Source organism: Sarcophilus harrisii, chromosome 4 (genome assembly GCF_902635505.1).
Source record: "Sarcophilus harrisii chromosome 4, mSarHar1.11, whole genome shotgun sequence".
NCBI classification, from domain to species: Eukaryota; Metazoa; Chordata; class Mammalia; order Dasyuromorphia; family Dasyuridae; genus Sarcophilus; species Sarcophilus harrisii.
The window spans coordinates 23041469-23110764 of NC_045429.1; the positions used below are offsets into that span (position 1 = coordinate 23041469).

Below are 69296 nucleotides of genomic sequence, written 5' to 3' on the forward strand. Positions count from 1 at the left end.
CCCGAGCCAAAGAAAGTCCATTTCCAGGAAGTCCCGGTTCTCACCCGGACTTAGTATAAAGGCGTGGTCCAGACCAAGGGGACCCTGCCCCAACCAGACTCAGGCCCACAGCTCTTGGATCTGTGAGTTTTTCTAGCTTTGCTGGGGAGTCGGGGAGGAGAGAGGGAGGACCCCCACTTGTCTTCCCAAGCCCCATGGCACTTCAGGAACATGGAAAGCCAAGGAAAGCAAAGGGTGAAAACCATTCATTTCAGACAGAGCCCTACAAAGTGCTTCCTCTGGCAGGAGCTCCTCCTTCCCACCACCCCATACAGTCCCCACCTATCAGCCCCCTCCCTCCATAGTAACCAATCTGGGGATTTCTCTATGTCCAGAGCAAGTGGGCACCTGCAGGGGAGGGCTAACTGTAATCTCTCCCAATCCAACTCCCTTACACTAGGAAAAGACTAGAAGTCAGGAGTTCTGGATTCGAATCCCACCTTGTCACCCCCCAGTTTCACAGCTGAACTCAGACTATAGGTCAAGGTTGGCTCGGGCTGTTACTCAGACTCAGTTTCCTCATTTGTAAAAAGGTGCCAATAATGCCGTATTACATACCTCATGGGGCTATGGTAGGAAAGGTGCTTTGTAAGTCTGGAAATTTTATTGAAATGTAGACTGGCACAGCATCCAAAGCACAGGAGCTACTTTTCCCCTTCATTTCTGTAGCCCCAGCAACTAAAGCACTGTCTGGCATAAATAGGTGCTTAATAAATGCTTATTGAGTGAAGGCTTTTTTATTGTGGATGAATCATTGTCTTTGAGGCTCAACTTTCTCATCTTTAAAATGGACACAAGCCTTGTTTTGTCCCATGCCCAGTGTTGTGTGCAAGAATGAGCTGGTATGGACTTTTGTGGCAGTAATGGATTACGTGAGCACCCTCTCTCACTATGAAATAATTAACACAAGTGTACAATGGCCTGGTTCAGGTTAGGGAGAGAGGGGGGGCTTCGTAGAAGGGGGACATTTCAGAATATGTTTTTTTCTTGTAAAAGTCAATTTTCTTTATTATTCTAGGAGCAGTTAGGTAAGTGGTGCATGAATAGAGCACTATCCTTAGAGTTAAGAGAATCTGAGTTCAAATCCAGTTTCAGACACCTTTTACTTAGTAACTGGGGAAGTCATTGAACTTTGATCGCCTCAAAATAAAAAATAACAAATAATTCTATTAAGTTGTCCAGAACAATCATCTCATGTTGAATAGCTCAGCCCTCCTTTTCATTAACTGGTCTTTCAGTATTTTTCGGATAATTTCAGTAGATAGTTTTATGCCTTTGATACTGGCAAAAACCAGGAAATCAAGGATTATAAATTAATAAAACTCTGCTAGAGTTCTCTTGGAAAGAGAGTTGGGCTTTTGGGGAACCTGGGCAAATTATTTAACTTCTGTTTGCCTCAGTTTCCTTATCTGTAAAATAGTACCTACTTTCTAGGGATATTGTAAGGATCGAATGAGAATGATCACATGAGTAAAGTTTTTAGCACAGTGTCTGGCATACAGTAGGTATTTAATAAATGTTCCCTTCCTGTTAAAAAAACAATTGGATTCTGAAAGTCAGATAACAAAGAAATTTATTGAGAGAGAAAGTCCAGAGGAACTGGATGTTTCTGACCCGAACTGGGCTCCCACCTTGGATGGGAAGAGGAAGCCCTGGGTACAGAAGCAGACAGGCTTTATGCCATTAGTTCTTCGAAGTTCTCTCCCCCAAAGAATAGATTCATCAGCTCCCTTCAGGATTACATCATTTCTCCCCTTCTTCCTCATGCATCCCAAGTTCTATTAATGAGGTTCTAATTCTATCTGGGGGTGTCAGTTTATATGCACGAGGCTTATCTAGCAAGCACAATAAAAAAAAAGTGTTTTCCCATCCTTGAACCTGATCAACTTAAAGCAGTTTCTAGCCCAGACATCCCATCTCAAAAGTTTGAGGCCATGTGAGGCTCTTTTCCTGAAAGTTCATTGGTCACAGATACCTATTATCCTACATTATCTTGATGCTTACTACAGTCTGTGGCAACTCAGCTTTTCAGTCTTTCTCATTGTCTGCTCCTGGTTTCTAAGGAACTGAATTTTAACTGTCCTATGGAAACTTAACCCTGTTTGTCTCTCACAATTCTTCCCCTTTGTTTCTAAAAAGAATTAAGTTTCCCCACATTTTCCCCAATACCTTCTTCAGATTTTGGGAACATTAATTCACACTCCTCATCTATATTGTGAGCTCCCTCAAAAGGTAACTATTCTCATTTAAAATTTCCTTTTAAATTAAAAACTTGCAACCCGAAAGGGATAAGACTAACAAAGAAATTCAATAAATTGGGCCCAAACAAGAGGGTAATAAAAACAAGAATACGTTCCATATTCTTTAGCTAGGTACATGGTTCTGAGTGGATCGTCAACTCTGACCCATCATCTCCCCCCATTTCTGTCCCTTTTAAGGAGATGGAACTTTGGAGTCAAGGATCAGAGATCTCAGTCTTCCACAGGAATTGTGGCTATATCAAGCTGGAAGGGGACGTGAGCTGGACTTGAGAGGGGCAGCATCCATTGGATTCTGAGTGAAGATCCCGGAAGCTGATTGATACAGCTGTGACTGCCCAGAAGAAAACAACCTTGGGGGTTAGGATAGCTTGAAATAGAAAGACCAGTACCCAAAGGACTGCAGTCAGATGGATTGGAGACACCAATATAGATCGGCCAGCAGCTTTCGCCATCAAGTTATTTGTAAGAAAACATGTTTGTGCTATAGAACACACAGTACAGCAAACGTTATTCCCACATTAGTAGCAAACTTTTCATGGATGTAACATCAAATATTCCATTAGGTTACACCCCTTTTAAGAAAACTGATTGCACTAAAATTCTCTAAACTATACTGAGGATACTTCAGATTTAATTTCAATAATCAATAGAATACCCCATAACAAAATGTCCAACAGTTTTATGAATTATTTTTGCATTATTTTTGAAAACTTTCAGAACCTTATTTCATACAGACATGTTCATCTAGCAATAAATAGATGACTGAGCTAAATATTTACTTACTTATTTAAGATATAAAGACCACATATTTTCAGATTGAAAACAGCAAGATCTGACGTATTCTTGCCTTCTATCGACCATTTGCTCCGATTATAGAAACTTATCATAAAAAAATTAAGGGTCTAATTATAATAGCATCAAAACTGGTTCTTCAGGTTTCAGCCCAAGAGCGCATACAACCAATCATGCAATAAAATTCCTCCTCATAGCCAGACTCGGGAATAATCAGATGGATTCCTATTCAAGGCAACACAATGGGGAAACTGAGTCATAAGGATCCCATCCCAAATAGAGCTCAAGGTTGATCTCCCAACTCTTGTCCAGATACAGACCTTCACCTGTAACAATTCAGAATCACATTCCTCTGAATAACTTGTGGCACATTTCTCCCGGGTGGTGGATTACTGACTTGATGATCCATCAGACAATCACACCTGAATTCAAAACTCCAAAAAATATCAGTTACAGTCCCAAGAGATTTCATCTTAAATAGCAAGTTTTGTTAATCAAAGGTTCAAGTGTTTAGTTCTCAAGGATCACATATCCTAAATAAGCACTGACTATAATCTTACATCGATAATTTACTGAGATTCATCCCAGAATGTTCACAAGGCTCAGGTTTTAGAAATATATTTTTAAAAATCCAAATTGTATATTGTCTATAGCAAAAACATGTTTAGCTATTAACCATGTTCAAAGGGACAAAGGCATAGACTACTGTTCTAAGGATTCCTTTAAATAATAGGAACATCTTTAAGATGACTCAATAACATCTTTGACTTTCCCCTTTTTTTCCTTTTCTTCTCGAGCTTAAATTCATTATGGTATAAGAGGTAAACATTAGATATAATTTCTCTATTAGAATTGTCTTTTACCAATAAATCTACTACTTGTTTGGAGACACTATCACCCAAACAAATTCTTTTCCCAGGGCCAACAAGATGGTTTCCAGAAATATAATCTTTCAAATTAGGGGAATCAACAGGGATCTCAGAGGAGGGGCTAAATTTAATGTTCCTGCTTGTTCACCCAACTATCCTTCAAGCACAATCAACTCCCCCTCCCACCCAAACAATCCTAATTGCCCCTCAGTTTTAGAGGTTATATATTGTCCTTAACAATCCATTCTTAAAGTTCTTTCAGAGGTCCTTTGACCCTGGTGTAATGAGTCCAGTTCTTCTCGGCCTCCGGACCTCAATCTCAGTTACCAGTAACATCTGATAAGGTCCTTTGCACTCTGAGTCTTCCAGGACTTAAAGGGACACTGCCAGTATATAATTCCTTAAAAACTTATTCTTTGTTTCAAATGAGGGTTTTCTCTTTTTCCCTCCCTTATAAAACTAAACATCTCATATGGGGAAAGCCCCTGATCTCTTCTGGAGACAGTTCTAATTCTTTAACAAAGCAACGGGTGAACATTTGGTCCAAAGCAATTTAATCTCTGACATCAATTTTGCAATCTCCTACTTAAGAACCTGATTCATTCTTTCCACTTTCCCTGATGAGGGCAGATGGACTCAGTTTGCAATCCCCCCTGCTTATTTCTTATAAGCCTTAGAAGAAATTTGTTCCAATGTTATTCTAACAACCCTTCTCCCATGGTGCACTATAAGCAAGAAATATCTCGTTTTTCTATTGACTCGAATATTCTGGAGCCAGGCTCCCTCCTCCTCAATACCTTCTTATTTGTCTTTAGACCTTTTTCAGATACTTGTTTTGCAGTTGTGCACATCCCCACACAGCCACATTTCTCTTAAAAGACATCACACATTGCTTGAGCCCCCCAGTGGCTTCCTTAATCCAGTGGTTACAATCTTCCTCGTCATGGCCTTCTTCAGCATTCTCCTCCCACCAGGTAATTGCCAATATCTTTCAGAGGTTTTATTGCTCCGATATCTTCCGACCTTCCTCTTCCTCTTTAGAACATATTGGAGCTGTCTCTATTTTAGACAGTGGGGATAAGGACAAACATTCGGTTCCCATTCCTCCCTCTACAAAGCACTTCCTTTAAACATCTTCCTCATCAGTTAAACAGTTTCCCGCTACCCCAGAGGTTATTCCCTTCTGATGTTCTTAACATGTCACTATCTCGTTTACTGTTCCAAGGTCTTGTATTAATCCACAAGTCTCATCTGATTTCTTAAGGGACAAAATAGGGAGCTTGTAAGGGGTCATACAAAGTTCTAACAGTCCATCCTTCACGAGTCCATTGATTACTGATTGCCATCTGATTTTTTCCTTTACTGCTACAAGGTATTGTTTAACACACACACCACATCCTCTGGATTTTTCAGATAGATTTTAAGTGGGGAATTTTTCAACCTCCCTTATTTCTGCCATTCACATTCTACCAAAAGAGGGTGCATTTTAAATAGCACCTAATGTTTGAACACCTTTAATTCCAATACCAATTGTATAATTCAATCTCTGCCTAACAAATTCTTCTCCACCTCTGGGATTTACACCTATCCTTTAATTTTTCCCATATACAGTGACTTCTATAATAGGTCCACAGAAATCTTTTCCTTTGCTCCATTAACAATTCCTTAAATTTCTGATGAATTTACAGATGGAGAATCTCTCCACTAAATCTTCTTCTTTTTACTCCCAGCTAGTCCCATGCTTCAGATTTGCTAGGGGACCCAGTGAGGTCTAGGAAGGAGGAGCCTCAGGTTGCCCCAATCTTCATTTTTCCTCCTTCTTTAATTCCGGAAATTCCCTCTTGAAGTGTCCATTCCTCCCACAATAATAACAGGTGATCTGATCACTCCACCTTGAGACACTTCTTCCTATCCCCATCTTTGCAATAAGGGGGAAATTTTTTGCACTGAGTTTCTTTCTTCCTCAGATCAACTATAGGCTTCTCCCAACGTTGCTTCACCTCTTTCTCTAGTTCCATATGCACAGTAATTGCCAATTATAGGTTTTAACATGAGCAACAATCTTGGAATTTTCATAAGTAATAGCCAAATGGTCTTTGTTGTAATTTCCTCTTAACTTACAAGCAAAGGGGGAAATACCTAATCTCCTAAATGACATTTACTGAGTTGGCAAGGCTGATAAATAACAACAGAATTTTTTTTGTGTGATTTTTATTATTATTATTATTATAGTAACTTTTTATTGACAGAATCCATGCCAGGGTAATTTTTTTACAACTTTTCCCTTACTCCTTCTTTCATTTTTCCTCCACCCTCCACCCCTCCCTAGATGGCAACAGTCCTATATATTTGAATATGTCTATATATCCTAATACAATTTTGCAGATCCATACAGTTTTTCTTGTTGCACAGGGAGTTGGATTCAGAAGGTAGAAATAACCCGGGAAGAAAACAAAAAATGCAAACAGTTTACATTCATTTCCCAGTGTTTTTTCTTTGGGTGTATCTTCTTCCATCATTGATCAATTAAACAATTAGGTCTCTTTGCAAAAAATCCACTTCCATCGATTACATTTCATACAGTATCGTTGGTATATAATGATCCTTGGTTCCTCTTTTTCATTGGCATCAGTTCGTAATTCTCTCAAGCTTCTCCATTCATCTTGCTGATCATTTCTTACAGAACAATAATATTCCTAACATTCTATACCAAATTTACCCAACCATTCTCAATTGATGGGCAGCCACTCAGTTTCCATCTTCTAGCCACTACAAACAGGGCTGCCACAAACATTTTTGCACTCTGGTCCCTTTCCTTCTTTAGTATCTCCTTGGGGTTAAGAGTAAACACTGCTGGATAAAGTTTGATAACTTTTGGGCATAATTCAGTTGCTCTCAGAAGGGTTGGATTGTTCCAAACTCACCAACAATGTTCATTCGTTTTCCTGCATCCCCTCAACAATCATCATTTTTTTCCTGTCATCTTGAATCGACAGGTGTTATTATCCAGGTTGTCTTAATTTGCATTTCTCTGATTAATAATGTTTGGAAAATCTTTCATATAGTGGTTATTTCAATTTCATCAACTAAAATTGTCTGTTCATATCCTTTGACCATTTATCAATTGGAGAATGGCGGTTTCTTATAAATTGGTCAGTTCTCTTATTTTTGGAAATGGGGCCTTTATCAGAACCTTTAATTGAAGATGTTTTCCCAGTTTGTTCTTCCCTTCTAATCTTGTTTAATTATTTTGTTTTACAAAACTTTTTTTGATGTAATCAAATTTTTCTATTTGTGATCAATTGGTCTCTAGTTCGTCTTTGTCTTTCTTCCTCTTACAAGTCTGAGAAAACTATCCTATGTTCCTCAATTTGTTTATAATCTCTTTTTATGTCTAAATCTGGACCCATTTGATCTTATCTTGGATACAGTGTTAAGTGTGGGTCCATGCTAATTTCTCCATACTAATTTCCGTTATAACGTTTTGTCAAATAATGAATTCTTATAAAAAGTTAGGATCTTTGGGTTTGTCAAACACTATATTGCTATAGTTGACTATTCTGTCTTGTAAACCTAACCTGTTCCATGATCAACTAATCTATTTCTTAGAATACCAAATGGTTTTGGTGACTCTCTTTATAATATAGTTTTTAGATCCAGGTCACTGGCCACCTTCATTTGATTTTTTCATTAATTCTTTTGAATTTTGACCTTTATTATTCCATTAATTTTGTTGTTACTTTTTCTAGATCATTAAAATATTTTCTTGGAAGTCTGATTGGTATAGCACTAAATAAATGGTTGTTTAGGGGTATTGTCATCTTTATTATATTCCTCGACCTATCCAGGGGACTGATATTTTTCAATTTTTAATTATTTTTTGTGTCAAAGTTTTTTGTAATTTAGCTCATATAATTCCTGTTTCCTTTGGTAATGATTCCCAAATATTTTATGCTTAAACATTATTCTGAATGGAATTTCTCTTTGTATTCCTTTGTTGGATTTTGTTGGTGATGTATAAAAATCTAGGATTTTAGGGTTTATTTTAACCCAACTTTTAAAGTTATGGATTATTTCTAATAGCTTTTCTAAATCTCTAGGGTTCTCTAAGTATACCATCATGTCATCGGCAAAGTGATAATTTGGTTTCCTCACCCTATTCTATTCCTAATTCTTTCTCGACTCTTAATGCGGGCTAGTGTTTCTAATACAATGTTGAATTTTGGTGACATGGGAACCCTTCCTCCAGATCTTAGGGAAAGATTCAGTTTTCCCATTGCATGTGATGCTTACTGATGGTTTTAAATATATGCTTCTGACTATTTAAAAAAATCCATTTTTTCCTATACTCTCAAGTGTTTTTATTAGGAATGGATGTTGGATTTTATCAAATCTTTTTCTGCATCTATTAGATGTCATATGGTTTTGTTGTTTGTTATTGATATATTAATTATGCTAATAGTTTTCTAATATTGAACCATCATTCCTGGTATAAATTACTTGATCATATGATTATCCTGGGGATGATTTTTTAATCTTTTTGCTAATATTTTTTTAAGATTTTAGCATCATATTCATTAGAGATTGGTCTATAATTTTTCTTTCTCTGTTTCAACCTACCTGGTTTGGTATCATACCATGTCTTGTCTAAAAGGAGTTTGGTAGGATTTGTCCTATTTTCAAATATTTATATAGCATTGGGTTAATTGTTCTTTAAATTTTTAAATTCACATGTAAATCCATCTGGTCCTGGGGATTTTTTCTTAGGGAGTTGGTTAATAGCTTGTTCTGTTTCTTTTTCTAAGATGGGACTGTTTAGGATATTTACTTCTTCCTCTGAATAACAACAGATTTTTAAACACATTTTCTACCCCTTGTTAGTTTTTCAGGTTATATTGTAATAACATTCAAGGTACTAGAGAAGTCAAATCTGGGTTCTACAATCTCAGAAAGAATTCATTACTGATCAGTTTGTATTCAGAGAATCATTCAGTAATGGACTTAAATGCTGGGATTTTCTTACCCAATCACAGCTCTGGAATTTTTCAGGAGGCTTCCCTACCTGTTACTTTAAACAAGTCTCTCTTTTAGTTCTGGGAGAAAATAAGATACTCCTTAAAATTCAAGTAGAACAGAATCTATCACAATCAATTAGGTTTCCAATTTTAACACACATACTGAATGAAAAGTTAATTTAAAATTAACCAGTATTTTAGTTTGTGAGATTCCCCAAAATCTACCTAGATGTTCCATTCAAGCAAAATTACTTTTAGTTGTTTTGCCAATTCATACAAACCTCTTCTCTTTTGTAATCCAGGAAATAGTTCAGTGCCAGGGTTTTTTCTTTTGTTTTGTTTTGTTTGCTTCAAATGGGTTTTTACCTTGAGATTTTTCCTGACGTGGTTCCACAAACTTGAGTTCTGATAAAAATCACAGGCTCCTTGCTTGCAGAAGTTTTTAAAGTGGTAGCACTCTGCTTTTCCATTTCCCCCAAAGTTCCCAATCTCTAATTCCTTTCAGTCTATGCTCTTCTCATTCCTAGTGCTTAAACTTTCTCACTCGCCCTTCTATGTACATAAATCTCCTTTCCTTCTCACTCTGTCCACTCTCTTCTACTTGCTTTTTACCATCTTCTCTGTGCTAAATATATTTTCCTCTTCTCTTCCCCTCTTCTGCAAAGCTGATGCAGTCAGCCAGAGGCAGAGGGAGCAAAAGAGAAAAAGATTCTCTTTCCCTGAACTATCCTACTCCCTAAGGAGCCCTGAATTATCTCCCAAATTACCTTACCAAGATCAAAACCTAATTCACTCACTCATCCAGAATGACTTGTTTCATACATTCTGCAGAGTTTAATTTCAAATGAATCATAACTGTTCCCGTGGGATAGATTCTCTCTCCCTCCATGAACCAGGAGAGACACTGAACCTGTGAGTTCTTATTTCTAAAAGTGCAGGTTCCTGGTCCCAAAGTTATCTGACATTCCCATCTATTCTACATTTCCCAAACCTAGGGCGATCTCCTATTTAAAGGGAACTAAAAAAACACCAGTTTTGATGGGGCATCAAAGATTGGAGCCCTAATGGAGCAACGGCATGGCCCAACACTTGTGAGGATCTCACCTTGAGCTGCTCTGAAATCCTGCACTTCTGCCCGATATTTCTCCGAGCCGGCCACACAGAAGCTGAATTCCTCTCTCACAGGCCCGCTCACTTTGGACACAGAAGGCCGAGTGCAAAGCAGATCCACACACAGACACCCAGGGCTTTTACCTAAGATTTAAGCCCAACATACCCAATTAGTCCTGGGAGCATCCTCCCCATTTTCTTCCAGGGGATTCCTCCTCTAGGCCTAAAAGCCACCCAGTCCATTAGTGAATTCAGCAAGAACCCACAGGGTCTTCCGCTTAAACCTTCACAATGGCTCCCACAGGTCTGGGCAGCCAAGTCCCCCGAAAGAGTCTTCTGCAAGGAGGGATCCACCTGATCAACAAAGGGTGTGTTTTCCAGGTCTACCCAGTCATGAAATGGGTCTGCACAACCTCAGCTGCCCACAAAAGCTTCCCCACACAGGTCCCGGGCAGCCAAGCTGCCCACAGGGGCCTCGGCAGGAAGCCGAGGGGAGATTTGCAAGGACCCCCCCATAGGTCAGGACCTCCAGGAAGGGGACTCCAGAGGGTGTATCTTACCTTTGTCTGAAATCTCAGGGTATCTAATCTGTAGGCAGGCTTTTCTCCCTTAACCCTCTGAATTGCCTCTGCTGAACCTCTCCCTTTGCAGCAATTGCTGCTGTTTTGGGGGACTTTGGGAGCTCCAAGAGAAGCAAAACCCAAATACCAAGACCACTGAAATCAATGGGAGGGTTTCTCCAGCACACCCAGAATCTCACCCGCCTTGGTGGCTCCCTTTATCCTGGACGAGCCCCCACATTGTTAGCACAAACTGACTTTGACAGCTAACAGAAATTTTATTGAGAAAGTCCAGAGCAACTGGACATTTCTGGCCAGAAGCCAGGTCCCCCTCTGATGGGAAGAGGGAGCCCTGGGTACAGAAGCAGACAGGCTTTATGCTGTTAGTTCCTCAAACTTCCCTCCCCCAAAGAATGGATTGGTCAGCTCCCCCCAGGATTCCATAATTTCTTACATGCTGCTCCTAGACATGGTCCCCTTCCCTCCTCATGCATCCCATGTTCTGTTAATGAGGTTCTAATTCTATTTGGGAGTGTCAGCTCATATGCACGAGGCTTATCAAGCAAGCACAATTAAAAAAAAAAAAAGCTTTTTCCTCATCCTTGAACCTGGCCAACTTAAACCAGTTTTTAGCCTAGACATCTTAACAAAAGTTTGGAGCCAAGTGAGTCTCTTTTCCTGAAAGTCATTGGTCAGAGATACCCATTATTTAACATTACTTTGATACTTACAACAGTCTGTGGAAGCAGCTTCTCAATCTTTCTCATTGTCTGCTCAGGGTTTCCTAGGAATTAAATTTTAACTGTTCTATGGAAACTTAACCCTAGTTTGTCTCTCTTACTTCCCCTCCCCTCCATTTGCTCTGTTTTGTAGTACATTTGCATGAAACATAACATGTTTCCTCCTTAGACTATGAGCACTTTGCCTTCTTTATCAATACCACGTGACAGGAATGGGCTCTAGAGAGGTGGCAAGTGATCATTAGCCACTAAAGGGCTGGGAGAACCTTCCAGGACAAGCTGGATGACCACAGGACATGTTGAAGAGGAGCTTCCTACTCAGCTACAGGTTGGATTAGCCTTCCTGCCCCCTTCAAACAATGAGATTCTGGGAATCTGGATTGTAAAGGAGCAGGTCCTGAAGGGCAGCAGGGCCAGAGACCCTAGTAGCTTCCTTCATCTAATCTATCCATTTCTTCATTTAACTATCTATTTATCTAGCTAGTTATCTGTTCATTCATCCGTCCATTCCTCTATCTTTCCATTCATTTATCTAGCTGTCTGTTCATTCATCCATTCATCTTTTTATCCACTTATTCATTCATGTGTCTCATTAATTTATTCATCTATCCATCCATTCATCTATTTAGCTAGTTATTTGTTCATTCATCCATTCACTTATCTACCTATTCATTTATTCATTCATTAAACTATCCATCTATTAATTCATCTGTCTGTTTATCCATCCCATTTATCTATCTAGTTATCTGTCCATCGTTCATCTCTCTATCTACACTCACCTATCTATTCATTTCTTCATCTCTCCATCATTTAGTCATTCATCGGTCCATCCATCCATCCATTTATCTGTTCATCTTCCTGTTGCTCCATTTGCTGTTTAGGGTATAAGAACCTTAGATGCTCTGTTTAACCCTTTCCCTGGAAGACAGGCAAGGAGGGAGCCAGAAAGAGGAAGGGGATCCTAAGGCTGTCCAAGTGTTGGTCAGGATTGGAATCCGAGTCTCCTTGTTCAAGGATCTTTCACTGAAGAGAGACTGGGGTTTGGACTCGGGGGCTCGGAGGCTGGCCAGCCCCCCCTGCAGCCTTCCCGCCTCCAACTGCTGCCCCAGTGTTGGGGAGTGAAGGAATGAGTGAAATGAAAGAGCAGTGATGAAGCGCTCACCATCTTCAGTGATGGGATCACTGTGGGGGATACAAAGCCTTTGATGCCTTGCCAAAGGTCAGGACTGACCCCCGGCTTCTGGCTGGAAGGACCCATGGTCCAATAAGGAGCTGCTGGTCACAATGTCCTTTGGTCACATGACCAGTCAGGATAAGGGGATCAGAGAAGGTAAGTGACTTGTTCCCTTTTACAGATGAGGAAACTGAGGCTCAGAGCAAGGAAGGGAGCCCCGCAGCCAGGGGGCGTCTGAGGCAGGATGGGCTTTCTGCCCCCAGCGCTGGATGGGCTTCAGGCCTGTATCCCGGTCGGTACAGAGCCGTTTGGGAGGGGGATGGGAGGTGGAGCAGTCCTGCCGCCCGTTAGAGGCAGCTAGGCGCTTTACAAACAGCATCTCTAAGGCTCTGGCATCACCAGGTGTGTGTGGGGGGCAGAGCCGGGTCCTGACGCCCACCACACAGATGACTCCCCCTCACTCGCCCTGTGAGTATCCTGCGTGCACAAGGTGGCCCGTGTGTGTGCCCTTCCCCCTGGGCTGCAAGCTCCTTGAGGGCAGGGGCCCCGCTTTCACTTTCTTCTGCCCCTACATCTGTAACACCATGCCCTGTACACACTAAGTGCCTAATAAATGCTTATGCATTGACTGACTTTCCTGGCCTCTTCATGGACCAAAAAGAAAAGGAAGCTGGTGGTAACAAAGTCCCAGGGCACTTCCTGTTCACCCATTTGTGAAAGAGGGGGCCTCCAGTGGCCCCCAGGGCCGGGTGAGTCCCGCCTCTGGGTCGGGACACGCGGGAGGGGAGTTAAGGGCCCGCCGGGCACCTACAGGGGCGTGTCCCGACGCTGCCGGCCGCGGTTGCCATGGTAACAGGTGGGCGTGCGCAGCGGTTGAAGTTTCTGGGCGGGGCCCCGGGCTCCGAGCGCGGTGCATGGACGTCCCGGTGTGCGTGGTGCGCTTATGCACCTACTTTCTCGCTTACGCGTGCGTGTACGCCTTCCTACACATGTTGATTTATCTGTTCCACGGCCTCTTCCTGGAGGAATAGGCCCATCTGCGCCCTGTTCCCTCCGCCACCTCTCGGGGAGCCGGCAGAGTCCGGAGCATCGCTTCCGTGGGCGCCCAGGTAAAGGGATTAGGATGGGGATGGGGCGGGGCCGGGCCTGCCTGGGAGGCGGGGAAACGCCAGGCGAGTGTAGGGATTGGCCGCCTTGGGGCGGGAACTATGACCATTGGTCACTCCTTGTAAAATAGGATGAAAGGGGACAGGGAGGGCCTTGCAAACTTGCATGAGCGTGGTGATTGGCCAAGAAGGTGTTAAGTAGGGGCGGGGCCTCAGGAAGCGAGAAATTAAGGCAGAAATGAAGGCTATTGGTCATCCCGCTTAAGAGGGAAAACATTCCTTTAAAATGTTTATTGACTATAGTGGTTGGCGGAGGAGGTACAAGCGGAGGTGGCGGCCCAGGGATGGGCGCTTCAGCTCGGAGTTTTCCTTGGTCGTCCAGGGCAGAGGGGGGAAAACGCTTAAAAATGCCGGTTGAAAGTGGTGATTGGCTGAAGACGCACTAATGGGGGCGGAGCTCCAGGGAGCCGGCTCTTCAGCACAGGTTGTTCACACCAAAGGTGAGGCAATGCCCTCAAATTTGCATAGAAGTGGGTTGGAAAGCATGGTTTGGGCACAGTGATCGGCTGAGGAGGCACTAAGGGGCGGAACCACTTCTTCGAGCACGAAGCCCATTGGTTCTCTTAAGTAAAGTGACAGAGAAAGAGGCCAAAAGGAGAGGGCTTTATTGAATACTGATGGACTGAAGGAGCAGGGACGGGAGCGGGAGTCCTGGGCTCTGTGCTCAATAACTTTCCAAAGTAAAGTGACGCGGAGGAAGTCCGCGCGGGGCTGGGAGCTCTGAGCTGACTGGAAGAAGAGAAGCGGCTGGGCTTGTGGAGGAGGGGACAGGGCGGTGCTGCTGATTGGCCACATGCGTGCAGAAAGAACAACGCATCAGAGGTCCGGTGTGACGCCGGGTAAATGACGTCACCATCTGTCCTTACTGTAAAAGGAAGGCCTTCCAGCGCTAGAGTAAATCTGCTTTCCTTTCCCAGCCTCACTGCACCCATTTCTACAATTGGAATTTGAGGCTTGAACGGAACGATTGTCTCTGAGTTTTCTAGGCGCTAAAGCTTCTTCCCACTCTCCCATTTTGATTATTGGTTTAAAATTATTGAGGGGATGAGTTGGACGGGGGAGGGGCATAAGGATTGGCTGAAGGGATGGGGGAGGGAGAGAAACCCAGGAGTACCGGCCTTTGGTTCCCCTTAAGGGGCGGAGGGGGGAGGAAACAGTCTTTGGCTCAGGAATGTGACACTCTAGGAAGGAGGGAAACTGAGCCTGATGACTTTGGGTTCAAAAACTTAGGGAAGGTGGGGGAAAGAGGCGAGTGTGATTGGCTGAGGAAGTGCCAGTCAAGGCTTTGCCACAGAGAGGGAGAAGACTGATTGGAGGGGAGGGGAGTGTTGGCGGGAGGTAGGTTACAAGGTAAAGGATGTTGATTGGCTAATGGTGTGCAGATGGTGATTGGTTTAGGAAGGGGACCGGTGTCCAGATGGCGATTGGTTAAGGAAGAGAAGGACCAGTGTCAGGGATGATGGTTGGCCACTGGGAAGCCCTGCGTGAAGATAACGATTGGCTAAGAGAAGATGATTTCTGGGAGTGGGAAATTGAGCGCGACGACCATTGGTTTTGGGGGAAGCGGGTGGACGCGATTGGCTGAGGGGAGGTGAGGCCCCGCAGTACCTTGGGAACTCTGTTGCCTCGGGCTCATTTCGCACCCATCTGAGGGCGAAAGGGGCCCCTCCGGCAGCCCAACGGTCTTTGCCAGCCTCCGAGTCCGCGGCCATGGCCTCGGCCACCGGCAGCCCATGGGCCGCGGCGTCGCTCAAGGACCGCTCGTTCATCTCGTGGGCCAGGGACCGCGGGCAGTCGGAGTACAGCTGCGAGTTCGGTTCCTTGGTCCGGGCTGTGAGCCTGGGCGGCGGGTTGAGTGCGCATCACGCAAAGGCCATCGGGCCCTGGACCTGGCCGGGCCGTGGGACCGGACGCAGCCGCTCAGCGGCCGCGTGACGCTGGGCGGGGGGGGCCCGGGCGCCTGGCACGGGTGGGGCCCCCGCTGGGCTACTCCGGTGGGGCTTCTTCAAGTTCGGCCTGTACGAGGTGTTCAAGCTGCGCTACTCGGAGCTGCTGGGAGAGGAGGCGGCCTACCAGTGGCGCACCAGCCTCTACCTGGCGGCGTCGGCCAGCGCCGAGCTGTTCGCCGACGTGGCGCTCGCGCCCATGGAGGCGGTGAAGGTGCGCGTGCAGACGCAGCCGGGCTACGCCAGCACGCTGCGCCGGGCGGTGCCGCTGATGCTGGCCGAGGAGGGCGTGTGGGCCTTCTACAAGGGCCTGGGCCCGCTCTGGATGCGCCAGATCCCCTACACCATGATGAAGTTCACGTGCTTCGAGCGCACGGTGGAGGCTTCCCTTTGAGGGTGCTCCAAGCGCCAAGGGTGCCAAGCCGGCGGGTTGGTCGGATTTCGCCCCGCTACCTGGCCGCATCTTTTGGCGCCGTGGTCTGGGACCCGGGGACTTCGTGGTGTGGGCTCCGGAGAAGGGGCAGCTCGGCCCTGGCGGTGCTGCAGCAGCTGGGGCCCGTGGGGCGGTGGCCCGGCCCGATCTCTGATCGGGACCCACGGGCGCGCAGTGGTTCATTACGATGCCCAAGGGTACTTCCGCTCTTGCGGCGCCGCCCCCCAGATGCCGAGTCCCGCGAAGAAGTGGGGCGCCGCGGAGGGCTGAGTTCCCAGGGCGGGAGGGGAGTTGGGCGGGGAGGGCCAGAGGAGCGGGCCGCCCCTTCCGAAGGGTTTGGCCGGGAGCGGTTGTCTCTTTTTCGGGCGGACTGTGTGGGCGGCCCCTGGGAAAAAATCAACAGCCGGCCCTCCCCGGGTTTTGTCCCTTTTCCCGACGCTGCGTGCGCTTGCTGCCTCCCAAAGAACTGCTGTGATTGGATCCAAAGGCAAGGGGACTTGGGGCTTTCAGAGGGGAAAAAGTAAAGAAGAATCTCTGATCTCAGCTTTCAACCACCGTTCCGAACGCCAGAGAAGAACATAAACAAAAACCTTTGCAGACTCTTGAGGTTTTCTTATTTTGTTGAGTAAAAAGTTGGTTTTGTAACCATCTCGGGAGGGGGGAATCAAGTTCACCGGTCAATTCTTTTTAATATTTTTATTTCAGTAATAATAGTTAGGCTGTATGTGAAGTTTGTTCAACATAATTCGAAAGCCGCGAGTCAATGTTCAGTTTGTTGTAGTTAACATGTTTGCTGTTTCTCTGAAATGAGTGGGATTCTGAAAACTCGGTCTGTAGATGTGGGGAGGAAGTTTTAGTTCACAAAGCATCCCGTGATAGTCTTAGAGGTGTAGGATATTCAACTTACCGTTACATTTGTAATACGTTGGATTATTAATTTTTTGGTTAGCTGAAAATGTTAATTTGAACAAAATACTTGAAAAAAAAAGCCTTTTCGACTTTCCATGAGCATGTTTGAAATGTTTTGAATGGTAATAAAGACCATGGTAGATAATAAGGACAAAGGTAGTCGAGACTTGTGAATTAAAAAAAGTGACATTTATTATTTCTCAGTTTTCTTGTCTCCAATTTTCTGAAATCTTTCAGTGTTGAGTGTTTAAAAAAAAAGACAAGATGATCTTGTGTTGGAATGTTTAGGCTTTTCCTTGCGACATTTTGGATGGAAAATCCAAACTGTTCTTTTAAATAGTAGTTGTGATACAATCGCACTTGACCCAAATTCCATTAACAGAGGTGTATTTCTCCCCACAGTTGCCACATAACTGAAGTGTTAGTAGATAGTTGCTCTGGCCAATAATTTACCAAGTAACATACTTTTTTTTTTTTTTTTTTTGCTGAGGTAATTAGGGTTAAGTGACTTGCCCATAGTCACACGGCTAGGAAGTGTTAAGTATCAAATTTGTTTGAACTCAGATCCTCCTGACTTTAGGGCTGGTGATAAACAACTTTCTTATAAATAACTTAGGGAATTGCTTCAAATTGTGTGAAATCTCAGCATGGAAGCTCGGTGAACCGGGCTGTACAATTCTGTGGTAATTCTGGGATGAGGCGTAAGGCCCCTGCAACTCCATGAAATCTTTTTTTGGGGTGGGGTGGGGAAGGAGTGCTCTAGGAAACTTCTCTTGGTGTCCCAGAACTTAGACAGTGTTAAAAATCAAGCCACGAACCATCTGTGTATGATCCAGCAATTTCTCATATACCTGGATTTCTAATTCTGCTTTTCATTGACATTTAATACAAATAATGTAGTTGGGTGCCTGGTAAGATCACAGATACAGAATATAATCATAAGATCAGAGCTGCAGGGCTTGAAAGGCCCATTAGGGAGGCAGTCTGGCCTTGTGCGAAGAGCATTCATGACAGCAAACAGATCAAATCCTACTCTTGACATTAGCTGAGACCTTGGTCGATTACCCTTCTTGGGGGCCTCCGTTTTCTCATCTGTAAAATGAGATTAGACTCGGCCTCAGGTCCCTTCCGATGCTAATCTTAGGATCATTGTCCCCCCAGATTCAGTGATCCCACATCCCATGCAATCCTGCTGCCTTTGTAGTTTAAGAATTCGGGATTCAGAAGATCGGGCTTCCATTGTTGGTTTTTAGAGTGGACCCTATGTTTGTTCGATTACTGGCTCCTGGGGAAGCTTCCTTGGGGTTCTGGGTCCAGCCCTGCTATTGGTGACCCCCGACCTCATTTCCTCAGCTATAAAATCGAGGGAGTGATTGTCAAGCTCTGTAAGCTCCCTCCTTGTCCCAGATCCACGTGTGTCCCAGACAATAGCTCTTAGAGCCGAGTCACCCTATGATCTGGAAATCCCTTCAGAGGTCTCATTTATTTCTTAGGCCGCCGGGGGCCACTGGCTTTCTGGCCCGCTTGGTGGTTTGATGGCCGGACCGGGACCAGAATGCTGGCTGGGTGATCCCTTGCCTTCCCTCCTTACTTTGAGCTGCCTTTTTGAAAACCTGCATAGGCCGGGATCAGGCCGGCCAACGTGTGCGCTGAGAACTTTGGCGAGGCTGCTGGACTGGAGCACGAGCTCATGTGCAGTGGTCCTTCCCAGATACCTGGGGGTGCTGGCTGTTAGAATTCTCACAGGGTGCTAAATCAGTTATCTAATTTAGCCTGGTACTTAACAGTTCTCTAGCTCCCTAATGTATTTGGTACTCATTGGAGTTCTACAAGATTCACAAGTCAGAGGAGTCCCGGAGATTGACAAGTCAGGGAGGACAAGCCCACTAACCCCAAGCCCGCTCTCAGAGGCGGAGTCAGATTCATTCCATATAGCACCTTTGTGCTGGCTGGAGGCTGGGGAGTCGGAGTTAGAGGCAGAAGCTGGAAGAGCTAAAGGACTAGCAACAAGAGCTCTCGGAACCAAGGAGAGAGAGAGGCCTCTCAGAAAACTAACCGGGCTATTTTGGAAGAGACAATGAAGGACTGGACTTTTAACTCCTGGCTGCATTTGAGGCAATTATTACTCAGAACTGAAACGCAGGCTGCCTCCAGAAGCCCGGCAAGAAACCTGCTCCCAGAGAACATTATAATTTAGAGAAGAGAACATTACAGCCAGGGAATTGGGGATGTCACTGGAAAGGGGGCTCAGGGAGGGTCAGGGAAGTTCAGACGAAGCAGATTCCACTTTGTTCCTTTCACTCTGGTCTCTGTAGCTCCTGAGAAGCCTTTTCCAGTGTTTCTTTTCCCCCAGGTGACGGTTAAAGCAGCTTTCTGGAGGATATAATTAATTTCATGACAACCAGTGGTGATGTCAAGCACTGAGCAGTCCTTTGAGAGGTGAATAAGGGGGGAAAGTGGTTGAATACTTGAAAAACAAAGGCCATATTTACATGTTAATGTCACCAGTGATAAAGATGGGGAAGAATCGGGGATAATGATTATAATAATGTTATGAATATTTTCCCCGAGGCATGAGGGTGTCTTTAGAAGATGTTTCTTCCAGCCCTTCCTCTAATTTCTCAGTTTTCAAAGGCAAGAATAATTACTTGAAGCAAAGGCTATCTCATCTGAAGGCAGAGCTTTGTTTTCTGTGGTCTGAAAGATGAATGATTTCTTGATTATATGCAAAGAACTGTTCTTAAAGGGGATTTTTAAGCATCATTTAAGAAGGATTTTAAATTGTTTTTTGTCTTCTTCAATCACCTCGGAGGAGGGAGCGAACATAACCTCAGTAGATTTCTTTTATCAATGTATTCAAGCACAGAATTCTGTGAACTCATTATGAAGTGGGCTTCTATTTTTCCTGTTCCTTTGAAGCCTACAGCTTCCCAAAATTTGAGGAAAGGAGCTGCTTTTAACTTCATGAGAGAAAAGGATGAATACCTTTAAGCAAATCTCAAAACCAAAGTCAAAATGGAGGTAAATGATGTGCAGGTGGAGAAGTGTTCTAAATGGCTTCCTCTGCTCTCCCATTTCCAGTTTTCTTCCTGGAAGATTGGGAGATCTAATTGGGGAGGAGGGGCCCCTAAGGTGAAAAGGCAGGTGTCAGGGACTGCTAGGACGGTCACTGGTGGGATGTCTATGAAGGGCAATGCTTTCCGAATAGGGTGGGAGTGTGGTCTGGTCTCCTTCTGTGGGACCTTAGGACCCAGACTTGGCAGAATGAGCCCATCCTGTGAAGATGGCTAAACAACTCCTCTTAAGGAAGCCTGAGGGTGTGGAGAAGTCTTCCAGCTAAAGGGTCTGAGGGCATAGCGCATGCTACGGTCTCATGCCATCGGTTAGACAATCCAGAGGGGTCAGGGGTCATTCCCAGGGCCACTTACAGTGGGCGTAAGTCACAGGTCTCAGAACTGACTTTTTGGAGGCATCAGAGACTAGCTAGCCTAGGATTTAAAACAAACAAAATCTCTAATACTGATTTTAACTTTCAGTGGTTTTAAAAACATACTGTAACTTAAGATAAGGACACTAGAATGGAGCCTAAAATTATTCCAAGTCTAAAAAAAATGTAGTGATAGGAACTGATTCTATAGTTTTATATGGGGAGCGTGTATAAGGAACTCTGGGTAAAGAAACTCCCCCTGCCAGTCATTATCCCTGATTTATCCAGGGTCTATCTGATGATCAAGGGTCTGCATGTTGGCTCTCCCATCAAACTGTGGGCTCCTTGAGAGCAGGCCCTGGCTTTGGATTCTCCTTTATATCTTGGCATAGTTAGTGCCTGGCACATAGTAGGTGCTTAATAAATGCTTATTAACTTGGCTTTTTTGCAACTCATGGGTGTCGGACCCAAAGAGAAAGTGGACCGCTTACTAGTCTGTGCATAAGGAACACTATTCTTGGGAGCCCCATATTGACTTGATTTTAGAATGTGTTATATATATTTTTTATCCTGTTTTATTTTGTAAAATATCTCCCGGCTACCCTTTAGTGTCTAGTTCCTGTGGAGGTAAGGAGTGTGGTGAGCCTCTTACAGCAGGTGAGCTGAGTCCCATCTCTGGCCTCAAGCACTGAGGGCCTAAGTGACTTGTCTAGAGTCACACAGCCAGTAGGGGTCAGGTGGGACTTGAACCCAGATCTTTTCATATTTGAAGTTGGCCCTATCCACTAATGGGTCAGTGAAATGGTGCATTCTGGGTCTAGAGTCAGGAGGACTGAGTTCAAAACTGGCCTCATACACTTACTGGCTGTGTGACTTGGGGCACTTAACCCTGTTTACCTCAGTTTTCTCATCTGTAAAATGAGCTGGAGAAGGAAATGACAAACTACTCTGGTATTTTTGCCAAGGAAACCCCAGATGGGGTCTCAAAGAATCAGACAAGACTGAAATGACTGAGCAGTGACGCCCCACTTAGAAATCATGTTCTTGTGGCCTGATGGACTTAAAACACAGAATAAGTAGGAAATAAAAGGACCACTTTTGGGGTACCTCCAGAATAGGAATTTGTTTTGCTTGACTGAGTATTATCACAAGGGCTTTGTGTTTCTTTTCTTTTTTTTCTCAGTAAAGATTAAGTAGGAAGGAGGAGAAAGCTAGGAGCAGGTGGTGGTGGAAGTAGTAGCAGCAGTAGCAGTAGCAGTAGTAGTAATAGTAGTAGAAGTTATAGGAGGAGGAGGAGGAGGAGGAGGAAGAAGAGGAAGAGGAGGAGGAGAAGTAATAGTAGCAGTAGCAATAGTGGTAATAATAGTAATAGTAGTAGTAAGAGGAGGAGGAGGGGGAAGAGGAGGAGGAGGAGTAATAGTAAAAGTTATAGTAATAGTAGTAGTAGTAATAGGAGGAGGAGGAGGAGGAGGAGTATTGGTAGCAATAGCATCAGTAGTAGTAATAATAATAATAACAGTAGTAATAGTAGTAGTAGTAGTACGAGCAGCAGTAATAGTAATAACAGTAGTAATAGCAATAGTAGTAGTAGTAATAGTAGCAACAGCAGTAGTAGTAGTACTATGACTAGTAGCAATAGTAGTAGTAGCTGTAGTAATTGCAGTAGTAATATTAGTAGTAGTTATAATGAAAATATGCTAATTGAAGCATCTTTTTAAAAAAAATGCATTTTTTTAAAAGAGGGAACAGAAGAAAGACAAGAATCACAGAAAAGCAAAGCTACATTTTCAAAGCAAAGCAAGCTCTCCAGAGTTTCATGCACAGTCCTACGATGTACAGTGATTTGGTGCTTGAGTTCAGAACTACAGGAAATAAAATTTAGGAATAAGTGATGCTCCTGAAAATTAAACCTCCCGATAAACATCAGCGTGACAGCATGAGCTGAAGTAGGCGTGTAGTTGTACCTAATGAAGGGGCCCCAAAGGCCTCTGGGGCCCAGTAGGCCACTGGTCTCGTGGAAGTGTTTTGCCTTTTCTCCTGGGCGTGTTTTGAAAGACTTACAACCAGGATTTAGAACTGGCAGGACTTCAGGAGTCCACCGAGTCCAATACCCTCATTGCACAGATGAGAGCCCAGAAAGGCTGTGCTTGGCCCACAGTCACACAGAAATTTTAAAATTCACCTGGCTTGGCCACTGTGGGAGTGGCCAGCAGCAGGGCTATGTCAGGACCATGTCAGAACAGGTTTATCATTGAGATTTCCTAATCTCGATGTAACACTGTTATGACAGTGACCGTCACTGTATAGTTCCTTAAGGTCCGCAAAGCACTCGCCTATATATCATTTCATTTGATCCCTCTGCTTCCTCTGTGAAATAGGTACTTCTATTTCACAGATGAGGAAACCAGTCACAGAGTATCTGAAGCAGGATTTCAACACTGATCTTCCCAATTCCAGTTCTACTTCCTTATGCATTGTGCCATCTACCTACCTCATGGTCCAAGAACATTGTATTCTAAATTAGATTAGCTAGCATCTTAAGGCAAAATTATTTTTTCTCTGTCTTAGTTTTAAGAAAAAGCATGTTTCACCATTTTTAGCGTATGTCTTTACTTTTTGTTTTTCATCCTGTGCTTTTTCTTTTTTCCCCTTTTAGTTTGGCCAGAGACAAGCTGTCTTGCGAATTCTCTACTCCTGGAGAAATCTAGATGATTCATCCAGTGAATCCATCCGAAAAAGCCAGATTAAAAAAGGTATCAAGCATTGACTGATTCCTGATACATTCTCTGTAAGTACTATTACAATTAAGCAAACATAAAACCTGTGGGTCTGTTCCAGAAACCTTTTGGGGTAGAGCTGAAATACTGACAGTCCCTAGGTGGAGAGCCTTCCAGTGACCCTCAAACTCAATAGCCTTATTTTCCCCATCCCTGGGATTTCTTGTTTCCCTCCTCCTCCTTTTGCTTTCAAAGTCTATCTGACTTGCTGCCTCCTATTGACGTGTGTGGCCATGTAGCCAGCGGGCCCCCTCGAGATCTGGAATGAGAGTCAGAAGCTGCCCCTCTCCTGGGGTGCAACTGGGCTCGTTGGCTGGACTAAGAACAGGTGAACTTCTGTGCTGCTGCTAGAACAGGGCAAGACTGAGGAACTCAGCTACATTTCACCCAAAAAAAATCAACAAACATTCTTTTAAAAATCAGATTTTGAGAATTAGATCAATCAAACCATAAAATGAATAAAAAGAAGTTAAGGAGGTAACTAGAATTTTAGAAAAGTTAGGGATGAGAGATCGTTGGAGAAAATTGAATGGAGACAGAAAGGAGTATACTTTTTTCTCGATGGTTCATGGACCCCATACAAAAATTGACCATATATTGGGGCATAAAGACCTTAAAAATTAGATACTGCCCATCCCCAAATGGTTAGCCCATGATGAGGATATACTGTATCAGGAAATGGAAGGAAACCTGTCTGGAAGTTTTGTGTTGTGGAAGCCTTCCGTGGCAAACCCTATTTCCTCCTGACCTTTGTACAAAGGACCCTGTGACTTTTGGTGGGCAAAAATTAGCGTGGATGTGCTGGCCTCCACATAAGAAAAAGCCTCGGTCTGATGATTGCCACAAAATGAAATCCCAACAAAATGGATACTTTTCTATTCTTTCTAACAATTGAGGGCAGAAGCATATCCTGAATCTGCCAAAATGAACCCTGTTCTGGTGTCATATTGTGAATTCATCAGAGCAAAGGGTTTATTGAAGCCCATAAGGAATGTGATCCCCGGCGTTCAAGCAGAGAGCCATTGGGAATGCTGATGATCCTGGCGGGGGGCTCCCCCACCCTTAGGAGCCGAGGTCTGAGCTTCAGTGGCCGGGCTTGGCCGGGCACAGGAGGAGGCCCCTGCTTCTTGGGGCGCCAGCCTATGGGCCTAGAATCCTGAGATTCTGGGAAATGTTTCGTCATGGTCTTAGGGCACTGAACAAAAAGTCATGCACTTAGAAATGGGTTCTTTCTTCACCATTTGGTGGAAAAGGCTTTTCTTGGTCTTGGGAAGCTAAGGCAGTGCTTTGGTCCCCCGGGAGCGGTGACAGGAGCAGAGGCACCAGACTCCCTTATGGGTAACGCTGTGCCCTAGAAGGAGGTCTTGGTCCCCTTGCGTCCTCAGTTTGTGGGGAGGCAGGTTAGAGACCCCATTGTCATTGGGGAGTGATACAGATGGAGGAGCTGCCCCTCCCCTCTCTGGGCCTCCCTTGGTGTGTGAGGATCAAATGAGATAAAGCAGGTAAGGGGCTTGGAAACTCTGAAGTGCTGGAGAAGTGACTGTGTCCCCAATTACCCTGTGCCCTGTAATCGGAAGAGCCAAAAACAGCCATAGCCTGTGGGGGGCCGGGGCCGGCGTGGGCTTCTTGAGCCTACTGCTCAGGCCCTTTCCAGCTCCCCTTTCCCTGTTTGTTCCACCAACATCTTTTCCTCTGAGGGCATCTCCCAGACTTCCAAACCCTGGTAAGTCCCAGCTCATTCATTTCACAAAAATCAGCTTCCAACTGAGGCAGGTTTCCAGGGGAAGCACCTGGAGTGTGGGGAGTGCACTGGGGTGTCTCTTTTGCCATGAAGAGCTCCTCCAAGTCTGGGGGCTCTGATTGATTCTGGGGATCCCTAGATGTGCGGTTCTGTTCAGTTCAACAAGTATTTGATGAGGGGCTGATTCTGTGTAAGGCCCCAGGCTCAGATGGAGACTGACTGAGTGCTTGCTCTCTGGCCCTGATGTTCTGGTGAAGGGGAAGGAGACTTCTATACCAAGAGCCATGACAGGGAGATGGAGTCAAGGGAGTGACACGAAGCTGGGAAGGAGGGCGGCTGTCGTGTGACAATGGCGGACCTCCCCCGGGCTTTGGGAAGGAGGCGAAGTTGCAGTCTATGGGGTCTGCTGGGAGAATCGGCGTGGGCTGGGGAGATAGATAGCACCTGCCTCTGTGTGTGTATGTGTGTGTGTGTGTGTGTGTGTGTGTGTGTGTGTGTGTGCGCGCACTCAGGCCCTCATCAGACGCATCCTGCCCAGCCTTGCATGCGTGCCCAGGCCCTCGCCTCCCTGCTAGGTTTGGCTGCATCAAGGCGGGAGTTTGCTTGTAGGGAGAGCCCAGGGCTGATGAAGTACCAGGCCTGGCTCACAAAGTGGAAGGGACACCTCCTTGTGGTAAGGGTGATGCTGGGTTGTCTCAGGGGGAGGGAGCAGAGTCATCTCTTGCTCTTCTCCCCCCATTCCTGTAGGATGGGAAGCAGGTTGATGGGAATGGAGATCTCTGCTCTCCTCGGAGACTTTGGGGCTTTGGGGTCAGTGCTCTCTTCCGCTCCTCAGCTTAAAGAGTGTTTCTCGAGAGCATGTCATCAGATTCCAGTGACCTTCTGATGGTTTTGTCATTTGGGGGCATGAGGGGAACCCGAGCCTGTGTCCAAAGCTCGGTGTCTGGTGGAAGGGGAGGCGAGCACCAAATCCATTCCTCCTGCTGGTCCCACGGCGCTGGCTGAAAAGTCAGCCAGACCTCACTTTCTTTCTTTCAGGATCTAGTTTGATTTTCCCCAAACAGGCCTTTATTGAGGGGTATCTCTCTTGGGACTAAGAACCCATCTTCACTGGTAAATAGCGTAAGCCAAAAAATGTAGAGTAAACTTTGACTCGCCTTCATCGGGTCCTGAAATGAAATGGTAACTTTTAAAAATGCACTGATTGTAGAACTTTTGAATTCTTTATTTGGCATCAAATTCACAAGTTCTTTTTTTTTTTTAAATTTAATAGCCTTTTATTTACAGGTTATATGCATGGGTAACGTTACAGCATTAACAATTGCCAAACCTCTTGTTCCAATTTTTCACCTCTTACCCCCCACCCTCTCCCCAAGATGGCAGGATGACCAGTAGATGTTAAGTACATTAAAATATAAATTAGATACACAATAAGTATACATGACCAAAACGTTATTTTGCTGTACAAAAAGAATCAGACTCTGAAATATTGTACAATTAGCTTGTGAAGGAAATCAAAAATGCAGGTGGGCAAAAATATAGGGATTGGGAATTCAATGTAATGGTTCTTAGTCATCTCCTAGAGTTCTTTCTCTTGGCGTAGTTGGTTCAGTTCATTACTGCTCCATTGGAAATGATTTGGTTGATCTCGTTGCTGAGGATGGCCAGGTCCATCAGAACTGGTCATCATTTAGTATTGTTGTTGAAGTATATAATGATCTCCTGGTCCTGCTCATTTCACTCAGCATCAGTTCGATTCACAAGTTCTTACTATTTTTCTGAGTGCAAGTGTAAAACTTTGCTATAAATGGGAAGTTAGAAATCACTTAGTCCAACCCTCTCATTTTATAGGCAGGAAACTGAGTTCCGTGTTAAGTAATTTGGAGTTAGTCTCCAAATCAGGACTGGAACTCAGTTCTCTTGACTTTGACCATTGTTCAGAGCCTTAGTTAGAGTCACGTTTAGCTTGGTATCCCAAATCTTCCTGGCAGTGGGTGCTGTCCCAGAGAGGAATGGGCCTCCCCAGGAGCTGGGAAGCTCCCCCTTAGGCAGACGCAGACACTTGCAGAGGTGAAGGTCTGTGCTGGACTTCAGAGGTTAGAGGTTAGAGCTCTGTGCCCCCTTCTAACCCAGAGGTTCTAAATTTGTAGAATTGGACCCTCTGTGTTCCCCCTGATGAGGAAAGTTCAGAGTGCCCCAAGGAGGCCTGCCCTGGTGTCATTGTAACGGGAAATGTTCCTCAGAAAATGGACTTAAAAGGTGGTGTTTCCGCCACTGTCAGAAGCCCGACACAGCCTCTGCGCCATTTTCCCTTGGACTAAAAGGCAGCATTTCCAGCACTGTTAGAAGCCTGACGCAATCCCTGCATCATTTTCCCTCAGACTAAAAGGCAGTGTTTCTGACGCTGTCAGAAACCTGATGCAGCCACTGCACCATTTCCCCCTCATATTCAAAGGTAAAGACTTATGCCATTTTCTGTGGGCCCAGAATCCAAGGAGAAGCAAATAGGGTGTTCCTGCCACCCTGGGAACTGGCATTTACCAAATAAACACTTGAAAGGATGCCCAGATTCCTGTAATCTCATTAATGCAACAAAGCCCCAAGATTCCCATTTACCGTGTAATTTTCAGCAGGCTGATAAACATTCCCTTCCCCCACGCAGAGATGCAGGAGGACCAAGCCCCGCTCCCAGATGTCGGCGCAGCGCTCTGCAGCATCTGGACACAGTGAGGGACCAGGAAGCACTTACTTAGCTGGATGAGTGGGAGTTAAGGCCTTCTTGGGTGTTCTGGGGGGCCAAATGGACCTGATCCGGCCTCTGCTTTTTAGGAAGTTTCCATTTTAATTGAGGAGGTGATCCCTAAACACATGGATGATAATCTCTGATTTAGATCCCCGTTCACCGTGATGGGGACAGACGTCACATGGCCATCCCCCTTTGACTGGTCTGTTATCCTTCAACAGGAGGTTATAATAATTGTCATTTCTTCACCTTTTGCCCTTTATCCTCACCCTTACCCAGGAGTCAGGCAGCTCAAGCATTATCTTCCCCATTGTGCAAATGTGAAGACTGAGAACAGGCCCAGGGTGACTCTTGGGTGCAGAGAGTCCTGCCCCCGGGGCCAGGAGGCAGCTGTGTTCGAACCTCCATTCAGTAGGGGCCAGCTCTTCTCCTTGCCTCGGTCAAGAAAGCCCTGCTCTCTCTTGCCTCTGGGACCACGTCCCAGCTCCTCTGCCTGGTATCTCTCCACAGCCAGGCCCGGGCCCAGCGAGCCAGCGTCCAGACGTGGTGCGCCTGGCTCCCTCTGACGTCACTGAGGCAGCTTTCCATCTCCGCCCTCTGAGCCTTTATCTCGGCTGTTCCCCCACACTCACCTGTAGGGTTCCCCTCGCTCTTCTGCCTCTTAGAAAGCCTGGTTCTCTCTCAGAGCTTAGCGTATGGCCCCCTTGGCCCTTTCCCGACCCGCATTCCTGCTCTTGGAGGCTGCTGCCTCCGCTAAAGCACTTCTCCAGAGAAGGAAAGCTCTTGGACGGTAGGGAATTTACTTTTGGTCTTTGCCTGGCCGGTGTTGGATGTTTCCCAAATACTTATGGGTCAGTTGACACTGTGTGACCTGGGCAGGTCACTTACCTTGTTTGCGCCTCCGGTCCCTTATCTGTGAGATAGGAGCATCCCAGAGCCTGGTGGTTGGAGGGCACAGCGTCATTCCACTTTGAGCAGCTCCTCGTTGTGGAGTTTCCCTACCTTGAGGCTCTGACTCTCACCACCCTCGGCCCCCAGCTCTCCCCTCTGGGGCCCAGCTGCCTCCCCCTTCCACAGGCTGGCCCTTCAGCGGCTCTTCCACCCTGGCCCTTCCTCTGTGCCTGCTCTTCTCATGCATCGGCCTCCCTGGGCGTCTGGACGTCCTCCACCCCTCGATGTTCCCGAGGCGCCCAGAACTGAGACAGATGAAATGACAGCTGGTGCATGCCAGGGTGAGAGCCCCCCGCCAGCCGGGACGACAGGCGGGTCCCTCCTGGGGGCACCCAGCAAGCGTCTGACAATGGTGCCGTCGTCAGCCTTCAACAATTGGCCGCTTCTCTCCAAACCTCGACGTCCGGCAGCCCGGGGAGGAAAACACGCACAGGCCTGTTAAAGCACCTACTGCGTGTGGAGTCCGGGGTGCCCCGGCTTGTAGCCAGTGTGTGGAACAAGAGATTGCCCACAAAGGGTTTTCCTATTTGGGGAGAAGGGAAAGCTCCCGCAGCGCGTTAAGCCAGAAATCGCTTCTTGTGGCTGCCATCTCATGTTCCCACATATCAGTCACTCACTCCGGCAGCGTTGGAGAAGGAAAGGGGAGCCCCCTCCCCCCATGAGCACTCGCTAACTAAGAAGCAGCTGTAGGTGAAAAAATATTCTAATTTATGGGAGCTTTTCAGTGAGTTGTCACTCGCCAAGAGGCCGTTTGGAATACTGATTCCTCCTAGGCCCTTAGATGAGGGAAGAGGCTGAAGACTTCTTGCTCCTCCTCATGGTGACCTGTGACCTGTGACCTGTGGGGACCTCCAAATAGAACTGGGGTCAGTCCCTGCCCACACTGTGGTATTGGGGGGATCACCAACCCCTCCCATGGCCCTCCCCCACACCAAACCCCCTCATCCTTCCCCATAGATGCCTCCCTTGTCCTGGGCCCCAGAGCAGTTTCTGGAGCTGCACTGAGGCCTGGATTTAGATTCCAAGTGGACTGCACAGGGCCGTGTTTGCCTGCTGGTCTGCCCCCCCAAAGGGTCCTGAGTGACCATCATGGGAAAGGCTTGGGCAGCTCCTGGCGAGGTGCCCAGGGCAGGCATTCGGAGGAGAGCCTCCTGAGAAAGTTAGTTCCTCCCTAAGGAAAGTTGGGGGGGGGGGAGTCTTGTACACTAGCTCTGTGGTACATGCAGTGAGCCGAAGTCCTGGATTCAAATCCTGCCTTGGGTACTCCTAGCTGTGAGACCCTGATTGAGCCCTGGCCTGTCTCTGACTCCACGTCCCCATCTGCAAAATGGGATTAATAAACACCTGTAGCATTGCCTAAGAAGGGAGATAATGGGATGACCCTAAACCACAGGCCATCATCCTAAATGCCCCCCTTCATCCTGCTTCCCTCAGAGCGGGGAGCATTTGGCCCTGGGCATTAGAAGGCGATCCAGGACAGAGATGTGTAAGCTCTAGAGGAGATGACCCTCCGGTCAGCCCCTCCTTCCCAGGGGGTCTTGGGCAGCCAGGGCGGCTATCATCTCTTAGTCTGTGGTGGCTGAGGGTGTCTAGAACCTGAAGCACAGAACCTGAAGCTCCCCTAGAAGGGAGCACAGCAAGGGGGGCTTGTGGGGGAGGCACAGGACCTGTGGGGGCCCTCACCAAGACCCCCACAAGCTCCTTCCAGGAGGGACCATGGTGCAGGAGGATGGGATCTGGGACCCAATGTGGCAGCCTCCTACCACATGCACTGCCTACAGGCTGTTGTGAGGGGCTCCAGAGGTCCGACAGCCCCCGACCCCATCCCCAACTACACATGTTACAGGTGGGGAAACTGAGTCTCATAAATGAAATGTCTCTAAATGGTGGAGCCCATTTTGAATCCAGGTTTTCCTCACTCCAAGGCCAAAATTCTCTCTACTGTGCCTCAGTTCTGGGTGACCAGTAACTAATTCCTTAGAAACACACATTTCCATAAGGTATAGTCATTTCCCACGCTCCTCTGCCAGATGGAACCTTTCTTGAGACAAAGGTAAATTATTAAGCAAAAATGGCCACCGCAGAGACCCCGTCCAGCAGCCTCTCCGGGTCCATGGCCCCCCCCAGGTGCTCATTTGCAAGACTGGGAGGTGTAAGCATGTGAAATGTGGCCTTTGGTTCCAATTCTAACCCAGTAGAAATGTACCGTGGGAACTGGAATGACACCAGCTCTTCGGGGGGCTCTGTTCACGCCAGCCAGGACGGACTCTTCTGTCCTGGGAGACTCTGCTTAATTATCTCTTTCTTGGGGCCTTCACTGGTTTTCCACGACTGAGCCTCCAGCTCCCTTTGGTGTGCTTTTCACTCGGATAATCGTCGTCACTGAGCCTGTTGTCCTTTTGGTGGCTTTCTTGGCTCTCTGTTAGCCGCAGATCTTTCCAAGTCTCTGAATTCCTTGTATCCTTCATTTTATGCACAAAGACATCCTATTATGGCCTCGTCTCATGGCGTGTCCGACTGCTCTCCAAATGCTGGTTTCTCACGTGGTTTTCGGTTCTTCACTACCACAGAGATGCCGCTCTGAATATTTAGTGACATGTAGGACCTTTGTCTCTGCCTTTGGCTTCCTGGTGACTTGTGCTCAACACTGGGATTTCTGGGTCAGAGGATAAGGGCAGCTGAGTCACTTGCATAATTCCATATGGAAATGCTGGGCACCGGGGCCGGTTCTGAGCCTTTCCCATGCATAGGCCTTTCTAGTCCCTCCACCACAGACTGTTTCCAGTTCTAACGGCTCTAGAGATGTCAATGTTCAAAGTTGTTTTAATTATCACTTCCCTCACAATAAGTGGTTTCATGTTTTCATGTGGCCATTTATGTCTTCATGTTCTTTAGAAAAGTCAGTTTTTGGACCACCTAGCTATTGAGGGCACAATTCAGGCCTTTCAGCCAGCAGCCGTCCAGCACAGAGCAATAGAATGGAGTCGTGGGCAACAGAACCTTCGGTGTCCAACAACTACAGGGGTTTTGTTAAACACGGCAGGCTCAGCTGACAGAGGGAGAAAGGGGTCTTGGGTTTCTACCTCGGGTGGATGACAGGAAAGAAAACGGCGGCAGAAAAGAGGGTTTTATGAGCCAGCAGAGCTTGCGGCTCTCTAGGTTCTGGGATGCTGGGAGAGAACATGAGCTCCAGAGCGTTGAAACCCCAGCTTTGCTTCTCACCCCTTGTCATTTGACACCTCTGAGCCTCGGCTGCACCATCTGTAAAGGGAGTGCTTGACCTAGCCCACGGCTTCCCAGCTTTTTTGTGTTTTGGACCCTTTGGACCGAGTGCAGGGGACCTGTTTCAGAACCATAACTTTATGTTCATAGCATTAAAAAGGAAATCAGTTATGTTCAGAGAGAAAGAGAGAAAGAGAGAGGAGAGAGAGAGAAATTTCTAAGAGCCCTGAGAATTATCCCTAAGCCCCTAGTGGGTCTTGTAACTGGTCCTAGAGACCCCTGAACTAGTGGGTCTCTCGAGTCCTTTCCAGGTCCAGATCCCAGGGACCGTGGCCTTCCTGCTTCCAGACTGACTCTGCACCATAGCAGGCTGCCCCTTAGATCTAACTGCAATCCATCTGCTCAGAAGTAACTTAAGTGTGCCCAGTGCGACTGAGCCCATGAGCATCTCTGTTCCTTGTGAGCAGCAGCTGGGCCCGGCGTGTCTGATGAGCCAGTGAATGAGGGTGTCCCATCGCAAACCATCCCACTGCCGCCTCATGGATAGAACTGATGGTTGTGCACAAAGAGGATGGTGAACGTGGGCTAAATGGGGTCTGGGAATCATCGGGAGCTAAAGAGAGGGAATGATTCAGGTGGGTCTGTGCCAGACAGATGAGTGGGCAGGGGGCCTCCACTCGGGAGGCAGGAGGCCCAGGGGGAGGCCGCAGCTTCCTTCCTCAGGCTTCTCTTTGCGGCAGTTTTGTTTTTAATTGCAAAGCGTCGGGTGAGCATTTCTTGCTCCGATTTATGTTCCCAATAAAGTTTGCCTTTGTTAAATCCCCATCACGTGAACAATGGCGTGTTTTAGACTCAGAGGGAATAATAAATCAGGATCTGGGGAGCTTTGCGACTAAAAAGTAAAACACCAGCAGACAGAAAGCTGTAAGACAAAAAAAAATTGAAGGTAAAATTCTAGGATTTTAGGTGGGGGAGGAAGAAACTGAGGGCCAGGGAGATCTAGTGACCTCTCCAGTGTCACACTGCCAAGCCTGGGTTCAGTGCCCTGGGGCCAGATAGAACTGGAGGCCCAAGCTGGGAGGAACAGGAACGGCCCTGTGACTACAGGGGCACAAGAGGGAGCATTCCTCCTGATCCCGGAGGGCAGAGGAAGGGTCAGAGGGTGGAAGCTGCCACCTCTAAGGTGATGGGCCTCCAGGGAAGTGATGAAGTCACCACTACTGGTGGTCTTCAAAGGCTAAGATGTGAAACGACTTTCCATTCAATTTTTCTTGCTTGGTGTGGGGAAATCTGAGGAGACGCCTTTCCCCAGGGTAAGAGGAGCCCCAGGGCCCGTTTTTAGGGTGCCCCGGGGTTGTTCCCCATGGAAGCGGCTCCTCCTGCCCCCGCCCCGGGCCGTCCTTCCCTGTCTAGTGCCCTCCAGGCATCCTGCCACCCCAGCGCTCTTGAGCAGGGTGGGGGTCCTGCGACACATGACTTTCTCCCTGCAAGTCTCAGGTTCCTCACTGGGGGTGGGCGACCTGTGTCACAGTCACCTTAGCCAGCATCTCCTATGCCAGGCTGTGCCAGGCCCTGGACTGAGCACCATGGGTGCAGGGCCCCCCCCTGCAGCTAACAGTTTCCCTGGGGTGACAACAGGCAAACAGCTCAGGGCCTGTAGGATAAGGTGGAAAGTGGGAAGACACTAACATTAAGGGAGACCTGAAGGTGATGGGGGACGCTTGAGGCAGAGGGGGGTTTGAAGGAGGGACGAGAGCTCTGTGACAGGGACTGTGCCTGGGGACAGACAGTCCTGCCCTCAAGGGGCTCGCCCTCTAGTTGTGGAAGGAAGGAGGGAGCTGGCCAGGAAGCCCTTGGGTGCGGGAAGGGGGCCAGATGTGCGGTAAGGCCAGATGCAGGGCTGGGCGGGGGGAAGGCCTGGCTGTGTGTACTTGGCTTGAGAGTCTGTGACTTGTGTCTCCCACAGACCAGGTGAGCATCCGGCAGATTGGGGGAAGGCGGGGAGGGGGGCACCTCCGTGTGGGGAGGGGGCACCTCCGGGCAGGGGGCAAATGCTGACCATTCTGCCCAGTGGGTCCCACTCCAAGACTGGCTCCCCTCTCGCTCTCTCCTAGGCCTCGGCCCACAAGACCCGGTTTCGGTGAGCTGCGGGGCCGATCTGCTGGACCCCCTTTGGAGACTTCCCAAGATGGACCTTTCTCTGGCCACAGACCCCTCGGAGGCGGCTCTGGGCGCCCAGAACTTAAAAATGTCTTTGTGGGATTGTTTGTTAAGGTTTTAGAGCTTGTGTTTTCAAACAGCTGCCAGTTGGTATTTGCTTTTCTCTGAAATCTCTAAATTTAATGAAGTTGGAAAAAAATGTGCATTTCTGCCTTGTGACCAGGGCCCCAATGAGTACAGTTAACTCTTCCGGGCCGGCGAACCCGTGCTCGGTGCCCCCGAGTCAGGGCCCAACACCTCTGCTAACAGCGGCTGCCACAGCCCGCGCTGCTTCCTCACGGGGACCCGGGAGCGTGTGATTATTCCTCTTTCTCACAACAACAGCCCGGATGACCGAGAGTGCGCTTGGGCCTCTAACAGGGCCCGAATGAGGTTGGTCTGGGGGCCTGGAGGAGCCCTCGGAGTGAGGGTCGCTGTGGGGCGTGTATGAGGCGGGGATGAGAAGGTCCCCGGATCCTGTGGAAGCCCTTGCGGTAGTGGGGCACGATCCGGGTTAGGAAGGCCCCGGCCTTTTCCACAGAAAATGCAAAAACTGATAGCAGGACTGAGGGGGCCTCAGGCAAGGCAGCGGGGTCCAGAGAGGTCCCACAGGGGCCCAGCCATCAGCAGCACTTCCCGGCCTCTCTGTGGAGGCCGTTCAGGAGAGCCTCCCCGGCCCAGAAAGGGAGGCTGGGGGGCTTGGCCCCTCCTCCAACAGGGCCCCGCCATCCCTCCCCATGTACCTGTACATTAAAGGAATACTGATAAAGGGAAGGTGGGGGGAGGGTGCTGCACAGTGGTGAGGGCGGGGAGGGTCTTGAGTATCCGGATACAGCCAGGAAAAATCATTCTCAGACCCCAATGGGAAAAGAGAAAGACCCACCCCAGTGGAGGCAATTTCCTGAGGGACTTGGCCCGGCCCTTAGGCCAGACCAGGCCCGCTGGCTGCCTTGGCTCCTACAACCATGTTATCTGAAGTCAGGCAGGCCCTTCCTTCTAATAGAAGTGAGGTCTCAGCTGGGGGCGGGCATTGAAGGCCACTGGTGGGACCGTGGCAGGGTTGGCACCAGCTGAGCTGGGGAGGAAGCCCTGGGCTTTCTCCACCATGAGACCAGGGTGGGTGCCGGAGGTGCCAGAGGTGCTGGCCCCACTGCCCCCTGCCCCCTGCCCCGGGCCAGCGAAGCTAGAGCAACTATGCTGATAAGGACAGAGTCCAAAGGGCTACTCTAATGGTAAAGGGCCCATGGCCCATGTCATGGAGAGACTGATCCCTCAAAACACAGGGATTCTGACCCCTCAAGGGATAGCTTCCATGCCCTGCAGGGCACCCTAGGCCCCCAGGTTTACAGTGTTGGGATCCCCACTCCCCCACTCCCCCATTGCCAAATCCTGCCAGTCTGCCCCCCAGCTGCCCTCCTGCACGCCCCCTTCTCTCTACTCACAAAAGCCACTCCCTGGCTCGGCCCTCCCCCATCATCCCCTCACTGGGCTCCATATTCCACCATCGCCAGGAGGCCCGCCTCACCCCTTCTCCGCTAGGACCGTCTTTGAACCATCCCGGCGTGGGGTCTCTCAAAAGCACGATACGTTCCGTCTCCCCAACTCGGGGGCTCTAGAAAGTGGGACACAACAGCGGCGTATGTTAAAAAATAAATTAAAAAATAACAAAAAAGGAAAACGAGTAGATGCCATCAATGGGAAGTAGCTGAACAAGCTGCGGTACATGAAGGTCATGGAATATTATTGTTCTGTCAGAAATGATGGACAAGCTGGTTTTAGAAAAAGATCGACATTAACTGACACTGAGCGAAACGAGCAGAATGAGGAGTTCACCGTACTCAACAACAGTGAGAATGTGCGACGATCGACTATGGAAGATTCGGTTCTTCTCAGGGGGTCAGGATCCAAAGCAGTCCCAAGAGACCTTGGACAGAAAACGCCATCTGCACCCAGAGGGAGAACTAAGGAGACGGACTGTAAATAAAACATCCTTTGCTTGTGTCCCCAGCATCCCGTGCTTAGTAAAAACTTATGAACTGTTTGTGAGTTGTCAGGGACAGCCAGTGCCACATTTGAGCTCCCTTTAGGACAGCCGGCGGGCAGCGGGGATGTGTGACGGGCTCGGAAGAGCCGGGCCCTGGGTAAGTGGGGCTGGAGGGAAGTTATAATCATATGTAATGTTAATATAATGTTATAATACAGTAAGTTATCACAGAAATGCTGACTGACTCCATGGGAGTTGGCAAGGTCACCAGGGAGTGTGACGAGAAATGGGCAGGAGTCGGGGGGCGGGGGGAAGGGCTTCCTAGCTCACGGGGTGTCCAACAGTCAGTCAGCAAGCTTTCACTAAGCACTTCGAAGGTGGAGCAGGTTTTGGGTGAAGGACTGTCAGGATAAAAAGGGAGTTTCTGCCCCAGGGAGCTCCCAGTCTCCGGGGAAGACAGCCTGTAAGTGATAGCCTGTTAATTAATGAGCTCCCCGCCCCTAGCCAGACGGCCACCAATCAAGGGATGCTTAAAGGGGATTCATGCTCACGAAGACTTGAGCCAGATGACCTCTCGGAGACTTCCAGAATGATGAATGCTTTGTTTGCCCAGGGTAAGCAGTAAATGCATGTCGCATCGAATTGAGGCGAAGTGGGCAGGGAGCTGGAAAAGGGACAGCAGGCCCTCGGAAAGGCTGCCTGCTTGACACGTTGGCCCGGGCTCCACGGCCCCAAGGCCCCGTTTCCCTCCGGACTCTGCGGGACAGCCGAGGTGTGAGATGGGCTGTCAGGTCTGGCTGTGTGCAGCAGGGCCGACGTCTCCTAGATGTGGCAGCCGGCTGTCAGGCCCTGTCCCCGTCCGTCCCCTGCAGCCCCCGGCGGCTGACACCGGGGAGGGGGGGGGTTGGGAGAGCGGCACCGACATGAAGAAATAGGCACATCTCGGCTTTGTGGAGCCTGGGCCCGGGCTCTTTGTCTGAAGAATGTGAGCTCTCGGTTCAGCCCAAATCCTGAATCCCACAGAGGGAGAATCGGCTCTGGCTTTGGACACATGGTCCACTAGATCTCAAAAGTCTTCAAGGTCTTAAATGGCCTCTGGTCCTTGAAGCGCTCTGCAGCTGCCAAGAGGTCATTTGAGGCTCAGGAACAGGAAGAATTTCCTGATCAGGGGAATGGACTCTTTCTGGGGAGGCCTTCAGGCAGAGGCTCCTCCAAGAGAATATAAGCTCCCCCACCCCTGCCACTTGGTATACAGTAAGAGCTTAATAAATGCTTATTGACCAATTGTAGGGAAAATACCTTTTCCTGTACAGATGAGACCACTCCTGAGGATGCTTCTAGCTGTGAGATTTTGTGACCTTAATGCTCCTAATACCAAGTCCTAGGAATCTCTCTGCCTTTCTGGGCCTCAGTTTCCCCATCTATCAAATGAAGTAGATGATACCCAGCCCTAAAGTCTAGGATCTCTCTGGAGAAGCCAGGTTCTCTGCCAGCTATTCTCTGTGGTGCCAGCAGAGGGCACTCTGCCACCAACAAATTCTCAATGTCTTTCTCCTGGAGGTGGGCACTAGAAAGGGCTTTTTCTTCCCTCTGTGGCCTCTTCAGAAATTTGGGCCCGTGGCATCCCTCAGCCTCCTGGCGCCTGGTGTGAGCCCTGCAAGGACTCACTCAGCTGGACCTCCAGAACGCTCCTCCACCTGGGAATGGTCATGTAGTAAAATGTCGCCTTCCAGCCCCCCCTACTTCTTAAAACTCAGCAGGAGGCTAACAGGACTCGAAGGCACAAGAAACGGAGAGATCTTTGAGAACAGAGGAGAGGAGCCTGGCCGGGAAAAGAGGCAGAACGGGGGAGAGCCAGGGTCCTTTATACTGTATACAGGTGGTATCTAATTCTTGCTTTACTTTGCTGCTGTTTTCTCTGACAAGGAAAAGGAAGGGAATACACAAACAGCAAGCCCTTAATTGATGCTTGTTGACTTGGAAAGGACAGAACAGAAATAGCTAATGGGGAGCTGATGCTCAAGGTAAAAAAAAAAAAAAAGACAGGGAGGGAATAAGCATTTATTAAGCACCTACAAGAGCCTGAGATGATTGCTCTGAGCCCATGGCCTCTGATGAGCCCTCCCTTGGGATGCTGGAAGAACGGGCCAAAGGGCCGGCAGAGCCACGCTGGGTAATGATTTCTGAAGGTCCTGGATGATCAGAGGTGGCCAGAGATCCACACACAGGGGATGGAGACGGAACAGTGAGGTCGGCTTCATTTGCCGGTGAAAGGGAGGTTCCCCGGGGTCACAAGCTCTGCCAGGCTGGCCGTCCAGGGAGCTTTAGTCACCTCCATCTTAGCGGAACCTCAAATAAGTCCCATGGGATGCTCGTGGCAGGGAAGCTGAGTGGTCAGCTTGCAGCGGCCGGCCCCTGTACGGGTTCAGAGCTAGACGAGTGGCTGGAGCCAAAGAGGCCCCTTCAGAGCCATTGTCCACTTGGGAGGAGCTCGCTTCCCGGGGGGCTGCTTAAGATGTTCATCTAGACTGGGAATACAAAGTGTGTGTGTGGGGGGTCCTTGTCCCCTGAGACTTTGGGAAGGTAAATACAAAAGAATACAAGGCAATTTTTAAAGGGAGCAGGCAGTGTGGTGCAGGAGTCTGATTGTTGAATTGGGGGTTTTGGAACTTGAATTCAAATCCTGCCTGTACCACTGACTGTTCTGTAATGTTGGACAATCACTCAGCTTCTCTAGGCCTCAGTTTCCCCATCTGTAAAATGAGGAGATTGAACTCGATTCATCTCAGCTTCCATGATCTCATATCTGGGGGTGTCAGGGAAGGGACATAGTGTCTAAATCATTCTTCTGAGATTTGGGTGAGGGCGGATTACACTCGATCTGGGGAAGCTTTTGTGCAAGGGAGCGATTGTAGGCGACGTGGAACCCACCGAGGGGCCAGTCCATGTGGAGGGATGAGGGGGGAGGCGTGGGGTGCCACAAGGTGAATGTTGTAGGGGGCTTTACTGCCAGCCTGGAGAGGCTTGTTTTATCCCAGAGATCACAGGGAGCCACCGAAAGCTTCTGGATGAGGAGAGAGGGTAACCTGGTTTGCTCTGTTTTAGAAATGGGAATCTGGTAGCCATCAGCTGCCGCATCTGGCCCGCCGGCCGTAATTTGAGGACCCCTGGGACTGTACAATCATGTTAAACATTTTCAGGAGAGACTTGTCACAGGAGGTGGCGGCAATGAGAGGGGCTGAGGAGGGGTCAGGAGCCGAGGGGCCGAGAAGGAGGCAGCAGCAGGGGAAGGGGGTGGGATCGGAGTTGGAGGAGCTGAATTGGAACTGGAAGGTGCCGGCTCAAGTCAGGCGCTCAGGGAGAAGCAGGAAGGTTGGAGGTTCTCAGATCTGGGGGTCCCCTCCATAAAGATGGTGACTGGCCCTGGGGGCGGCGACATCACCAAGTGGGGACGTGCAGAGGTACCGAGGCAGCCCCCCAGACAGTGCCCACGGAGCCGGAGCTGGCAGGAGGCCCGGGAGAGAGTGGTCGGGGGGTGGGAGACGGGCCCGGGGAGCAGGGGAAGGGTCGCTGGCTGCTCCCGACAGGGCACGACTTTAACCTGCGCTGGTGGAGAGAGCCAGGGCCGCATGAGACATCTTAGGGACTGATCCAGTTCTGGGAGGCCCGAGGGAGACGGGAGGGGGCAGATGGAGGTGACAGGGAAGAGGGAGATGGTGTTGACAGGGATGAAGACGCTCGGAGGTCGCGGTTGTTTGGGGGGCTTGGGGACAGGGGCGGGCAGAGGCCCGGCCGGAAGCACAGAGCGTGTACTGATGGAACCGGACGGGAAGCTGGGAGGGCTCTCTGATACAGAGGCCGAGGCGTCGGGCCGAGCGCTCCTGGCAGGTTGGGGCCGAGGCTAAACTCATGGTGATGAAACAGGCGAGGGAGGAAGCCCCGCTTGGGGTTTCACAGGGAACCATCAGAGAGCAGCTTGTCTGAAAAAGGCCTGGAGGTTTTATGCTCATCGGAAGGGTCGTACGGAGACCACAAAAAGTCAGGGGGGGCCTTCGCTGAAGTAAGAGGGGTGTTGTGGGGGTTCAGTCGTGTCCAACTCTGCGACCCTCTTGGGTTTTCTCGGGAGAGACACTGGAGGGGCTCCCCACCCCTTCTCCAGGCCCCTTACAGATGGGGAAACTGAGGCAGGGTTCAGCGACTGGCCTGTGTCTGAGGGTCAGCTCTTCCTGACTTACCCCGTGCTGTCTGGGTGCCCTAAAAGGGGCTCAGCTCCTGGGAACGGGGAGGACAAGACAGGCTCCACACGGCCCGATGCCCTCTCTCTGGAGGCGTGTTCGGTTCCTGGGAACTCATTTGAGGAAGGGCGCTGATAACCCCGGACCGGCCTGAGGAGAAGGAGCAGCTGGGCAGAGGCCTCAAGTCCCAGGCTAGAAGGTCAGGGGAGGGGACGGGGGTGTTTGTCCTGGGAGAGGGAGCCCCGGGAGAGGGGCAGAGGGGCCGCCTTTAAGCCTTTCGTCCTGTCAGGGATTAGCCGTGTTCTGCTTGACCCCGGAGAACAGGACAGAGGCGCTGGGGGGAGGGCAGAAGGAGGACTCCAAGGGGGGGACAAAGGCAGGGGGTCGGGCAGCCGGAGCTGGCCCGGGTTCCCGGCTCGAGGTCTTCGAGGGATGTCAGAGGGACACTCCTGCTGAGCCTGGACACCGGACGGCCCTGCCACCCTTTCTAAGGCTGAGTCTCTGCTGCTGTGGAACAAATTCTGGCACCGGGCCTCGGTGTCTGCCCCAAATCCCCCTTCCTACAGAGGAGGGAAGGACCAGAGCCCAGAGCCGCCCGCTCCCCCGCATCCCCAGGGGAATGCTTGAAGCGGCCGAGCAGCCAGAGACGGTGCGGGGTCTGGTTTGGGGCGGCCCGCCCCCTGCCCTTGGCACGGGCGCCGCTGGCCACCCGCCTCCCCCACCCACGGGCACCCTCGGTCAGCGCCACCCTCTCCGTGTGCCAGGAGGAAGGGGCTGGGTCCGTGGCAGAGGGCGCCGAGCACCGATCCAGACAAAGAGCCCGGCCCCGTTTGTGCCCCCGAGCCCGGGCCCCAGCCTTGGGTCAGTTCCAAGGTCACCCTCCCAGAGTGGGACAGTTCTCGGGGAGTCCCGAGGAAGGTTCCTGAAGCCCGGGAGGGCTTCACCCCCTAATTTGTGAGTGATCCCGGCCCTCGCCTGATGGACTGGGAAGACTGTTCGGGCGTCAGTGTTGCAGCCTGGGAAAGCAGCGCAGAGCCAGTGGGACCCAGAGCCGCCACCCGGCACCCTAGCAGTCCAGCTCCCGCCCAGCAGCTCCGGCCTTTGCTCGCAATCCGCATGGGCTCTCGAGGCCCGGCCCGGGCTTTATGGTTTTCTTTCCAGGGCCCGTGATTCTGTCAGTTTTCCCTGCCAGTCTCGCCCTCAGCGAAGCACCTACTGTGCGCCAGGCCCTGTGCTGTGCCCAGGGATTAATAAGGAGGCAAAAGCAGTTTTCCCGCCCTCAGGGAGTTCAATGAGGGAGAAAATAAGCAACCAGCTGGGAACAGGATAAATAGGAGATGATTATCAGGGGGAGGGGCTGGGAGAGGCTTCCTGGAGGGGGGCTGGGGAAGAAGAGGGGGAGCATCCAACCAGGAGCCAGAGCCAGCAGAGCCAGCACCTGGAATGAGGCTCCTGTTGGGGGAAAGGTCACTGTTCCCGGATCAAAGAACTCGTGTCAAGGAGGAAGGAGGGAGGGCGAGGGGAGAGATGCAGAGCAGGGGGCTTGATACCGGATCCAGGAGGTGACCATGGGGCTGTGGAAGCTCCTCCATGGGCCTCAGAATGGCCTTGACAGGAAGCGATGTCGGAGCTCTGACCCAGGGCCCTTTTTTATTTTTTTTTTATTTTTATTATTATTTATTTATTTAATAGCCTTTTATTTACAGGTTATATGCATGGGTAACTTTACAGCATTAATAATTACCAAACCTCTTGTTCCAGTTTTTCACCTCTTACCCCCCCACCCCCTCCCCCAGATGGCAGGATGACCAGTAGATGTTAAATATATTAAAATATAAATTAGATACACAATAAGTATACATGACCAAACCGTTATTTTGCTGTACAAAAAGAATCAGACTCTGAAATATTGTACAATTAGCTTGTGAAGGAAATCAAAAATGCAGGTGGGCATGAATATAGGGATTGGGAATTCAATGTAATGGTTTTTAGTCATCTCCCAGAGTTCTTTTTCTGGGCATAGCTGGTTCAGTTCATTACTGCTCCATTAGAAATGATTTGGTTGATCTCGTTGCTGAGGATGGCCAGGACCATCAGAACTGGTCATCATCTAGTATTGTTGTTGAAGTATATAATGATCTCCTGGTCCTGCTCATTTCGCTCAGCATCAGTTCGTGTAAGTCTCTCCAGGCCTTTCTGAAATCATCCTGTTGGTCATTTCTTACAGAACAGTAATATTCCATAATTTTCACATACCACAATTTATTCAGCCATTCTCCAACTGATGGGCATTCATTCAGTTTCCAGTTTCTAGCCACTACAAAAGGGCTGCCACAAACATTCGTGCACATACAGGTCCCTTTCCCTTCTTTATAATCTCTTTGGGATATAAGCCCAATAGTAACACTGCTGGATCAAAGGGTATGCACAGTTTGATAACTTTTTGAGCATAGTTCCAAACTACTCTCCAAAATGGTTGGATTCGTTCACAACTCCACCAACAATGCATCAATGTCCCAGTTTTCCCGCATCCCCTCCAACAATCATCATTATTTTTTCCTGTCATCTTAGCCAATCTGACAGGTGTGTAGTGGTATCTTAGAGTTGTCTTAATTTGCATTTCTCTGATTAATAATGACTTGGAGCATCTTTTCATATGACTAGAAATAGTTTCAATTTCTTCATCTGAGAATTGTCTGTTCATATCCTTTGACCATTTTTCAATTGGAGAATGGCTTGATTTTTTATAAATTAGAGTTAATTCTCTATATACCAGGGCCCTTTTTTAAAAACACCTCAAAAATCACGTTTCAGTATAATTGGTTTTATTACAATCCTTTTTATTTTATTTGATGCATTTACAAATGCTCCGGGAAACGGGGTGACATTACCCGTGCATATGTTTTATAAATAAAAAGCTTTAATAAAATAAAGGAAAAGGGGGTGCTGGGTTTTACCAGCCTGGCCGCCTAAGGGAGCCAAATGAGGTGCCACATGATCCCAGCTGATCCCTGACATCCTAACGTTCTCTTCCCTGGTTCTCCACATTCTATGTTCCAAGATCCATTCCGGTCTGTGGTTCTCGTGTTCCATATTCCAAGTTCCCACCAGCTCGACTGTTTCATTCATAAGAAATAAATACAGACACGTCTGGACACCCCAACTCCAGGCTTCCTGGATGCCGGAGGGACCCCGGGAAGCAGGGATTCCCGGGGCGGGTGGTCAGGCCAGTGGAAGTCAGCCCCAGGAGTGGGGGAGGGCGGTGGGGACTGGCTACCGAAAAGGGACCCTCAAGTCCCTCTCTCGGAGAGTCTTGTAATACAGGTAGGAGAAAGGACCGGCCCTTTGTTAAGACAATGTTTGTTTGGGCGAGTTCTGGCCAGTTCCCAAGGCAGCAGGTGGGGGTGCTGGGGGTGCAAAGGAAGCTGTGGTTTGGGAGTCAGGACCCATGGAACCTTATCTCTGCCCTGAGGGCTGTATATATAAAATGGAGGCCTTAGATTAATTATTCCCAAGGTTGATTCCTCCCAGCCCTGACACCCCCTGTTCTAAGCCCCCTCCCAGCCCTGACATCCCAGTTCTAAGTTCCCTCCCACCTCTGACCTCCCCTGTTCTCAGCCTCCTCCCAGCCCCGACATCCCCCGACTCCGAGGTCTCTGTGTCCCAGTTCTACGTTCCCAGCCTGTTCTTCCCCCACCCCCGAGCCCGGTGGGTGCGGGAGCCCGGTTCCATCTGTTTCCTCCGCGTGCCGCAGTAACTTCTGGCTGGTGTCAAGGACGCGTCTTTGTTCCTTCCCAGCGTCAGCAGCATCAGCAGCGGCGGAATCAGCCACCGGCCGCTTAATTGCAATATGAAAATTCATGCCTTGTGGAAGGCAGAGGGAGGCGGCCGCCATCCATTCAGGGCCTCCCTCGCCGCTGCCGGCGCTGATTGGGTCTCATTCAAACCACACAAGGAGGTTCGTTATCTGGGGAGGACCATTAAGCCCCTTCTCAGGCAGGAGATATTTCATTTGAAGCAGCCCCCGAATCAGGCCTTCTCCCAGCCTGGGCTGCAGGGATGTGCGGGAGCCCCTGCCTGCTGTACTGAGCTGTCTCCCCAGCAGAGACCCCTAAAGTGACAAGGGTCTCCTGGAGGAAAGCGGGGGTGGGAACTAGACCCTGCTCATCCGGGATGTTCTGGGGGGGATTATGGGCCTCCTGGGGAAGTAAAAGGGGTAGGGGCTGTACCATGGCTCGCTAGGGATGCTCTAGGGGGGATTATGGACCTCTTAGAGAAGTATGGGGAGGGGGGCTAGACCACTGCTCACCTGGAATGTTCTGGGGGCCTCCTGGGAAAGTACAAAGGGCAGGGACTGTGCCACAACCCAGTGGGGATGCGTTGGGGGGATTATGGACCTTCTAGAGAAGTGTACGGCTTGGAGGCTGGACCACTGCTCACCAGGGAGGTTCCAGGGGGATTATGGGTCTCCTGGAGAAGCTTGGAGGGTGGGGGCTGGACCAATGCTCACCAGGGAGGTTCCAGGGAGGATTCGTGCTCAGGCCTCCACTCCCAAGCTGTGAATCTCCTGAGGAAAAGGCTCTCAGAGGCTCGCTCGCCCTCTTTGCAGATAGGACCCCAGGCTGCACTACAGCAGGGGTTGCTAATCTCCGTCAACAGACCCAGGAGCATCCATGGGTAGATTTGAGGAGATCCATACATTTGGACGGAAGAAGCGACATCCGGTGTCTATCTCGTTGCTTTCCTTTACAACCCTATATATTTCCTTTAATGCCGGGACTCTGAGAAGAGGCCATAGGCTCCTGAGAGCGGCAGCCCAGGGGACCCCTGAGCTATAGGGTTTTTGAGGTCTCTTTTGGCTGGCCCTTGGCCCGATGCTCTGGGGAGTTCTGGACAGAACCTGCCATTATCAGGCGACAGCAGGGAGCCGGAAGGAGCCGTCCCATCCAGCCCACGCTCCAAAGGAACCTCACGGTCCCCACGCAAAGCTGACTGTCTGTCCCAGCGGCTGCAGAGGCTCCCTCTCTGTGCTGGACTCCTGCCCTTCTCACCGCCCTGTCCCCCCCCCCCCACTCTTGTCTGTCTGTCCGGCCAGAAGGAAGTGGCTCCCTGCTAACACTCGGGTCCTGCATTGTGGCCTCCCCCAGCCTTCCCTTCCCCAGTCTGAGCCTCCCCGGCCCCTCCAAGACTCCCCATGGGCCCAAGGCTGGTTGTCCCCTGGGGACACATCCACCAACTGTCCTTTTTAATCTGTGGAATAAGGAACCTGGCAGGGCCGCACAGGCTCCCGTTTCCCTCCTCCCAAAGGGGAGCCTTCTTAATGACTCAGCATCGGGCTTTGGGGGGCCCTGCTCACGGAGTCCGGGGTTAGCCTGCAATCAGTCCATGAACAGCCCCCAGCCAGGGCTCCTTCCGTGATGTCCAGCCCCCCCCTGCCCCGTCTCCGATGTGCAAAAAGGAGGTTTTCTAGCCCAACTTCAAGGCTTCGTCTCTGGCCTGTCTGATTTCATCCCTGTGCATTTCAGCCCCGTGCTCTGGCCGGTCCCGGGGAGCGTCTCTCCCCCCAGGCCGGTGCCACCTGCAGATGGACTCAGTCCCTGCCTCCGGGCCCAGCTGGACGGTGGGGATGTCGCTTGGTTTCATCCAGATGGGACAGATCCATAAAGGCCGAATAGAGCCGAGGGCCGTGGCAAGGGAGAGCTTGCTCCGGCTCCCAGCATCAGGGAGGGCTCCCCGGAGGCGGCGGTGCTGTGGCGGACCCCGGAGTTCTGCAGCCGGAGACATCTCAGGCCTGGCAATGGCGTGAGCTAAGAGGCAGAGCCGGGGACTCCGGGACACACTCTGGGGCAACCAGCGGCTGGTCTGTATTAGGTCTGCAGAGAAAGAGGTGGAGTTAGAGGCAATTACGGCCCCGGGGCGGCTACATTGGAGCCAGAGGAGCAGGGGACCCGATCCCACGTCCTGATGGCTCCCTGTGTGGCCCGTGGCCGGGGAAAGGAGGAGGGGGCCCGGACGCTGGGGCCATTTTTTTCCAGCCCGGGTAGGGCCACAGGCTCTTTTCCAGTGATCGCTCTGTTTTGTGGGGTGTCGGGCTGGGGATTAGAGGGCCTGGGTGTGGGCCCTGCCTTACGGGAGCCGTGGGGCTCGGGGAGCCCGTCCCTCCTCTGGATGTCACTTTCTTCCTCTGCAGATGGGAGTGACAAGCTGGCCCCGGCCCTCCCTCATGGGGTCTTTGCAAGAAGGTGCCTTGGTGAGCCATGAAATCTGTATAGAGAAGGATAGAGATGCGGGAGCCGGCAACAGACGAATGTGGATGGGGGGGGATCGCTATCTAATGAGACAGAGGGGGGCTGTACATAGAAGGGTGAAGGAGGGAGGCAGAGCACCCGGGGATCAGTTGGGCCAGGAAGGGGTGCAGGAAGGGGGGAGGCGGAAGCATCTTCAGCTCAAATCGTGCCTGAGAAGCAAGGAGAGCGTGGAAGAGAATAGGGTCTCATGGGTCAGTCAAGCAAAGCCCCGTTCGGAAGGATTGTCATCAGAAAGCACCCGGAGGTGCGAGTGGAGAGGAGAGTTACCCAGCTGGGGCCAGCAGAGGCACAGACTCAGCCAGAGGCCTGAAGGACACGGTCCCGGAAGCGGGGGGGGGGCAACTGGGGGAAGTGGTGAGTCCCCGGAGGCCTGAGGGATCCACCTGGGGAGGGGGGAGCTCAGAGCGCTGGGGATTGCAGCTCTTTCCGACACTTATCAAGTAACAGAAGAGATACAATGATAGATGGATAGATAGACACAGATAAATAGAAAGGCACAATGATAACTAGATATGTGATAGGTAGGTAGGTAGAGAGATGGATAGACTGATAGACAAAAAGACGGATGGATGGATAGATGATAGATGATAAATATATGGATGGGCGGATGAATTAATGGATCAATAAATAAACAGATGGGTAGATAGAGGAACAGATGGATAAATAGAGAGGTAGATGATAGATGAATGGGTAGAGAGGTAGATGGATAGATAAATGATGAATGCATGGAAAGGTAGATGGGTGGCTGAATATCAATAGCTATGTGGACTGATGGATGGATGGGTAAATAATATATAGATGGATGGACACATAAATGGATCAGTAGACAGAGAAATGAAAGATGGACAACATACGGAAGGGACGAAGTCCCTGAGATTAGTCATGTGGTATTCGATAATAAGGGTCGTCGGATACCCGGGGGATAAGTGGGAAATTCTGGAGAATTGGGGACGGGAAAGAAGGGAGTGTGGCGGGTGAAGGTTGGGACTGTTACTGGGCAGAAGGGGATTCCACATCTGATGTGGCTGACCCGCCTTTTTGCCTAGCACTGGCTCAGTTCTGTTTTAGGCACGGCAACGACCAGCTTAGCAGACTTCCTCATCCGGGAGCACGGGGACCAGCCAGCCTGAGCATAAGGCCCTTGAGGTTGATGGGGGCCTCCCTGTTTCCCAAACCACCCACTGATTGCCTGCTCCTGGAGCCGCCCTTCCTGCTCTGTGAATTAGCCCAGTGGCCACCATTGGCTCTGAGAGCAGGTCCCCGAGGTCCGGGCTCTTAATCGGGCAGCCTCCCGCCTCCCACCTCCTGCCTCCACCTCCCGCCTCCCACAGGACGCCCAAGCCGCCCTTCTGCCGTGGACCCCCCAGAACCGTGGGTCGGGAAGAGCAAACCAAATGATCCGTCTTTTCGTCTATCAGCCCACGGCTGGTCCGGGCCCTTTCAGGGCAGAAACTCCCTAAATGGAAGGCCAGGTACCAAAGGGCAGAGGCTGCTCCAGAGTAAGAAGGTTTCTGGGGAAAAAGGTAGAAAGTCGTTTTCTATGTTAGTGCCTTCGATCCCTGTTAGGCTGTGAGGTCCAGGAGGGTTCCCAGAATAACACATCAAGACTTGGAAAGGTTGGAGGTCATCCAGAACATCCCCCTTCCCCTTGTTTTACAGAGGAACTGGGAATTTAAGTAACTTAGGGACATGGATCCAGAGCTGGAAGGGACCATAGAGATGCCAACTTATTTTACCGAGAAAGAGCCCGAGGTCCATAGAGGCCCAATGGCATTGTCTAAAATCATGGAGCTTCAGCAATCACTGCTCCAGAGAAATGAGGGGAGGGTCAGCCAACTGCTGTACCCTGAACCCTTTACCCTACAACAACCAAATTCTTAATCACAGCTCTCCCAGAATTTCCCTGAACACTTGTAAAAAAATTAAATAAATTAACTTTCAGATTTGAAAATAAAATAAAACAAAATCATAGAGCCAGTAAGTGTCTGAAATGGGATGTAACTGAGGTTTTATTGACTGCCCAGTGCGTTATCCATTCTACCACACAGCCTCTGAACTGTTCCCAGCTCCTCTCTATGATCATAAAGCTCTATGATCATAAACACAGTAGGTGCTTAATCAATTCCCAGCTCCTCTCTGTGATCATAGAGCTCTGCACACAGTAGGTGCTTAATCAATCCTTTTAAAAGGATAGAATAATTTTAGGGAAATGGAGTCGGAACTGTGTCTCACCTGTACTGTAAAATTCCCAGCTCCTCTCTATGCATATATATATATATATACACAAAGCACAGAGTTCTACATACAGTAGGTGCTTAATCAATTCTTTTAAAAGGACAGAATGATTTTAGGGAAATGGAGGTTACTGACTCAGTTTTCCAGATGAAGAAAACTGAGGATCATGTTAAATGTCTTTCTGAAAGTTCTCCGGTTACTACGGGGTAGAGCTGACCACTGAACCCTCTAAAACATTTTTTTTGTGTTTTGATGTCACTTCATTTCTGCCCCATTGAGCAAACTGTCCCTCAGAATAAATTCTCTCATCATCCGTTTGTCCAGCATTTATTAAGCAGCTGCTACATACAGATCTCGTGTTGAACTTGAGTCAAGAAGACCTGAGTTCAAATCCAGACCCTGGGAAAACCAATTATCACTCTAAGCCTCAGTTTCCCCATCTGTAAAATGAGGATAATCTCCCTGTCCTCAAATGGTTCTTATGCGGATCAGCTGAGAAAATAGATAGAGGGCACTTTGCAAACTGTACAGCGCTCTGTAAATGTCACTGGTGAATATTATCATTTTAAGATGTAATCTCTGCCTTCATAATGAATATCCATGTGGTGTTTAGTTTTCAGAGGACTTTATGTGCATTCGGTCTTTTTCGTCTCGTCAAACAGAGACTGCTGGGATATTATTTCTATTTTACAGATGACAAGACTGAGTCCCCGAGAAATGGATTTGCCAGAATGACCGGGATTCCCGGCCAGTGGTCCTGATGCTGAGTTTACCGCTCCGTCCCCTGCCTCTCCCAGAGCTCACAGGGAAAGGGCGCATTGTGTCTTATGGGCGCATTAGGGGCGCCAGGTCCAAGAGAGAAGGGGCGTTTGGGCCTGCTAGATTAGGGAGGCTTCCTGGAGGAGGGAAACATTGGTGGGACCTTAAAGGCTGAGCCTCCCCTCCAAAATCTCTGCCAGGCGGCCCGCTGGGCTCTGCTTGAAGACCACAACGATGGAGAGCTCACTCCCCAGCTACTGGCAGGGAATGGGTTTTCCACAGGTGGGATTTTTTCTTCTTTTCACATCTGACCTCCCCTGGCCCCAATCACCCTAGGGACAGTAAGCTTTCTCTTGGCCACGGTGTTAGGTTTTAGTCGGAAGACCCCTGGATGAGCCAGCAGTCGGGAGATCTGGGTTCTAGACCTACCCCTTGGTATAGGACGATGGGAAAAGTGCCCTTTTCCTCCCTGGGACCCAGCTTCACCAAGTGGAAATTCAGAGGATTGGAGCCGGTGACCTCTGAGACATCTCTTATTCCCAGGTCTGGTTATTAGCTCTGTCCCACTTGAGGCCTCCCAAAGGTGACGTGGGCCTTGAAGGACCTCCCTAGAAAGGGCAAAACTCAGGCCCTACTATGTGTGGCTGAAGTTCCTATTGAAACTCTGGGGAAGGGGAAGGCCTTCCCAGCATCCTTTGTGCTTTGGACAGAAGTCCATCCTGGGGGGGGGGGGGGCAGAGGAGGAGGAGGAATCATTCCTTTCCCTCCCAGCTGACATGAACAAGAGCAGATAATGTGAGGGGAGCCGCTACCTCCAGAAAGCTGAAATTTATATTAATTTAATTTTTATTGATCCGAGTATTGGCGGGACCAGAAACCCTTCAGCAGTGAAAATTCCCCTGCAGTCTCCTCAGGAAAGGCCTGAAAAGATGCCTACCCAGAGCCTAAAGCTCCCAAGAGGGCCCCATCCCAGGTCCCCCTGCCCCACAGACACACAGGGAACAAGCATCCCCTGTCCCGGGTGTTCCTGTCTGTGGTCGCTGCATAACCCTAGCAAAATGTCTCAGTCTTCCCTCAGCACATGACTGGCGCACAGTAGGTGCTCAATCATTCCAGACTGAAGGATGAATGTGTGATTAGTTTGGAGCAGGTGAAAGTCTTTGGGTGAAGAGCTTTAAATGCCAAACAGGGGGCTTCGTATTTGATCCGAGGTAACTGGGCGTCCCCGGGGCTGGGTGAGGGGCCGGCCTTCTTTAGATTTTGAGACTGGACCCAGCCCGAGCCGTCCCTGGGGCCTCCTCGCCCCCCTCCTGGCCTCTGCCCCCACGTCCCCGCCGCCAGCCACACTCTGCTTTGTGGGCGCCGCACAAAGGAACCTTATTTTTCACAAGCACAGGAAAGGCCGCAGCCTTGGGGCCCCTGCAGCCCAATCACAGCCGATTGTTCCCCGGAGGCTGGAGCTTCCAGAGTCACAGTTTGGACTTTTCAAAGGGCTCCCACCGAGGACCCGCCGGCACCTGCCCGAGCGGCGCCCGCTGCTCCCCGAGCCCCCCCCCCATGTCACGTCGGGCTCGAGTCTCCTCAGGGCCCCTGCAGGTCTGAGTCCCAGCTGGGACAGCGTCCCTACTCCTTGTGGGACCTTTGAAGGTCAGGGTGCCCCTCGGGTCCTGGGGAACCCCAAGAGCCCGGACATGGGGGAGTGAACGTGGCGTTGGGAAGGGCCCTCGTTGCGTCACTCACTTCCGCCGCATCCAGCTCTCCGGCCGTCCGGGCCAGAGCTGGCTGGGACCCCAGGAGACGGCCTGGGTTCGGAGGGAGGCCTTTACGCCGCAGTCTCCAACAGGCTGCCGTCCGGCAGGGCGGCGTCCCTCAGTATCAGACCGGGCGCAGCGGGCGCCTCCTGCGGTTAGTGCTGCTGAGCCGGGGCTCCGGCGAGGGGAGGCGGCTGTGGCCGAGCCGCTCGCCCTCCGGGGGAGGCACATGGACGGCTCCAGCCCCGTCACTCTCTGAATTTCTAGAGCACGGCCAGGGCCAGCCCCGTGGGCCCCGCCGAGGCCGCCGCCACCGTGGGCCAGCTCCGCGGGCACAGCGCCCGACTCAGCGGCCTCTGTGAGCCTCCCTCCCTCCCTCCCGCCAGGAGCAGGCCCGACAGAAACCAGGCCGGCCCCGCAAGAACTGGGCCGCGAGCCCGGCCTGCAGCATCTCTAGGGGGTGCCTTGGATAGGAGTCAGGGGGAGGGGGAGGAGGACAGGACGCTCCCGCCCTGCCTCCGTCGCTGGGACCCTGAGGAGGATCAAATGCCCTGCTGGGAGTGGGGCGGGGGCAGGGCCGGCTCCGGGGGGCTGGAGCTCATGAGGTCCCGAGGGACACCCCCGTAAGAGGGGGGAGGGGCAGCAGGAGGAGGCGGGGAGGCCGCGAGAAAGGAGGCCGTGAGAAAGGAGGCCGCGGCAGCGGAAACTGGGATAGGAGCTAGGAGCGATGATTCCCGTCGGCCTTTATACCGTCATCACACATGGGAGTTTGCAAAGCTCAAATGAGTCCTTAGCAGGGAGGATGGTTGGAGGGAGGAGCCACTTACTGGCCGGGGGTCTTGGTCACGTGCCTCAGTCTCTCCCACTGAAAAGTAGAGGTCAGGGCTGGGCTTCCTCCCCCCCCCCCCCCCGCCCCGGGTCAGAGGCCACATTCCCCCTCCCAGTCTCCCTGGAGGCCGGACACTGGCCTGGGCACAAAGCAACACATTCAGCAAAGGGCAGCAGAGAAATGAACCCCCGTGGCCTTGGCCGGTCAGCGCAGGCCCCGACCAGCCCCTGCCCCCCTCCCTGGGGTGCTCGTTAGGGTGGGCGCGGGCCCTACAAGGGGGCTCCGGGAGGGGATTCTCACCTGCGGTTCCCCCGGTGCCTCCGGGACGTGCTCAGGGCCACGGCCTCTCCCCAGAGCGGGCTCCCCCTGCCTTCGTCCCAAGCCACAGATCTCCCAGCTCTGCTTTTGCTCAAAGGGCCCAGAACCGAGAGTCCCTGAGCCGGGGACCTCAGAGTCTCAGAATGGAGACGGAGCCGAGGACAGAGCATGGAGGGAGAGGAGCTGGAACCGCTGAATGTCAGGGCCGGGAGGGGGCTCAGAACGGGGGGGGGCAGGGCAAGGTTCTAGGGGACCTCGGCAAGCAGGGAACATTGGAGCTCTAAGGGCCTTGAGTGCAATGCACCCATTTTACAGAATCAGAAAGCGGAGTCTCCAAGGTAACAGGGCACTGTTCATATCCACCGGGACGTGGGGATCCCCAGGGACTGCTGACTCTCAGCCAGCCCTCTCCCACTCCCCGCCCAGGACTGGTCCCCAGGGGGTCACCCCCTGCCCCCCAGCAGCTGTGGCCCCTGTGCTGGCCCTGAGCAGGGGCTGGCCAGGAGCCTCCCACCCGTGCCGGGAAGCCAGCCAGCTTCTGAGCTTCAAAGCTGCCGGCAGATCAATGGGCCGCCTCCCTGTGCCCCCCTCCCCGGGCCCTCCCTGGGCTGCACCTTCTGGATTATTCAGCAGCGCCCATGGGGACGCCTTCCCTTTGCCCACGTTCAGACTTCAGAGGCTCCGGCCGCCTTCCTGGAACAGGGGCCGTCTCTGTACATCAAACCCTCCCTCTCACTTCTCCCCCTGTTTGTTTCCTGCTTCTCACCAGTTCCCAGCCTCAGAGTCCTTTCATTTGCTCTTGGCCCGTCCTGCATGTGTCTCGGTGGAGAACTTGGTTTGGACAGTGCCCCAGGACAGAAGGTACCCGGCCAGGCCCCCCCACGCCCCCTGTGCCCCCCGTGCCCCCTGGCCCCCCTATGCCCTCCGGCCCCCATGCCCCCTGCCCTTGGCGGGGCTCCTTGCCCCCTGTGCCCCCCATGCCCCTTGGCCCCCTGTGCCCCCTCTGCCCCCCTTGGCATGGCCTGGGCGCCCCCATCCTGGCCTCTCTCGGGGAGCCCGGCAGTCTGCCGCAGCCTCCGTCTCCCCCAGCTCATTAATATTGCGCACCAGGCTCCCGCTGACTTAAATATTTGATGAGCAGAGACGGGGCCTGCCGGGAGATGTTGTACGTTCAGCAAATTCAAGCACAATCGCTTCCTCCAGGTATCTTCCAGCCGGAGAGCGCAGGAAGCCGTTGGGGAGGAGGCCCGTGAGGGCCGGCCCTGCCCGCTGGGGGTGCCAGCTGCTCGGGGCCCCACGGGGCACCCTGGCAGGGACCTGGGGATGGCGTCCCCCTGACGGCAGAGACTCTGCCCGGGGCAGGGAGAGGTCCGGGCCGGCCCTGGGGCCTTGTGCCGGGGAGAGCCCCCCGCAGCAGGGGAAGGCCGGGACTGAGGGGTCCTCACCCGCCTAGTCCCACCTTTTTTCTTGTTGTTTGCCGGCTTTTCGTTTTCTCTCTCGTTTTGTTTTCCTTTTTTGATCTGATTTTCCCGGCAGCGCGAGGACATTTGCACGGAGGGATTGCTCATGCTCAGCATGCATTGGGTCACTTGGGTCCAGGGGAGGAGGTGGGGGAGGAGAGTTAGAACACAGGAGTTTGTAGGGTGAGTGTCGAGAACTATCCACGTATATTTTGAAAATTAAAAGTTTTAATTAAAAAAAAAAGGTTATGTCCGTGCGAGGGACGAGGAGAGTGAGCCTGGGGACCTCTTGGGCAGAGCGTCGGAACCTCAGGGAGGCCGTCACCCCGACGGCTTCCCCCAGAGCCTGGTGCGTGTGCCCCTGGGGGGTTCGGGTCCCTAAGGGGAGGTTTGCCCAGTGGGCCCCCGGGGGCCCAGGGAGGGGCTGGGCAGGATGAGCCCGGGCTCATGGGAGTGAGAGCTGCAGCAGCTGACAGGGCATCTCTGGGCCTCCAGCCTCCCCCTCCCCCGGCCATCGGCCCAGGCCACCCAAATGCCCTTCCCTGTTTTCTTGGTGTGTGTGACGTCTCAGCATCAGCACCGGAGGACAGTCCTGCCCCCTCCCCTCCCGATCCCCGTTACCTAACCCGGAAGGCCCGACCTTTGGGGGACAGAATTGGAGCCGGGGAGGGTTCCCCCCCAAGGTGGGCAAGGAGAGGGAGCCAGCAGCCCCCGGGCGTCTGTGTTAGTGGAGCAGGGGGCATAGAGAATTAGGCGCCCCGGTGCTCGGGAAATTATAGGGGGCCCGACTTCGAGGGGCGTCGATTTGTGAGCGGGTCTGAAAATGGCCGAGGGTGGAGAAACGATGGGCTTGCTCCCGGTCGGGGATGAGGGCCTTTCTCAGCCCATTAAGGGAGTTAATGGGAGAGTCATTTCCAAAGTCATGGAGGGGAATATTCTAGTGTAAATCTTCTTTATGTGGTGTCCTAGTAAGTGGCCTTGCTCTGAGCGAATTGGGGCCTCTGGCTGACTATTAAAAGGAAGCACATTGTGGGGGGGACTCGGGGGCTCTGGTTTTAGGCGCGTGACCCCAGGGTGCTCTGAACCTGGGATAAACATCCAGGGGCTCACCTTGCAGCGGCTCCATGGGGAGCGAGCGGGTCTCGGCCTCTGGAAATCCCATCCGGGCAACTTGCTGGGGTAAAGAACAATGAATGGGAAAAGTAACTAAGCTCCTGCATCCAACTGAAAAAGAGGCTCCTCTGAGCAGGGAGGGTCCTGAGCGGTGGAACCTGCCGGGAGACCCAAGGGCCCCACTTCTCTGAGACAGGGGCTGCTTTTCTCTCTTGTGTCGTTTGTCCCTCATTGTCCAAGAGGACACCAGGGAGCCAGAGCTGTGACGTGCTCATTTCTCACTGTTTCTGCTGCAGCCTGGCTGCAGGCGGCTGCCCATTGACCTCTCCTGTGGCCTTGTGGGGGCACGAGAGTCCAGGGCCCAGGCTCCCATCCCACCTCAGGGGCTAACGACCTTGGAACAGTCCTTCTGTCTCCCTGAGCCTCAGTTTCCCCATCTGCAAAATGAGGGAGTTGGGCTCCATGTCATTGGAGGAACATTTAAACCTAGGACTTTATCTGGGAGTCAGACCAACCAAGCCTCAGTTACCTCGTCTGTAAAATGCACTGATGGCATCTGAGGAGGCTTCCAGCTCTGAGAGTTGGGACATATAATAAACGACCTTAAGGGAGGTACCAGGGAGAGGGGGCTCCCCTCACTGCTTCCTCCTAGTCCCTCCCTGAGGTTGGGGGACCAGGAGCCCCGGGCCCCAGAGTGGGAGAGCAGAGCAGAGCGGGGAGGCAGCAGATGGACACCCCTCCCGCCCCCCTGGGAACTGCTCCCCGGTGTGTGTCACTCGCAGACATGCCCGTAATTACAGTGTTGTCGGCCCTTGACGAGGAGGCGCCGCGTAATCCGTGTCAGAGGTATTGGGGGAGGAAGAGAAGATGAGCAGGGTGAGGGGGAGAGATGGAGACAAGAGGGAGGAGGCTTAAAGGTCACAGCTCCAGCCCCGAGCCCTCCCGGGAGCCCGAGCCCTCCCGGGAGCCCGAGCCCTCCCAGGAGCCCGAGCCCTCCCCGGGAGCTTTCCTCCATCCTTCCATGTAGTGTGCCGAGCCCGGGCCCAGAGAGTAGTCCTGCCCTCTCCCCAAGCCTGAGTCCTAGCGTGGCCCCGATAGCAGCCCATCAGCCATCAGGGCTGCTGGGGTTGGGGACGTGTTGAGGGGCATTGCTACCCCCGCTCCTGACGCGATGCCCCTGCCCGCGGGGCGGTACTGGCTGGCAGGACCGTCCCAGAACAAGGAGTCTTTGCTTTTCCTTCAGCCCTTAGCTTAAGGGCCCGGGCTGCGGCTCTTGGAGCCTGGGCCCTTGGTGGGGGGGGGAAGACTTCCCTGCCTCAAAGTGCCCTTTAGAGCCCCGGATTTAGGGCCCCAGGATTTAGAGCTGGAAGGACTTAGGGGGTGACCTTTCAAAGGAGGAAAACTGAGCCGACTTGCCCAGACTCCTGGAGCCAGGAAGAACCAGGCTCACATGGCAGCCCAGATCCAATGTCTTCCCCACGCTACCTCCAGAAGCAGGGGGAGGAAGGGCAGCCCCTGGCTTTGCCACCGCCTCACTTTGCATTTATTGTCCCTCCCACCCCCTTCCTCGAATGATGGGCAAAGGCAGTGCAGCAGATAACGTTCGGAGATGAGCAGACTCGATACCCGGTGATGGGGAGAAGGGGCTCTCAACCAGGGGCGGGGCAGAGTCTCCCGAAGGAGGTGGCTCTTGAAGAAGCCGCGGGTCCCAAGAGGAAAGCGTGAGTCAGAGGGCATTGCCAACGTTGGGGTGCGGGGCAGCCTGCGGCAAAGGCCACAGAACGCCGGGAACAGCAAATATGCTGATTTGGCTGAATGTCAACTACAGGAAACCCAGGGACACATAATGAGGTTGGAAAAAGAAGATGGAGATGGTTGTTAAAGGGCTTTAAACACAAGTGGAGGATTCTGCACTTGGCTCAGCAAGCACTAGAGAGCCACCGAAGTTTAATGAGTGAGGGAGTGATGTGGCCAGAGCTCGGCTTTAGGACTCTCCATTAGGAGCAGCTTGTGGACTCAGGACTGGAGGAGGGAGCCCTGATTGTGACTTTGGGAGAGTTGGTTTTTCCAAGGCCCGTTTCCTCACGTGGAAACTGGGAATAATCATCCCCCTACTCTCCTGCCTCCTCAAGATGTAAAAGCAGAAGCTTGGATGATCCCAAAGGTCCCCTGTGAAGTCTCGAGCCCACTGATCCCAGGACGCAGCAAAAGGAAAGACGAGAATGTGCTTTGAAAGAGAGAAGCCAGACGGGGAGCCCAAGCGCAGAGATTTCGACCTAGAAAAGAACATTCGAGACCATCTCGTTCTATCTTTATTAGGCGGTTGAAGAAACGGAAGTCTGTGTTATTCAATCATTCCGGTCATTTCCAACTTTTCATGACTGGGGTTTTTTGGGGCAAAAATACTGGTTTTCCATTTCCTTCTCTAGCTCATTTTACAGAGGAGGAAACTGAGTCGTGTAAGGGTCTGAGGCTGGATTTGAACTCCCAAAGATGAGTGCTCCCAACTCAGGCCTGGTGCTCTGTGTAACCCGGCGCCACCTGGCTGCAGCCTGCGGAGGAGAATTTACTTGCCCCAGGCTGAAGATTCATTCATTGTTAGAGGAGCTGGAGAGGGTCCAGCAGCTGTAAGAACGAGAAGATCCCAGCATGCTCTGCGACCATTTCTGCCTCTGGGGCTGCAGGCCTCTCAGGAGGCGGTGTATTCCACCAGGAGCGGAGGGACACCTTTGTCATCTTGTCCAGATAAATTATTTAAGCGGTTCTCTGGGAATTGGAATAAAGGCCCCGGGTCAGCTGTGGGACCAAGGCGGGGATGGGAAATATGAGGAGGCGCTTGATGGGGACCTTTGTAAAATGATCACAACACGGTCCCCGATAAGCTTCCGTCCTTCCCAGAGCTCGAGAGCCGAGGCTCGGAGAAGGAAAGCCGGACAGGCCCCGGAGAGGGGATTAGCATTTTAATAACAAGCCCGATCCAAGCTTGCTGACAAGGGCTTATTACAAGGTGAGCTCGTCTTCGGCTCAGCCGATTGGACTTTGCTCGGTGGCACATGGGAGGCCACATCGATTTTTCTTTTCTGCTTTAGATCAAACTGAGAAGAGAAGCTCTGAGTGGCCATTGACAGGCCGGTCGCCATGGTGCCCAGAAAGGCCGTTCTGGCTCATAGATTGAGAGCTGGAAAGCACCTTAGAAGCAGTCAGGTCCAACCCTCTCATTATAAAGATGAGGAAGAGTGACTCGGGGAGCCAGGAGAAGAGTGGAGATCCAGAAGGAAAGGAACATCCCAGAGCCCCAGTTGGGAGAGCTTCCTGGGGGGGGGGAGGTTGGTCTAACCCAGACCCCGACATGAGTGACCCTCTCCCGTCCCTCCTGATCAAGTGCCGTCCAGGAGGAGGAGTCTTTCACCTGCCACTGTGGGACGGCTCCTCTGCTTGTAGGGAGATTTTCCTGAGGTCAAGCCGACCCGTGGCTTGTCCTCAAAGGCCCAAGGGAACAAGACGGATCCCTTTTGTACAATGGTCCCTTTGGATACTTGAAAGCATCCGTCACGCTCCAGAGTCTGCTTGGCTTCAGGCTAAATATTCCTAGTTTCTCTAACTACTCCTCAGATGCCAAGAACTCCCAGACCCTCTGCCATGCTGGGCACCCTCCTCTGGACACTTACTTGTGGAAAGGTGTTTCAACAGCTTGGGGCCAAGCATAGCAGCCCGTGGCCTCTACCGTGGACCTCCTTCCAAAGAGACACTGGAGCTCTCTGAGTCCGGCCATTTGATCGGGTCTCAATCTACCAAATCATGTCTGCCCAGGCCAGTCGTTTCCTCAAGAAGAGGAGGAGAAACAGCTTCAGACATTTCATTAAAATCTAGCCAACTCTATAACAATTCCCTGTCTACCAAAGTAATAGCTCTGTCCGGGAAAAAAAGGAGATGGGGAGACACGTCTTTCTCTTTAGAATGAAATTTATTGGGGCAACTTAGAGCATTAGCCCTGGAGTCAGGATGGCCTGAGTTCAAATTCAGCTGTAGGTACTTGATTCTTGCTAGCTGTGTAACCCTGCTTACGCAGCTCTCTAAATAAAAATAAATAAATAAATAAAGAAAGAAAGAAAGAAAGAAAGAAAGAAAGAAAGAAAGAAATTAATTTACTACAATCCTTTTTTCCTCAAAAAATGTTTTAGGCATTTCTGAATATACTTTTTGGGTGACAAAATTGAACTCTCCCTTGTAACAACCAAAAAAAATGAGCCAGCACCAGCCCTCATGCCCACAATATTCCATACACTGTCTCTTGCTTCTCTACTGAGAAAGGAGAAGTATGTTTGAACTCCTTTTTCCTTGGCTTGCTGCAATAGCCTCCAGCTTGGTCTCCCTGCCTCCAATCTACTCTGCACACAGCTGTCAAGATGATCTGTCCCTAGCACAGACCTAACCACTTTGCTCCCCTGCTCCTGAGGCTCCTTCTCGTTTATGTTCGGCATTAACACCTGGCTCCAGCCTCTCCTTCCAGACTCACTGGGGAAGTTCCCATCGGAGAGCTCAAATTGCTCTAATAGCTGCTCTCTTCCTGCTCTGCCTCGGCCCAGATGCTGAGCCTGGAATGCACTCTCTCACTCCGCCACTGACTCCCTCGATCCATCTCTGAATCCCTCACCCCATCACTGAATCCCTCACTCCATCACTGAATCCCTCACTCCATCACTGAATCCCTCACTCCATCACTGACTCTCTTGCTCCATCACTGAATCCCTCACCCCATCACTGACTCCCTCGCTCTATCACTGAATCCCTCACCACATCAATCACTGATTCCCTCACGTCCCTCACAGTTCATCCGCCGTGAGAAGCTTAGCCTGACCCCTGACAATTGCTACTGCTCCTGCCCCAGTTACACTGTGTCTCCTTTACACAGATTTATCTGGGTACATGTTGTTCACTCCCGACGGGAGATGGGAGTAGCAATTGTTTCATTCATTATATTTTTATCCCCATTACTCAGAACAGCGCCCGAGTTATTTAAGTTGTTATATTGCACAGAACTGAAGTGCGAGTTCTGCCCTGGGCGCCAAAATTGCTAGTTACCTTTCTGGTCCCGCCTCCTCCCCATCATGTTATCCTTGTCCTATCCCAGCAGCACTGTTCTGTCATCTGTGGCTCTCTGCTCTTGTCCCCCCAATAATCCTTAGCACCTGCAGCTGCAGTGGACAGAATGCGGGCCTTCAGTTCAAATGCAGCCTCAGATACTTATTAGCTGTGTGACTTAATCCTGTTTGCCTCAATTTCCTCATCTGTAAAATGGGGAAAATATCAACACCTACCTCTCAGGGTTCTCAAATGAAATAACATTTGTGTCTGACTTATAGTAGGTGCTTAATAAATGCTTATTTCCTCCCCCTTTTCCCTTAAGATCATTCAGAACTATTCAGGTTGTTTCAATCATGACTGAGTCTTTATTTTTTTTTTTTATTTAATAGCCTTTAATTTACAGGATATATACATGGGTAACTTTACAGCATTAACAATTGCCAAACCTCTTGTTCCAATTTTTCACCTCTTACCCCCCCCCACCCCCTCCCCTAAATGGCAGGATGACCAGTAGATGTTAAATATATTAAAATATAACTTAGATACACAATAAGTATACATGACCAAAACATTATTTTGCTGTACAAAAAGAATCAGACTCTGAAATATTGTACAATTAGCTTGTGAAGGAAATCAAAGATGCAGGTGGGCATAAATATAGGGACTGGGAATTCAATGTAATGGTTTTTAGCATGACTGAGTCTTCATGACCCCACTTGGAGTTTTCTTGGCCAAGATACTGGAATGGTTGGCCATTTCCTTCTCCGGGTCATTTTACAGAGGAGGAAACGGAGGCAGGCAGGTGAAGTGACTGCCCAGGTTCACTAGGAAGTGTCTGAGTCTGGATTTGAACTCGTGAAGATGAGTCTTGCGGATTCCCAGCCCAGAGCTCTGTGTGCTCTGGTGCCCCCTAGCCGTGCCTCTCAGAGTATTAGCCCTCCTTTAGCATCCTGGAACCTCAGTTTCCCCATCTGTAAAACGGGAATAAAAATACCCATAGCACCTATCTCACAGGTTGTTTTGAAACTCAAATGAGATGACATCTGAAAAGTGCTTCTCAAACTTTAAAGCACACTGTAATTTTCAGTTGCTATTAATACCGTCATCTTGCCATTAGCCGAGGTTCGTTTCTTTCAGCCTTAGCCGGCTCGGGTTGGTGTGTGGAGGAAAGAGGATGAGCCGTCAGCGGAGCGGCTCCTCACCGCCTGGGCCCTGCACCTGCCTATAATCAAGCCGCTCCGTGTCTCCCTCGCTTTCCTTCTCCCTCCTTCCTGTCAACCCCAACAATGGCTCATCTAGATGAAGCAGCCCTCCCTCCTCCTCCACTGTGTCTCATTTCTATGAATCAAGCCTAATTCAGGCTTGAATGATTTCCACCTGGAAACATCAAGCCCGAAAGGAAGTCATCACCACCACCACCGGCACCGCTATCTACACCGGCACATCAGTCAGAACCATTATCATCGCCATTATGACCGTCACCGTCACGGGACCATCGTTGTTGCCATCAGGACCCCCATTTCTACCGTGGCCGCCCCTTCGCCACTGATCAACACGGCCGGCATGCCGACCTCTCTAGTCACCGTTATCATCTTCCCCAGCCATTGCTGTCGATGTTGTCATGTTAAGTCAATCAAAGCAGCATCTCTAATTCATTATTCTCCACATCCAAGATTCTAACTTTTGTGTTGTAAGGGAAGAGATAGCCCATCACCTGCCTTCAAGAAGCCTACAATCTGCAGGGGTCAGAGGGCTATGTTCAGTAATGATTATAGTGCAACGGGGAATGGGATAAGAAGTCTAAGCCAAAGTCTGAGAAATTGGAGGGCGGGAAAGGAAGAAATAGCCCATCACTTGCCTTACAAGAGGCCTACAGTCTAACAGGGAGCAGAGGGCAATGTTCAATAATAATTATAGTGCAAGGGGGAATGGGATAAGAAGTCTAAGCCAAAGTCTATGAGGAATAGGAGGGTGGAAAAGGAAGAAATAGCCCATCACCTGCCTTACAAGAGGCCTACAATCTGCAGGGGTCAGAGGGCAATGGTCGGTAATGATTATAGTGCAACGGGGAATGGGATAAGAAGTCTAAGCCAAAGTCTGAGAAATTAGAGGAGAGAAAAGTTACTTCTGATTAGAGGGATGAGATGAAGACAAAACATTCCAAGTGTGGTGATGGCGTGAGCAAGGTCACAGAGATAAAGTGGAACAGGGTGAGAAGGAGAACGAGAGGGTGGTCCAGTTTGACTAAGACACGTAACACAGGAAGGGGACTGCTATAAGATGTGACTGGAAAGGTATACCAGCGTCCATCTGTAACGGTCCTTGAGTGCCAGGATCAGAAGTTTGTGCTGTTTCTGGTGATAGAGAGCCTCTGAATGTGGGCATGAGCGTGATGGGCCATTAGAGAGACTGCTGGGCAGTACGTGCAGAAGTGATTGGCCAGGTGTAGGGAGAGGCAGGAAGGAGATTGATGGGGCTATTGGGATGTTCTGGTAGGACAATGAGGGCCTGGATTAGGAGGCAGGAGAGAGGAAGTGATGGATGGAAAATTTTAATGGGATTTGTCAACTAAGTTTATGTGGGAGATGAAGGACAAGGATGAATCATCAATGAGATTCTGAGGCAGAGACAAAAAAGGGGGAGGGAGCTGGAAAGATAGTGATATCTCCAAAGAAATAGGGAGGGCAAGGGAAGGGACAAGATAAAGGAGTCACTTCTTTGCAGAGGTGGGGGGCTATGAGTGTGGAACACTACATCCAATGTCAGGCTCTTTCTTTGCTGGTTAGTTTTGACCCACTTTTGTTTTCTTCTCTTTTTTGTAAAGTTGTTTTATTGTAAAAGAGATTTCTTGGACAGGAAAGGCAGTGAGCTTCCTTGGCAGAAGTGGGGGATGAAAAAACAAAAAGTAACAATAAAACATATTTTTTAAAATATGTTTTATTGTTATTTTTTGTTTTTACATTTACTTAAAAAAAGATTAGCATGTTCGTGTTTCATAGACACTAGATGAAGAGCTGGAAGGGGTTTCCAAGGTCATCAGTGCCTACTCCCACTTCCCATTTCACAGATGAGGAAAATTAAGCTCAGGGAGCTTCAGTGACTCAGGCTGGCAGGAGTCTCGGAGGTCAAACCCAGCCCTCTCATTTAGCAAATTTGAACATTATGATTTTGAGGGACAAGTGGGCATTTGGGTCATGAGATGCAGAAGGCAAATGGAAGGAAAGGGCTGGAGTCCTGGGCAGAAACTGGGCTTAAAGAAAGGGATGTGGGAGTTAGTGCATCCAAACATGGGGGATGAGAGAAGGGGATGAGGGCAGGAGGAAAATAAGGAGACAGCAGGAGGGCGTGAGAGAGAAGTCAGAGGTCAGAGGTCAGAGGGGCAGGAGAAGAAGTGTGTTCTGCTGCCTGGAAAAGTCTTTAGAAAAAGGCAGGTTGGCGGGCATTAGAGCAGGGATTCTTTTTAAATCTTGGTTGGACTCAATGGCTCCGAGGTGTCTTTTGACTTTTCATTTCTACGATTTTGAAAGTTAGGTAGGAGAGGTGGAGGGAGTCAGGAAGATCTGAGTTTGAATAGTGACTCAATTAATAGATTGTGGCTCACCATTTGAACGCTCTCAGCCTCGGTTTCTTCATCTGTAAAATGGCAATAATCACAGTCCTGCCTCACAGTTCTACTGTAAGAACCAAATGAGAGCCTTTGAAGTACTTAACAACCCCCACATTCCCCTAGAGCGCCCAGACCCACGAAGGACACCCGACTCAGCACATGAGCTCCGAGGGGATGGGCCGGAGCTCATTCTCACTTGAGCCACATAAAAGGAGAGGCCTGTTCTGGAGGCCCGCACCTGCTCCTCAGTTCAGCTCGGCTCCTTTCCCAAATCAGTGCTTTCCTGTCTCCCAGCTGTGTCCCAGAGAAAGGAAGCAATCGCCGTGAGCCTGGCTGCTGCCTCCAGCTGGGAGCCATATTTGTTCCTAAGGGGTAAAGGGAGGTAGAGAAGGACGCGGCATCCTCCTGGGCCCGGGCTAGCCTGCAGCTCTCAGGAGATCACTGGGATGGGGGATGGAAAGACCGAGCTCTCTGGCTGGCTCCAAGCCCTCGGGAGTCTACAGTAGATCTGAGCTCTAAATCTCATATATATGCATGGAGAGAGAGAGAGAGAGAGAGAGAGAGAGAGAGAGAGAGAGAGAGCGAGAGAGAAAGAGAAAGAGAGACAGAGAGAGAGAGAGAGAGAGAGACGGCAGTTCTTGGGAAATTCTGCCCCCTCATCTGAACCTCTGGTCCCCCCGAGAGACCCCAGGCCTGCTCCCGGCTAGATCAGAGCTATCTCATGTCATTCACCTTCCTCAGCCAGGGACAGGTGGCTCTCGCTCAAGGCCTACTGAATGTTTCTGAGACCAGAGACCTCATGGTACCGGCTTTGTGAACTGCCTGGGAGATTAAAGAAGCTTCTATATGGTCTGGAAGAGGAAAGGCAGAGCCAGTGGTTGCTTCTGATGATCCAGCTCCTGTAACAAATGCTCCTTTTCCTGGCTCTCGCTTATTCTAGAACATTGCTCACCATCTATCTCCCTCTTTGCTCTGCATCTTATCACCTTCTTTATTGCATCAGAGAAAGAACCCGGCGTATCTGAGCCGTGTATCTTGCCCAGGGACCTACAGGATGTTCTGCACAGAGTAGACATTTAATAAGTCCTTCCATCCCTTTCTAATCGATCCCTTTCTCTGTCGCTCTTGGGCCGACCTTCCCCTCTCCTTGAGCCTCCTCCATTCTATCCCTTAACACTCTCTGCCAAGGCCAAACTTTGTGGGGAAAATTGTCATTGAAAGAAACCCCTGGGTCCTCATCTCCCCTCCCTCTGCTACCTTTCCCTGACGCCTTCTCCTGCTGGTCTCTGGCGAGGAGGGAGACCCTCCTTCTCCTGGCACAGGAAACTCTCTGTCTGAGCCCCCTCCGTCCCACCGGCTCTCCCCTTCTCCGGGGGAGGCAGCCCCACCGTCACTGCCGCTGCCCCCCTCCCTGTCCCCTCACGCACCCGCTCTCACCCTCCTGGCTCTGCCCACGTCTGGGCCAATACCAAAACCCTGCCCTTGTCCCGAGTGTTGTCCCTGCTGGCTCCGTCCCCCTTCTCTGCTGGACCCTCTGAGGGGAGCCGCGTTTCGGCCTGTGCAGCCACAATTTCCTCCACTCTCGCTCTCTTCCGAGCTCACACCCCGGCCTCCGGTAGCCCCAGTGACAACTGATCTCTCCTGATCACCAGCTTTGGGGCGTTTTCGCAATCGCATTTCTCCGTTTCTTGCAGCTTTGCCTCTGCAGGACACTGACCATGCTTGGCCCTCACTCCGAGGGACGGCTGCTATTTCCTGGGTCTCCCCCCCACTAGGTTCCTTGGTGGGGTCTTTGCCCAAGTTAACCCCGCGACGTGGCTCTCTCCCACCAGGAGGTGGTTCCAGCCACTTCCCGGGACCTTGTGATGGAGAAGCACCAGAGAGGCCTCTGGGAGCTGAGGGTGGGTCACAGCGTAGCATTCTCATGCTTCCTGTTCATGCTGCTTGCTTTTTATTTTTCTCATTTTTTCCCTTTTACATCTTTTTTATGCAGCACGATCAGTGTATAAATATGCCCCAGAGGGGCCGCTAAGAAGGGCTCCCCCCAAACGTGGCAGAGTCTCTGCGGCTTCTCCTGCCCCTTGGAGGCTGATCTGTACCAGGGGTGTGTGGGGAGGGGGAGGGGCCGACTTCTGCCGCCCTCAGACACTGGCTGGAGGCCCCCCTACTTCTGCCCCCCGAGTCCAAGCCGGACGAGGAGGCCAGAGCCCGTAGGAGGGGGTTCAGGGCAACATCTCCCAGTGAATGGAAGGAGCAGGAGGAGTCGGGGGGTGGGGGCTGGGAGAATGCCCCAAGACTACTGGTCTCGCTGGGCTCTCTGGTCACTATCCCCTGAAGCCCCCGGGGTGCTGGGCCTGGAGCAGGAAGCCTGGTGGGGAGGGGGAGAGGGAGAGATGATACATGTAAGTGTCTAGTTAAATGCCCAAAGGGCACCATCTGGGAGAGGCTCTGGGCTGGCTCCGAATGGCCCCAGAGAGGGGAGGCAGGAGGCGCTGGGGGCAAAGGTGCAAAGAGGAAGACCTGGTTCCGGGATGTCCTGGGGGAATGGGCTGAGGAGGGGGAGGGATGGGCTTGGGCAGAGCTGGCTTCCGTCAGTGGGGCTGCTGGGAGGGTTCTTGTTCAGGGAGGCTTTGGCCAAGATGACTCAGGAAGCCTCTGCCCCGCCCCAGGAATATTTTTCTACATATTCACATCGTACCCTGAGCTTTCGGAGCAGCAACCACTTTGGGGGCCGTCTGGGGCCTAGTAACACATGAATTAGCCACGTTGTCTCTGGTCCCCTGAATCTTCCCTGATCTCAGTGTTCACACCTGGATCTCTGTAGAAAGCACTTGTCTTTTCCTTCTCTGGCTCCCTGCCTGACCCCAGACTGGCGCCTTTCCCCCGGACACGGGGCCATGTGATAGCTTGGAACGGGCCCCTGGAGCCAAATGACCTTGGTCTGCCTCCTCCCCGTCTGCTTCGGCCGAGTCGTCTCTGCCTTAAAACAGAGGGGCCGGACTCCCGACCTTGGAGGTTTTTCCTGGGTCCAAACCTCCTTCCGTTGCCAGCCCTCCGAGTCTCCTTCTTGGCCCGGTTGCCCAAGCTGCCCGGCTGGCCGCCGGAAAGGAAGGGGTCTCTCCTGGGCAGCAGCTTCTGGTGAGTCAGCCCTTCCCAGGAAAGGCGAAGCTGGGGCAAGGGGGCTGGGAATGGTGACCTTTCTGCCTCTCCCCAAAGGACGTCATTCCCTCTGCATCCAGGGCAAGCCAGGCCGAGTTATCTCCTCCTGAGATAAGCTGAGACATCATCGGCACAGGCTCTGAAAGGGCCCGTGGGACCCGCTTTGAAAATCAACCGGCCCCGACGGGAGGGATCCTCCCCGGACGTCCTAGGAGCAACAAGAGACAGTCCCAAGCACTCGGGCGTGAAGGGCGGAGGCCATGGAACAGAAAAACCGACTATGGCAACATGATAGTAACGTGCTAACAGTGACCCGCGTTTCTGTAGCGTGTTAGAGACAGGCTCTCTTGTGAGCCTCCTGAGAATCCTGGTACGCAGGTGCTGGTCTTATCCCCATTTTACAGGTGGGGAAACCGAGGCTGAGAGAGGCGATTTGCCCGGCACTGGTGAGTGCCGAGTCCAGGCCTTGCTCCCAACCCCAGATCTGACCCCCCTCAAACCTCCCACATAACTTCTTCCTCACAGAAGCTGGACCCCTCTCCTTGGCCAGAACAGCACGTGCCCGTCAGACGGGCTCGTTTTCCTCTGGTGCCGGATGATTCAAATGTGCCAGAGGGCGAGAAATGTCTGTAACGTAAAAGGGAAAAGGAGAAGCCGCCCATAAAAGTCGCGGGTCTCTCTTCATTAAATGTAGCAAAAGCCCTTGCGATGGCTGGGCTGGACCCTGGGCTCTGGGGGGAAGCGGGAGAGGGGATTTTCAGCCGTAGAAAGCCCCGGGTTTTCCAGGGGAATTCAGAATCGGGGAGTCCTGTGTAAAGTTCAGGAATAGAACAGATGGGAAAAAGTCGCCCTCGTACAACAAAAGTCAAGCCATTGACACACATTTAGTCACTGTTTTCCTGTGTCAGGAAGCACAAAGCCCAGAGCGAAGCGGGCCCTGCCCTCAAGGAGCCTGGGTTCTAACGGGAGAGACCGTGGGAAACAACTGTGTGCCTGCAAGATACAGGGCAGGTGGGAGCTACTGGGGGGGGGGCTGCTAGCCAGGGGAGGGGGCAGGGTGGCGGAGGAAAGCAGGAGGGGCCAGGAAAGACTTTTTTATGTCTTTATGCTGAGTCCTGAAGGAAACCATAAAAGCCAGGAAGCAGACAGAGAGCATTGGGCAGGCACTGGGGTCCCCCCCCCATGCAAAGGCTAAGTCGGGAGATGGTTCCTTCCAATAGCGTCAAGCCCAATGACTGTCTGGGGGCTTCTCAGGTCGGAGAGTGAGCCATGACCCACCTGGGACTCGTTTCGCCCTGCGTCAGTTCATGTGAGTCTTTCTGGGTTTTTCTGAAACCATCTCTCTCCCCAACTTTTTTTTCCCCTGAGGCAGTTGGGGTTAAGTGACTTGCCCAGGGTCACACAGCCAGGAAGTGTCTGAGGCCAGATTTGAACTCAGGTCCTCCTGACTCCGGGGCTGGTGCTCCATTCACTGTGGTACCCAGCTGCCCCATCCCCAACTTTTAGTATGAGCTGTGAACAAAGGCAGGGGTTTGGGGCGTTCCTTGAGGACCCATGGAAGAATATGGGTGAACTGCCCTCAGTCCTGGGACGGCCCTCGTGCTCTGAAGCCTTTTCCATTCCTGGGAATCCGCCCCAGAGTGAGGATCACCCAGTGCAGCCCCGAAGTAGAGCTGAAAAGGACCAAGTGATGTACAAAGCGTAAAGTGTCAGCGCAAGAAGAGAGCATATTCAATTATGGAATTATAGCAGCTGGAAGGGATTCGGAGCATGAATGTTGGAGCTCTAAGGTGCTTTAGAACATGGAATACAGAATGTAACAACAGGAAGGAACCTGAGGACATTGGAATATGCAACATAGAATGAGAGAACTTGAGGGGATCTTAGAATGAAGAATAGCATTCCATAAAATGTCAGAACCGGGAGAGATCCTAGAACACGCCATGTTCTAATTTAGAATGTTAAGGTTGGGAGAGACTTTAGACTCGCAGGGGTCCTCAAACCATGGCCCACGGGCCAGATGCGGCAGCTGAGGACCATTATCCCCCTCCCCCAGGGCTAGGAAGTTTCTTTATTTAAGGGCCCACAAAACAAAGTTTTTGTTTTTACTATGGTCCGGCCTTCAACAGTCTGAGGGACAGTGAACTGGCCCCTATTTAAAAAGTTTGAGGACCCCTGTCTTAGAATGTTAGAATGGGGCTTTTGGAGTTAGAAGGTGTTTAGATCTTGGGAATAGGAAGAACTCAAAAACATTAACGTCAGGGCCCCGGAGCATAGAATGACCGACTGATGGAAAAGCCTTTATTAAACCGAAGCTAAGTGTGGGCCCAGAGACCACGGGAGCTGGTCACCTTACCAACGGACATCTGCCCTGAGCCT

At 50.8% G+C, this 69296-nt stretch overlaps 1 long non-coding RNA gene across 1 annotated transcript; it reads left to right on the plus strand.

The window, feature by feature from the left end:
* Positions 1-13430: 13430 nt before the first annotated feature.
* Positions 13431-34383, plus strand: LOC116423753. Its single transcript, XR_004234274.1, has 3 exons — positions 13431-13669; positions 23098-23229; positions 33990-34383. It is a non-coding gene; the product is annotated as an uncharacterized LOC116423753 (long non-coding RNA).
* Positions 34384-69296: the final 34913 nt, after the last annotated feature.